We start from the raw sequence: 56507 nt of genomic DNA, 5'->3' as shown, positions 1-56507 counted from the left end.
TTTTTTTTCGTCGACTTAGTCAGTGGTACATAAGTGCTCATTTGGGACAATGTCCGCTTCCACAGAACAAACCAAATCAGAGAGTGGTTCACCACCAACAGCAACTAGTTTTTGAGCACCAGTCTGCCACCCTACTCCCCTTTCCTGAACCCTGTAAGGGAGTTCTTCTCATTGTGGAGATGGAAGGTTAATGAAAGACAACCATACACTACAGAGAACCTCCTAAGGGTAATGGAGCTGGCTTGTGTTGACATCCCAGTGGAGGCCTTCCAACGGGGGCGTTGCCCGTGGGGGGGGGGTGGGGGGGGGGACGTAGCATGTGATATCCCATTCATGTGTGTCGCGATTAGCGGAAGTACTTGTAGTGTCCGCTCAGTCCCGCCCTCTCCCGCTCCGACTCCCCGTTTCAATAGCGCCACCCCCCAAGTCCAACGCTTCATGTCAGTAGTGCACCCCCCCCCCCCCCCCCCAAGTCAGTACTAACCCCTGCTGAATGAGGGCCCTGCTCAATTTTGAGCTTTGTCCCAATAAAAAAAACTTCACACCCTGAACATGTTTTCAAGAGGACTGTTGTGTGCAATAGATTCTGTTTTTGCATTGAGTTGTGTTACAGTAGTGTACATGCAATATTTTCTGTAGATTTAGACTCTTCATATCAAACTCACAAATCTAAATGCCTAATCCTCAGAGATCTAAGATCCGTTACTGTAAAGTTTCTAAAAATATGCATTGGCAGTTATGAAACAAAGGACCTTCTCACAAATTGAGCATTGTGTTTTCAGTTGTTTTGCTGTAGTGTGTAATGATGTTTACAGTGTCTACATTTTTGAAAGCTTCGAGCTGCTCTTTTCGTGTGAAAGTTTGAGTTTTGAAGTGAGAAGGTGTGGTTGTGTTTATGTAGCTTTAGAAAAAGGTGTTGTGTTTCGACATTGGGGAACATAGAGGAAACGTTTGTGAAATTTGTTTTAGCATTTGAGAAAAACTGTAATATGTGATTGATGCTATCGTACTCGTTAGCAGCTAGGGTAACAGTAACATGTTCACTACTGAGCAATTAAACATCTGATATTTACCTTCTTTCTCAAACGCCATCTCTGGTGAGATGAGAGTGGGCGTGGCTAACAGCTGGATGATGCTTTGATAGCTGGCCATGAAAAATACACAGCCAGAAACACTTTATGGGAGTCCGCCACAGTTGTGGTTTGCTCGTGAGCGGCTGTGTCCACAGTGACGCACTGACGTTCTGCAATGACGCAATGACCTGGCTCCACCTCCACCTCCCGGCGGGTGGAAAAGCAAAGCCGGTTTTCAGGAGGCCCGGGACTACAACCATTGTGGCCAAGGCCCCGATTCGACCAGGGAACCAGTTTGGTTGAAAAGGGGGACATTAGTCCCCATTTACAGCTGTTAAAGTTTTTTTTTTCGATTGCTAAAACACATTTTTCAAAACTGTACCTTTTTTTCAAAAGTGCACACACAAAACTCCAAACATCACACACAAATAGCTAAACCCTTACATCCCCTTGCAAAACAACTCTGCCGTCAAATCTCTTAACATGTTCACAAAATGGAACTCGTGTTTTCATTTAGTAAACACAGCCATTTTTTCACATGACACACACATACCATTCATTGAATAAACACAACTAAGATATTGGCTGAACACGACCAAGCATGTACAGAACACTGTAGAGCAAAACTGAAAACACAATTACAGAAATGGAACAAACTGGATTAATGACAATGCCCCCTTCTCTCATAGACGAACAAAACATCACAAATCAGGCCCGCCGACAGGGGGGGACAAACGGGTCTGTTGTCCCGGGCCCAGAATTAAAGACGGGGGGGCCCATCCAGCACCCCACTCACGGATCCTGACGCAGCATGCAGGCACCGCGCTACACCGCTCCGCGCCTCCCCACCCACCGGCCATACGTGTGCCCCCCACTGATGCTCGGTGTGAGCACTGCAACCCCCCACCACAGCCCCCCGCTCCCCGCCCGACGCACCATGTGAGCCCCCACAACCATCCCTCCCCACCCCCCCACCCCACTGAATGGGGGCGCTCGTCTCGGGCTCGTCTGGGGTGCACAACAAGCCCGGGCCGGCTCTGCCCCAAAGCCCACATCTCCACAAGCCTCCTTCATTGATTGAAGCAGTGGGACGAAGGTTTTGAGATTTGCATATCTCTGTGTTGTGGATTGCTGCTTTGAGATTTTATGTGAGAAGTGCTTGCAAACCTGAAAAATTGTGTGCTATGTTTTGACAACAAGGTGATGTGAAATTTACGTCAGAGTGTAAAGAAGGAAAGTTAGAGTTCTAATATGATAAGGAAATCTAAAGTAGTAACAAATTGAGTCAAGCGATTGGGGACAGAAGTAAAGGTTGTGAAAATCGTGCCCAATTTTGTCCTTTTTGTGTTTTAGCAATCGAAAAAAACTGTAACTTGAAATTTCACGGCCACTTATGGTGCTGTTTACTGACGGAAATCCCTCTTTTATTGCAGTGGTTGTCTGAGTCTTAAGTCAGAAACATCACATCGAACACAACGCAGTGATTAACGGGTGTGCAGAGGTGACAGACCAGCCTAGGAGTACACACCCTTTACATATACTTACTACCAGATTCATAATATGTTTTCTGAAACTCAAGCATCCTTGACATTGTATTTCGGAGTGAGAGCGTTCATGTGTTGATGTTGATTCATGACTGTGGTGTTCTGGTATGTTGATTCTTTATTGCTGTGAGAGTTCTTGAGTTATGTTATGTTACCATGTGGGGGCGCTGTGGGCATGGGAGTGTTGTGGAACTGTTTTGTAGAGTCAAGAGAAGAATGGAAGAAATAAAGAGAGAACTGAGTTAGAGAAGACATCGTTTGTGCAGCTGATTTATTGCCTCCTGTGTTACTTTTAAAAACACGACATGGTGTCAGAAGTGCTGTGAAACGGTCCATCTGGGAGGAAAAGAAGAGTTTTGGTGAGCAGATGAGTGACAGTGAAGACGAGCACAGTGGGGAAGGAGCTAGCAGGATGGCTGACACACCCAGCGCTACGTTTAGCATTCAGCCACCGGACCCCTTTGACTTTTCCAAGCCTCACGAATGGACAAAATGGATACGACGATTTGAAAGATTTCGTCAAGCAAGCAACTTATCTGCAAGCTCCGAGGAAAACCAGGTGAACAATCTGATTTATTGTATGGGAGATGAAGCAGATGATGTCTTGAGAAGCTTGAAACTCAGTGAAGCAGACCAGTGTCAGTACACTAAAGTAAGAGACGGCTTCCAGTCATTCTTCATAGTGAAAAGGAACATTGTCTATGAACGTGCACGCTTTAATATGCGCAAACAGGAGCCAAATGAGACTGTTGATGCATTCGTCACTGCTCTGTATGCATTAGCAAAGCACTGCAATTATGGGACATTGCATGATGAGTTGATTCGAGACAGGATAGTAGTCGGACTGGCTGACACACGACTCTCAGAACGCATGCAGATGGAAAAAGATCTTGATTTGGACAAAGCCATAAATATTGCAAGGCAATCAGAGGAAGTCAAAAAGCAGCAAAGCACACTGAGGACTGAAGCCAGTGGTGTAAAACAGATGAATGTTCTGTGGACAGAGTATTCAAAGGCAGACAGCAAAAGGAAAAACCAAAATTCCACAAGTTCAAAAGTAATGGACAAAAGCCACGCAGCAGTCAGTGCAAAGACCAGAAAGCCTGCCAGTGCTACAAATGTGGTGGCACACCTCATCCAAAACATGAGTGCCCTGCAAATGATGCCAAGTGCCATTGCTGTGGGAAAAAGGGTCACTACCAGCGTGTGTGCCGTGCCGGAAAAGCCGTGCATGGTATAGAGGAAGAGGAGGAAAGTTTCTTTCTGGGTTCTGTGACGTCAGATGCTAATACATGGACTGCTGACATAGAAATAATGGACAAAAATATCACCTTCAAACTTGACACTGGAGCAGATGTCACCGCTGTGTCACAGACAGAGTTTAACAACATCTTTTCCAACACAAAACAAGTGGTTCTGAAAAGGCCTGAAAAACCTTTGTTTGGCCCAGGACGGATTCCTCTGGAGGTGTCGGGGTTCACCGATTTGGTGCTTAGGAAAGGTTCCAAGCAGACCATGGGGAAGGTGTATGTGGTCAAAAACCTGAGCACGCCTTTGCTTGGGTTGCCAGCCATCAAAGCCCTTGGCTTGCTCATCCGTGTCGACAGCATTGACATGGAGACCCTTAAGACAAGCTACCCTAAGCTGTGCAGCGGGCTTGGCATGTTACAGCAGCCTTACACAATCAAGCTCAAACCAGGTGCTGTGCCACATTCAGTGAAAACCCCCAGGAGGATTCCTCTCCCTTTGGTGGGTGAAGTTAAAAAGGAACTCCAGCGCATGGAAGCTCTGGGCGTAATCAGTCGGGTGGAAGAGCCGACGGATTGGTGTGCCGGCATGGTGGTCGTGCCTAAAAAGGACAGTAAAAAGGTGCGGCTGTGTGTGGATCTGACGGGTTTGAATAAGTATGTGTGCCGTGAAAAGTTCATCCTGCCGTCAGTGGATCAGAGCCTGGGAACGCTTACAGGAGCGAAAGTGTTCAGCAAATTGGATGCCAACATGGGGTTCTGGCAAATTCCACTGACACAAGAATCAGCCAAGTACACTACGTTCATAACACCATTTGGCCGGTTCCACTTTAACCGTCTTCCATTCGGCATCGCCTCTGCGCCCGAACATTTCCAGTGCAGGATGGCAGAGGTCACAGAGGGGCTCGAAGGTGTGGTCTGCCACATTGATGATCTGTTGGTGTGGGGGCGGGACCAGGAAGAGCATGACACTCGACTCCATGCTGTGCTGCAAAGACTGCAAAAAGCAGGCATCACATTGAATGTGGATAAATGTGAACTCTCCAAGAGCGAGATAGCCTTCCTGGGTCATATCATCACAACCGCAGGCATCCGTCCCGACCCAAGAAAGACAGAAGCCATCACAGACATGACAGCACCCACAAATGTGAGCGAGTTGAGGAGTTTTCTGGGCATGGTCAACCAGCTGGGAAAGTTCATCCCCCAGCTAGCGGAAAAAGACAAACCGCTCCGTGACCTTCTCTCGAAGAAGAACTGCTGGGTCTGTGATGTGGACCAGGCAGCTGCATTTGCATCTTTAAAGAAAGCTCTCTCCTCTCCACCTGTGCTCGCCATGTATGACCCAAGGAGAGACACCAAAGTTTCTGCTGATGCATCATCTTATGGTTTAGGCGGTGTTCTTCTCCAGAGGTGGGAGAAAGAATGGAAGCCTGTGGCTTATGCTTCTCGGTCACTCACACCAACTGAGCAACGGTATGCAGAAGTTGAGAAGGAGGCACTGGGCCTCACATGGGCCTGCGAGCGGTTCCGTGATTTCCTCATAGGAAAACATTTTTGTTTGGAGACCGACCACAAACCCCTTCTCAGCCTGCTGGGAGTTCAAGCATTGGATCTTTTGCCACCGAGAATACAGCGCTTCAGGATGAGACTGATGCGTTATTCATACTCCATCGAACATGTACCAGGAAAATCATTGTGTACAGCAGACACACTTTCACGCTCACCTGTAAAAACACACATGTCCACTGATGAGCAGGAGTTGATGGAAAGCACCAACATTTATGTGGACTGTGTCACTCAAAGCCTACCTGTCAGCCCACCATACATAGAAAATCTGAAAGAGCAGCTGAAAGCCGACAGCGTCTGCTCACGCATCATGACACTGTGCACAGAAGGATGGCCAGCACATGCAAAACAGGAACCAGTGCTGAAGAACTACTGGCCTGAGCGATCCACACTCACAGTGAAAGACGGCTTACTGCTAAAAGACACACGGCTTGTAATACCTTCTGCAATGCGGAATGATGTTCTTGAGAAACTACATGAAGGACATCTTGGTGTAGTGAAGTGTAAAGCACGTGCACGTCAATCTGTGTGGTGGCCGGGACTCAGCCAGCAAGTGAACGACATGGTGCTTAACTGCAGGACGTGCATACAGGAGCGTAACAATCCCAGAGAGCCACTTATGCCATCAGAGTGCCCCAAAAGACCATGGCAAAAGGTGGGAACAGATCTGTTTGTCCTGGGGAGTAAAACATACTTGCTCATCGTCGATTACTTCTCCAGGTATGTGGAGATTGCCCACTTGTCTCACACCAAGTCCACTGACGTCATTGCTCATCTGAAGTCAATTTTCGCTCGCCATGGCATCCCAGAGATCCTGATGTCGGATAATGGGCCACAGTTTTCTGGGCAAGCTTTTGCTTCCTTTGCAGCTTCATACGGGTTCAGACACATCACAAGCAGCCCGGGATTTCCGCAGAGTAATGGTGAAGCAGAACGGGCGGTCCAGACTGTGAAAAATCTCCTGAAAAAGTCAGCTGACCCCTACCTGGCTCTTCTCTCATATAGAGCCACACCTCTTCAGAATGGATACAGTCCGGTTGAGCTCCTCATGGGTCGACGTCTTCGTACTACGGTGCCGACTCTTCCCTCTCAGCTGGAACCTGCACTGCCTGACAGTGTCACATTCACCAGTAAGGAAAAGGAGAGGAGGTTGGAAAATACTGGGAACTACAACAGGCGCCACCGTGCACAAGCTCTCAGTGACTTGCCACCAGGTCAGCGGATATGGGAAACCAACGCCAAAGTATCTGGAACTATACTCCAGCACCACGCCACTCCAAGGTCATACTTGGTGGATTTACCTCAGGGTGTGGTGAGGCGAAACCGTCAGCACCTAATACCGCTACAACCACCAGCTCACAACAGAGATTCGCTGCCGCCACAGCAGGAGCCAGAACGGTCTCCACCACAGGCATCCTGGTCACCTGCCGTGGTAACCCAAGTTTCACCTGCAGAGAATCCTCTTCCCAGAACCAGGTCTTGGAGAGTCATCGTTAAACCCAAGAGGCTTAACTTATAAACTGACATGCATCATAATGGACAGTACTGAGCCTTAAGAAGAAAATGAAAGAAGCCCCTATATTATTTTATGTTATGGACATTTTATGTTACTACTATAGGGGGCAGTTTAAACACTTTTATTTTAAAACGTGAAAATTTGAGAAACAGTAATTGTTTGATTACATTTGATTGGAAAAACACTAAAGAGTTTGGTTTACTGTTTTCTTATGCTCAGGATTTGGATAGGAACAGACCTTTCTTCAAAAGAGGCAGAATAATCCTCTAAGGTCTGATGAGACAAAGGCAGTCTACCCTTTGTTCTCTAGAAAGGGGAGATGTGGTGTTCTGGTATGTTGATTCTTTATTGCTGTGAGAGTTCTTGAGTTATGTTATGTTACCATGTGGGGGCGCTGTGGGCATGGGAGTGTTGTGGAACTGTTTTGTAGAGTCAAGAGAAGAATGGAAGAAATAAAGAGAGAACTGAGTTAGAGAAGACATCGTTTGTGCAGCTGATTTATTGCCTCCTGTGTTACTTTTAAAAACACGACAATGACCACTGCTATGAATGGAGCAGGAAGCTCACCAGAAACTCTTTTGCCGACAACTGGAGAACCTGGAAGTGCATCACCAAGTTTGCACACAGTGTATTGGCGACCCTGAACTGCCCCTCGGTGTGAGTGAGATTGGTTCTATCCATATGTGTTCGCCCTGCGACAGCCTGGCCAGGGTGGAGCCCAGGGTGGAGCCCGCCCAAATGAAGATGACACTGGCTCCAGCACCCTGCGACCGTGAATAGGACAAAGCGGTCAGGAAGATGAATGAAATTAGTTTTTGTTTAAGCACCACACATGGGGGTTTGTTTTAAGTTTATTGTTCTTTTTGTTTATAAATGAAAACAATTGAAATTACAACCAAAATGAAAAATCAGCAATGAGCAAAAGTTGTTATTCTGCACAGAAAAGACATTATTCACACTTGTATGACATTAAAAAGCATTTTTTTTAAATCTGAAAACCTTTATTTACAAAATAATAAATGATTACACATTGTGTGTGTGTGTGTGTGTGTGTGTGTGTGTGTGTGTGTGTGTGTGTGTGTGTGTGTTCTTGTATTTCTATCCTTGTTGGGGCCAAATGTGTGTGTTTAAAGTTGGTATGGCAGGTAAGTTAGGGATGTCATGCTCTTGAACAGTATTGTACAGTATCACTGAATTCAACATTTGTAATGTATAGACTGAAAACATTGTTCAACTTCAGTTTTGTGAGAGTTGTATTGGTGAGTGGAAACATCAACACACCGCGCTATACAATGGAATTACTGCACATGTGTGCACATGTGTGGCAACAACTTCATGGGAAGAATAGATACTTAAGAAAAATGAGATGTTTATAAGGAATATCTGTTTACTACCAAACACTTCATGAGAACAGTTCAACAATTCAAACATCAGATCAAGAGTTTCAAAGCCAAACTAAACGGTGCTTTGCTCAGTCATGTGCTGATAAAACTGCTCATGTTCAGTTGGAGAAGTGTGTTCAGTTCTGGTCTCTTTTATTCCATGATCTGGGGAAAAAGGTGTTTTCTGCAGAGGTGCTGTCTTGTGCTGCCAGATGGAAGAATCCTGGTCACTGGCTGGTTGTGTACGCAGTTCTGTTTTTCATTTTGTGGAGAGGTTAGTAGCAATGCAGCTGAAGCACTAAAGGTTCTTTCTTTTTTTTTTTTTTTTTTTTTTAAGCTTTCAGGGCTCGTGGATGATCTGAAGGCAGAATATCAGATGCTAAAATAAGCGAGTTTGAGGTCGAGGGTCTGGAAAAATCTATTCACAGTGAGACATGAGTCGGTGTGATCAGAGAACTCATCTCAGTAAATGCTGAGCAGGCCCTCTGAAGAGGTTGCTGGAGGTGTGCAGGAGGGCAGGACTGCCCTGGGGATGGAGTCCTGAGAAACACCATGATGGATCCTGCAACAGCTGGTTCTGTTGACTGTACTGAGGCATCAACCAGGGGTCAAGTTACGTTACTCGTTAACATCCGTGGAGCAAGTTCACCTGTGGTTTACCTGAGATCCACACAACAAATGTCTTGGTTTTTCCAACAGCATTATTAACTTTGAGTGGAGCGTTCTCATCGAATCCAGGAGGCTCAAACCTGAATGACTTTCACTGAAGGTCTTCCTGCTCCTCTGGACCGTCTGGATTCAAGTCTGCAGTGTTCTCATAACCAGAGTGAGAGTCCAGCTGATGAGGGAAGATGACACAGTGACTTTTAACTAAACTCATTTATGTGACTGACCGCTGTGTCAGCAGTGACAGCGTTCCAGATCTGAAGAGATTATTTTTGGTTTGAAAGAAATTTGTGACTTCCTTCTTTTCCCCATTGTTTCCCATGTTTTCAGATGGTTTTTATTCAAAAGAAAAGAAATGTCTCCAGGACCTCTCACCTCAATCATCTCCATGCGTTCATGAGTTTGCGGTGGTGTGCTCTTGGATTTCTTCTTTCTGAATTGAAAAACACAGCGAGTACTTCCACGTTCTGTTCATTTAAAATTGTGACTAAAACAAAAGAACACTGTATGAATGTGAAAAATAGAAATAATTGATGATATTGAGGTTCCATTGTCTTACGTCAGCCAAAGACCCAGGAAAGGCAGAAGAATCAGCATCAGAACCACCAGAACCAGACGGATGATGTTCATAATCTTGTGGAATTTTGCTAAAACACAAAAACAAAAGAGTTCAGTCTCAGCAGTTGGAATCGAAAAAGAATCCAAGACTGTCCTCACTCTAGAAAATGAGAACAATGTTTTTTCATGCACAGAATTACGACCATTAGGTACGTTTTAAAATCAAGGGATGTAAATAACGTCATGGACTGACTGTGTGTTTGTGCTTTTTAATGTATCGTTTGCTCTTAAAAGTAGTTTGACCACAAATACGATTGATTCTCTGCATTGAAGAATGACTTAGTTTCACTTTAAAAAAAACCTAAATCTTTGAAATATTTTCTGAAACAGATCAAAGGATTACCAGTAACTGCAATAAAAATACAGAATGTGTCAATCTCTGTATTGAAATTTACATAATATTTTTCAAGCAGCAAATTTAACTATCTTCGTGGTATCCACTCGGTTTATGTACATGATCTGTGTTTTTTTAATTCACATTCCTGCAGAATCTTCAGGAATACAATGTAAACATTTGAAAATGTATGATCTTAATGTCGTAATGTAGAACATGCATACAGACAGATTGATTTACACCAGAACCAAAGTGTTGAAGCAGTATGAATAAACTCTACAGAATTAAAAAAAAATGAATGAATACTATTTCAAAAACAAATGTAAGTAATTTTTAATGCACAGATAGAGTATTTGTTTACAAATGTAGTTAGTTTAAGAGGAACAACTTAAAAAAAAAAATCTGTGTGTCCTTGCCAACCAGCAAAGCAACAGCTGAAAGAACTTACGTAAAAACAAAAGAATTACAGATCACATACATAAAACGAATGAATACTATGAAGATAAATTCTGTATTTGTTGCTTGACTGGCATTGTAGCAATTACAATACAAAGATTGTTAGTCTTTTTTTAAATTGTGGTTAAAAATTTCTTTGACCTGTTTCACAAAGTCTTTTTAATGATTTTGTTGTGTGTAGAAAATCTGAAGTCATTATTCAACACAGAGAATTATATTTGTGGTCAAATGAAACTACTTTTAAGAGCAACTTGACCCATACCCTCATCACACTTCATCGGTCTGTGGCATTATTTATGTGACGGCTGGAAGTCACTTTGGGGCATGAAAAGACAACAGATGTGGTTGTTTTATAGGAGAGGACAGTCTCAGAAATTGTTCAGAAAGAAGCAGAAGACTTTAAAACACTATTTGCACGATTACAAACGGATGTGCATGCTGGTTTTTTTTTTATATGAAGAAAATATGAGTGTAAGCAACGCAACTCTTGCATTATTATTCAGTATTTGTTTTAAAGAACAAAGCTTGATATGTTGAACATTTTGGAACATGAAGGCCGTTTTTTACACGTTTCAGGTTATACATTTATCAATGTTGGGTTTTCATTTCAGAAAGTTCCATGTTTGAAAAAGATGTTTTTATGTAGGACCACTAGTGAGTGCTAGTGGGTGAGACGAAGTGCGACCATCTTCAAAAGTTACATTTTTAAACCTTTACATGGAGATGAAGTAGGAGTGTTATTGAAAAGTTGTATTTTCCCTCGTTTACACGAGATCAAGTCGGTGCATTTCCGAAAACTTGTGTTTTATCCCATTTATCTGGAGACAGAGGTGGAGCATTTCCCAAAAGTTGTCAAGGCGAAGACGGAATCGTAGTGCTTCTCAAAAGTTCTAACATGAGCTATTTTAAATGGCTGCCAGCAACGTCTCATAAAATGAAAACCAAAACACAAGATTTCCATCCTAACTTGAAAATGTCTGTAAATGCGTGTTCACGTGACCCTGATGAGACAACACTGCCAGCAGCCCCTCAGCCTCTCTGAGTTTAACAGCCCTGGTTTTTACTGCAGCATGCTGGGATGGAAACTTACTTCTGACCAGCAGGTTTATTGTGAATGCATGACGTCCTCTGCTGTTCTGAGCCACACAGGAATAGTTTCCGCTGTGCTCAAGACTGATGTCACTGATGGTGAAGATGTTGTCTGATGCCTGAGGTGTGTCTTCACCCTCCCTGTACCAGCTGTAGTTAGCTGCTGGGTTAGCATCACTGCTGCAGGTCAGAGTCACTGAGCTTCCCTCCACGATCTCACCAGACGGACTCACCGACACTGAGGGAAGCTTTGGACCATCTGGAGGAGAACGTACAGGAAACCACTCAGGAATGTGATCACACACCTGAGACATCTTTAACTGGAGAAACTGTTTTTGTTCTCATGAATCAAATCAACCCAAAAGAAGTTGGTCAACAAGTTTGTCCTTACACTGAACATCTACCGGCCGGGATAAAGACATGTTTCCATGTTTGTTCTCAGACTTGCAGCTGTAGGTTCCTCTATCCTCCCAGCTGATGGAGAGGAAACGATAAGTGCCCTCTGGTCCATGAGCTAGCTTGTGGTGATTCCGGTACCAGGTGTAGCTAGCTGCTGGGTTAGCATCGCTGCTGCATGTCAGAGTCACTGAGCTTCCCTCCACAATCGCTCCATGAAGACTCACCGACACATCGATGGTCTTTGGAGGATCTGAGAGAGGAGATGATTCAAACAGAAGTCAGTTGACCTTCCATGAATCGACACTTGTTTTTCCAATATCTTTCATTTGACTCACATTCAACATCAATGGAGATGAGTTGAGACGTCCTCTTCCCCCACTCGTTCTCAGATGTACAGTAATACTGTCCTGAGTCAGAAGATCGGATGGACTGGAGGACAAGCTGTGGGCCAAGGCCAACCACTGTTTCTTTGTTCTTGTACCAGGTGGTGTTTATTCTTGATTGGGTGGCATCATTGCTACATGTTAGAGTCACTGAACTGTTCTCCATGATTTCACCAGAGGGACTCACTGACACTGAGGGCACGTTCAGCACATCTGGAGGGAAAACATCAACGTGTTCAAGCATAAAAAGACAAAACAAAGAAACTTTAACTGCTACAAAAACCAAACAACTTACAAAGAGGAGGAGAGGCGTGGCTCTCATGTCCTTCCAAAGCACATGAGATGACATCTCCTGGATGAAAACGGGCCTCATAAAGTCTCTTCTTATTCGTAACTTTCACTCCGTTTTTAAACCAAACATAGTCAACATGACTAGCTTGATGACATTTGCTGTCACACTCGAGCTCTGCTTCAGTGTGGGATGGATGGATGGTTTCTGTAATCACCTTCACCTGTAGAGCTACATGAGAGGAAGAGCCAGAACAGTGTTGGTTATAAGAAGGAATAAAACACACTTTGAACAGTTCATCTGATTGTAATCTGAACAATAAATTGATGAATAAAAAAGATAAAAATAAAACTGAGTAAAGAAGAAAACACTGCAGAATGTAGTGGTTTGTGAAGCTCTGGAACACTTTAACCTGTCACACAGCTGCTGCTTTGAAGGTTGTTTTTTTCTAACTTCTACTCTCAACACTCCCAAACACAGAGAATTGGTATTATTGCTCTGTTGGTCCAAATCCTGAAAGACTTCCTGTGATCCATATAAGAGTCCAATGTCAAACTGAGGCAAACATTTGGGCCAAGAGTAGCTGACAGTGGGTGAGGGGAGGGGACATTTTCCACAGTGGGATAAAGAGTGAAAGACAGTCGAACTCATTCACATGTAAATGTCAATATGTAATCATGTAATAAATATCTCCTCATTATGTAATCATGCTGCATTTTGCATTATCACATAATGCAGCGCTACACACCGAAAGGAAACCTAACTTTTTCTGGGAAAAAAAGAAGCATTGTCCCTGAGCAAGGCAGTCCAGAGAACCGAGGCAACATGAGCTGAAGAGGTGGACACAATATAATAATAATAATAATAGATTTTATTTGTAATGCACTTTACATTTAAAATCAAATCTCAAAGTGCTACATGAGACACAGGGTTTAAAAACAAGCGCAGGGTAAAAACATTACAATACAGCACACTTTAAGCAACATTATTGCTGGTATGCCTTTCTGAAAAGGAAGGTCTTCAGTCCTTTTTTGAAAGTGCCCACCGTCTGTGGGGCCCTAAGGTGGTCTGGGAGCGCGTTCCACAGACGGGGAGCTGCGGCTTCAAAGGCCCGGTCCCCCATGGTTTTGAGCCGTGTCCTGGGCTGAACCAGACGATGCAGTTGGCCTGACCGGGTCCGGGCAGAGGTGTGTGGTGTGAGCAGTTCAGTGAGGTAGGTGGGGTCCGCACCGTGTAGACAGTGATGGGTGTGTAGGAGGATCTTATACTCTATACGGGCCTGAATGGGAAGCCAGTGGAGAGTGTGAAGGATGGGAGTGATGTGCTCATATTTCCGCACCCTCATCAGGACTCTGGCAGCGCTGTTCTGTATATACTGGAGCTTTTGGAGTCACAATGGAAAGAGAGGACATCCCAACAATTCCAGCAGGTGGCTGTGGCAACTTTGGCATCAACTGTGGTAGATCCCCAGAAACCCTGACTGGGTTTCAAAACTGGGGTTCTGTGAGGCGAGAGTTCTGCCATGAGCTTTTATAAGCTTTATTGACATTCTACTTTATGAAATATGGATTCTTTCATTTGTCTTCATGACTTCAAATATCTTTACAGAACTGATCATGTTCCATGTTGATCATGCTCCAAAACAAATGCTGACAATGGCCACGTAATCTGCTCCTACACCCTGAGAAGCAACACGTTTTAATGTCTTATACCCCTTTCCCACTAAAACTAGTGTTCGGCTATCGATTCCTTTCCCACTGCCTGCAGACCCGGGTCTAATCACCTGCAGGCGAGCTGCGTGGCTGCTGTCCCACGGGGATGACATCATCAACGCGACGGCGCACAGCAAGGTAAACAACGTAGAGCAGCACAGTCCCCATTACCTGTCGACCAATCTCCTCTTCCCCACGGATCAAGCTCTCTGATCTACCTGTCTTGCCAATGCTGGGTCACCTTGACAAAGGATATCTCACGCTGTGTCCAGAAACAACAAGCGTGATAACGTAGGCAAGCTACGTCGACGTCACCACGTAAATTACCGCGTCGACCCGGGTCTGCCTTTCCCACTGAAGCCGATTAAAAAACGGGTCGCTTGCAGGGTTGAAATCCCGATGAAACCCTTTCCCACTGCCATGAGGAGCCAGTTATTAGCGGATTTAAATGGGTTTTTTGGCCAGTGGAGAAGGGGTTAGACATGTTAAGAGGTAGAGAACATGACCCAGTCAACAAGCAGGTGATCTCCTTCAGCCACAGCCACTCTAACATTTCTTGCACAAACACTGTAAAGGAAATGTGTGTGTAATTTCCTTCTGTATGTCCTTTAAAGTCAATCAACTTCCACGTGTCCGCACGCAAAATCAAGTTTACACTCATTTTTATAGACGTGAAACTTTCGGAGATTGGGACCACAGCGTCGTATTCAAGAACCAGATCAGCTGCAGAAGAGGAGGAATATGTCTCTCATTTTGCTTTAGGTGTGACCGTTAAATCCTTTTCCTCTTCAAAGGAACCAAGAATCCCTCCTGCCTGGTTTAAAAGACAGCTTTATACGTGACATTGTGAGGTTTAGCTTGGATTCATACCTGTGACTGTGAGTCTTGTTCCAGATAAACTGCCAGTTCTGGAGTTATAGGTTGTGAACTGGAAATGATACTGGATTGAATCGTCGTCTCTCAGGTCACTGATTCTCAGAGTGGAGAATCCTTCTGTTTCCAAGACTTCCATGCGGTTTGCAAACTGTGGGTCATTTCTGAGGTCCTCTGGAAGCCTGTGCTGATCTCTGCTGTGATCAGGACTGAACCAGAACTTGGATTTAACATAATTTCTGCTTTGGTAAAAGCAGGAAATGTCTACGGATGAACCCAGGGCAGCACAGATCCTTCTGTCAGGACAGTTCACTCTGTTACACTGTTGGCTGAAGACACCTGGAACATATAAACATGATTAACTCATTTAATGTCATTTTACTTTGTGAATAGTGATCTTGAAAATCAGCATAAAGCATAGAATCTTGGAAAAGATCTCTACAAGCAGGTTAAAGTTCAGTCTGAACTGAGAGGCTCCTCTGTCTGTGTTTTAATGTTCTTCCTGTTTCTACTAAAAGTTTGTTAGATGTCGGGCTGTAAATCGAGGAGATGTGTCTTATTGTCTAGTGAATATCGGAACAACCTGTCCAGAGTGTCTCCTGCTCCGTTTACTCTTGAGACAGGCTGCAGCTTCTCTGACCCAAAAGCAAAATCAATCAGGTCTATGTGGCAAAGCAGTTTTTACTGTATTGTATGACGTCTTCCTGCTGTACAACAGTGATGTGTTTGCATCAATGAAAAGCCCTTGGATTTTTGGGGGTGGGGGGTTGTTATTTAAGCTGCTTGTGACTGTTTGTCTTCATGATATATGTTCATGCACTAAACAGGAGGGGCAGGGGAAGGACAGAGGGACTGAAACCAGAACGTCCGAAGGTTCAGTGCAAAATAAAAATGAGGAATTTTCTCACAGTTGTTTTAATGGCCTGCCCCAATCGAGACTGAATTTATGATTTTATTATTTCAGCTATTCACAATGTTGGGTTGCTAGAATGCCCTCATAACCTATTTATTCAATCAAAACTATTAAAACTCCATGATCTTATAATATTCTACAACTAGAACTGTATTCAAAGCACTTAACAATTTTCTACCAAATATACAAAAATTCTGCACAATACAGGCAACAACTCATAAATTGAGGGGAGACACAAACTTCAGGATACCTCATTTAAAACCACTTGCAGAAGTTTTTGTGTGTCTGTACGTGGAGTTAACTTTGAAACAGCCTGGATGTCACACACAAGCAGAGTCAAAACAGCCACAGATTTAAGCTGCTTTACAAACAAATGGTCTGGTCTCAGTGTAAAGAAAGTGGGTCCGATGGATCACGTTACATGAAGAATCTGTCATGAAATGCTGACGTGTGTTTGTTTTTTCCTCAACACGTCACTGTTTAGCCATTACACCACAGGTTTTGTTGTTCATCCTGTCTCTGAGTTGATCACAGGAAGCATTTGGAATTTCACTTTCACATGAATGATGAGGACTTTGGGCTGGAATTAAAAAGGTCTCTTCTTCCAGCTGCTTTTTGAGCAAAATGAAAAAAAAGTTTTTCTTTTTGTTGAAACCACTAAGGTTATTGATTGTTCTATGAAAGCTTTTTTTTTGTTTAAATCAGAAATATTGCTGGAAACAAATGAAAAGTGAATGAATGAATGAGCTTCATGTGGTCACTGAACTAAAATGAGTAAACTCCCCTGGATTAGAGGAAGTTTGAACAAAAGGCTGTGATCTCAGTAAAACAGAAGGCTGATCAGGAAGGTGGCAATAAAGCAATGAGAATATTCAGCCGTCAAAGAAATAAACATTCCGCAATATATTGCTTGGATTTTAATGACACAGTTTTGCGATATTATTTGCAAATAAAATTCATTTTCAGAACAATGAAATTAGAGAAGCCAACTGGGAGTTGAAAGAACCGGTTCTCTGTAGTGAAGAACCAATGAAATAGATAACGAGGATAACTCATCACTACAATACAACCAATCAGAGGCGCCATGAATTCAGGAGATGTTAGTAAATTACTCACACACTGGAGGAGAGGGAAAATCCTCATGATCTGTCAGAGCACAGGACATACTGTCTGCGGCCCAGAAGTAGGCTGAATAAGTGGATGATGTTCTCTTCTCCACCTTCTGTCCATTCTTGTACCAAACATACGAGGGATTATTAGGTAGAGAACATCGGCTGTGACACTCCAGGTTTGCCCATGAACCACTCTTTGTCACCTTCACCTGCAAATCTGGATCTTTCAACAAAAGAAATGAAATAGCACTGAATCAGATATTTACAGAAGGTTTTCCCCCTGAAATGAATATGAACAACGTACATTGGAATACTATTATGAAATGATATGTTTCTTAAAGTTATTTTTCCAACCATTACTTTACAATTATGGACGTGAATCTTTGTGAGGACTATATGTTTTTGTTTTCCTCTGAAACCAAACCTGACCCTTCACAGTGGAGAGTTTCAACATGATCCTACAATAACTGAATAGTTTTGCTTAAACTCCATCATTATTTATTGTTATTATTATTTTATTAACAGTTGACGTGATCTGTAATTCAAAATGTGATTGTGAGAAGAGTTTTGTCCGATTTGCTGGTGAAGTAATATAGGTTATAATACTATAGCCTGTAAAGCCTGCAAAAATGTAGTTTCTGACTAGATAGACATGCTTAAATAAATCAATAGTTTGACATTAAATATGAGTAAATGCAGAATCTCAGTTTTTATGTGAAGGTGAATTGTCACAGAATGTATTTTCATCTGTTGTGTTTTTTTCTTCAGTTTTCATGTCATCATGTTTGTGTCTCTCAACGGCAGTGCTTCACAGCTGTTGATTCTGAACTTTTCATGTTTGACTGTTTTGTGTTTTTATGAATCTCAATTCTGCCATGAAGGTGATGCAGTGAAATATGATTGTTTCTTTCCATCACCCACAACCCAAACCAGGGTTTGGAACCTCTCCACAACTTCAAAAGGGATTTTTTTTCCCTTTCCACTGTAGTCTGGACTTGCTCATGAGGAATATCTGTGTATAGTATCTGTGTAGCTGAACACAAACTGCCTCATTGAAACACAAAGCATTGTCTATAATGTCCAAGAATCACAAATGATCAAATGTGACTGAGATCCTGTTTGAAAGTGAAAACTTGTTGAAGAAGCTAAATTCACTCTGAAACCCCACATTGCTGCTGATCTACTAAAATGTGTATAAAATAGCTTTAGCAGTATGATGTGTTTCTCACTCTGTGAGTGTTTGTGTCTCCGTACCTGTGACAGTCAGAGTTACTCCAGGTAAACTGCTCCTCCATTCAAAGCTTCCTGTTTTGAATGTGAAGCGATACTCGGCTGAATCACTCTCTCTCACATCACTGATTCTCAGATAGGAGTCAACTCCTTCATAGAATTCCTCAACACGACCTGCAAACTGTGGGTCTTTGCTGAGTTTCTCTGGCCAAGAGGAATTCACCCACTGATGCCTCCGACTGGGACTGAACCAGAACGTTGATGTGATGCCTTCACTGCTCTCGTACTGACAGGATATATACACCCAGGATCCTTTCATCGCACAGATGTTTCTGTTTTGATATGTCACTCTGCTGCAGGCTTGATCTTTTAAACCTGAAAGAAGAAACTTTGTCAAAACAGAAAAAAAAAATAAATTCAAGGCCAGCAACAGAAATAACCTCAATGTGATAGAGGTTCATGACGTAACAGTTTTATTAGATTTTATTTAAACTGCTATTCCACTGAAGTTATGACATTATAAACATTATGAGGTTCTACATGATGTGCTGGTGAGGATGGAGTACACTCACACCGCGGAGGGGAGGGGAAGTCCTCATGTCCTTCAACAGCACAGGAGTAGCTGTCCCTGGAATGAACCCTGTCGAAAGTCGGCTCTCCTGAGATTTTCTCTCCATTTTTGTACCAGATGTAGGAAACATGACCAGGTGGCTGACATCTGCTGCTGTAACACTGTAGTCCGCTGTTGGTATAAAATACGGTCGACAGACCTGTGTTCATAAGGAAAAGGCATAAAATTATTTATGTTCACATACATACATCCCTGATTGCAGACAGTGGCCCTCATTTATCAAACGATCTTTCAAACGGGTGTATATCTGAGGTTATACACGGAAAAGGAGCGATTTTGGCGAAAAAAGAAACTTTTCGGAGATGAAAATCAATCCTCTCAGGTCTGAGGTGGAGGTAAATCAGGATGAGCTCTTTGGAAGAATAAAAACTGGAATTAAAGACGAATTAAAAAAACGCTGTCTGGAGGAAGCTCGCGGTGGCGATGAACCGTGTCGCCTGGACAAACGGACACCGGCTGAGGTCTGAACAAATTATAGGTCCGTTAATTTAACTCCGATATTGCAAATAATGAAGCTGACTCACGTTATACAGCTCAGAATTTTATTGTTTTGTTTAATTATGTCTCAGAGCCAGACAGCAGCAGCACCGCGGCCCGGTCTCCTCCCCACAGCGGGGAGGAGACTGGGCCGCTGCTGTATGGCTCTGAGACATAAACGAAACAATACAAATAAGAGGTGTATAACGACAGTCAGCTTCATTATTTGAAATATCAGGGTTAAATTAACGGACCTATAACATGTTCAGACCTCACCTGGTGTCTGTTCATCAAGGCGAAGCTGTTCACTGCTGCCATGCTCGTTCTCCAGACAGCGTTTTTTTAAATTTCCCTTGTAATTTCAGTTTTTATTCTTCCAAAGAGCTCATCCTGATTTACCTCCACCTCAGACCTGACAGGATCCATTTCCAGCTCCGAAAAAGTTCTTTTTTTCCCAAAATCGCTCCTTTTCCGTGTTTGACTTCAGTGGGCGCGGCCTCATATTTCAGGGTGTAACATAATAATGACGATCAGGTTAAGAGCTCACTGTGACTCTGCAAAACAGATGAAAACTGAAGTCTACATTGTGTGAAGAGTGAAGAAATAACTTTCTGTTGATCTTAAAAAAAGGTAATTTCAATAGACTTGGTATTTGTCTGGAAGACGAGGGATATATTTATTCTGTTTGTTTTAATCACTAATGCAAGAAAAGACCACTTTTATAAAATTCATTACATTTTCAAAACCTTTCTCCTGTTTGACTTTTTTGTTTAATTCATGTTTCATTAATTTGAAATAACCCTATTTCTCATGCTGTTTCCTCATGAAAAACAAAATGAACATTTAAGATTACTATATCTGTTGTTCATACTTGATTTTTTCTAAATTAGCCAAGTTATTTTTACACCACTGACTGTGGAAGAGAGATGTTTTTTGGCAAAATGAAGCCTTTTGGTTAAATTTTCTGTCCACACAGTCAAAGGAATATTTTGAACACATTAAGATCATTCAGCATCACTGAGGCTCTGTTTACGCCACAATCTTTCAAGTGAAAATGATTCACTTTTGCTTTTCTGTTTCAGAAAAGTTTCAGAACATTGTCTGTTTCCACAGAAAAAGCAGAAAGACTGAAATGTGATGTAGTTAGCATGCCAGGCCACAAGTTGGCACTGCTGGTTGTTTCTGTGATGAAATGATGAAGAACTATGAGAACAATGTTCCATAAACAATAAGAGTGGTGAGAACATGGATGTCTGTATGAACAAATGATGAAGTTGGATTATTATCACAGGTGACTCTCAACTCAAAAAATGCCAGGTCCCAGGAGAATCTGGACTGGAAGTCATGACACTGTGAAGGAAAACTCTGTTGTTATTGTCCGTCTGTATTAAAGTAGTAATTATCACTGCCATGGTACATGTGGGGAAGCAGCGTTTTTGAAAAGTTCCGTTTTCCCCCATTGTCGTGTAAACAGACATCCAAAATGCAAACACAATCAAAATTTTTACACACAGAAGGATCGTCCTGTGGGTCGAATTAAACCCTTTGGAGACGACAGTGATTGAGTCTTCATGAGAATTAGCAAAACTAGACAATTAAGAAGAATAAAGAATTACCTGTGACGGTGAGAGTGACTCCAGGTTGACCAGTAAATCTCTTGTCCTGTTTGTCTGTAATGAACCTGAAGAAGTACTGACCTGAATCACTGCTATTCAGATGTTTTATTGTCAGAGTGCAGTTGTTGTTACTGCAGTGATACCGCACTCGCTTTGAATATTGAGGGTCTTCTCTCAGATCCAAAGGCTGACTTTCATGACCTTTTGTGGTCCAGATGATTCTCACAACCTTGTACGTGGGTGGATATATGTAGGAGCAGGATATGTCCACTGTGGATCCTTCAACGGCGCAGATGTTAGTGGAAGTATACGTCACTCCCCAACCTGGTTCTGTGCAATGAAGCACTGGAAGAAATGGTCACCCATTAGTATCTCCTCAGTCTTCACTGATCACTTTTACACTCACCAGGGAAAAACTAAAACATCTACAGTAAAGTAGTAGAACTCAGTGAACTGATTCAGTAAAACAGTTAAACAGACTTTCTGTTCTCACCACAGCCAAAAGTGCTCGAGCGAAATTTATCGTCACGTAAAAAACAGAAGACATTTATTAGAGATGGGACGAGAGATTGAAATGCCGCGAGATTGAGTACGTTTATATGCAGGCAATAACTCTTTATGAACTGGAATATTGACGGAATAATACATTACATTGCGCACAGCCATATAAACACGTCTAAAACCCTGAATATGCTCATATTCATATTTAAAAACCTGGTTGAAAGGGACATGAAATACTGTTCTGTGCATGTTCTATCCGCAAGGAATCTTGGTCTTTTGCGTACACATACTACTTGTCATACAGTTTAATTGCTACGACGTAAAGAAAATGTGCGGAAAGGATCGTTCAGTTCTTCTCTTTTATTGAAAAAACGGTGCATCGCATCAACGAACATTTTACCACGTCTTGCCAGCCCACGCTCTTTTTCTAACAACTTGCAGAGAGAGCCTGCAGCGGCTGCAGCGCCCTTCTTCCTCTGTGGTGTCTGTGTAAAATAAGGTTGAACATGCAAACAGCACACCTAGTGGAGTGAAGTGCAAATGCAGTCATGGCGTCGTCTGTGCGCCGCGGTTTGAACGGGAATAGGCGAACTCGGCAGCCGCCTAGGGCGCAGTGTACGGGGGGGGGGGGGGGGGCGCCGTGGCCGTGCAAGGGGCGCCCCGACGCTCCGTGTTCTGTGTGAGGACTGCGCCGCGCCACTCTACAAAAATATGTCTGTCTGTGAACCTAAAACCGGTAATGGAGTGAGTAGAAAATACAAATGATGCTATAAAATACACCACATCCTTCCTCTTTTCAACTTGAAGCAGATAGAAACACAAGCTACAAGAACAAGGAGGGGACTTCCTGAAATAACTGAGCTTTAAAATCATCATCTGACGTCCTTTATCTGTCTTTTTTCAGTCTGCATGAAGAACCATTTTTATATGTTCAAGAGTCTTGTTCAGCTGGAGTCCTTCTTTTGACAGTATATTGATGGAAAGTGTTAAGAGTTCCCTTGCTAATGAAAGTCCCTTTCAGTGAACTCCTGATCTTCACTAATCACTTTCACACTCACCACGGAAAAACTAAACATCCACAGTAAAGTCGTAGAACTCTGTAAACTGATTCAGTAAAACAGTAAAACAGACTTTCTGTTCTCATCACAGCCAAAAGTGCTCAAGCTAAATTTTTCATCACGTATGAAACGGAAGACATTCATACTCGTGGACATTTTTTTTTCCTCAACCGCTTCAGTGTAAATATGCTACAATATTCTTCAGACACAAATGTGAATTGTTATTACCTGGCATCCAAAGGAGAAAAACAACAAATCCACAGCGAGCTGCTGTTAAGCCCATCGTTGCTCCTCTCGTTGGTATCAGTGGCACGGAAACATGTCAAAGGTTGAAAAGAAATTAAATGTGAAGCTAAAACTGGTTCACGGAGTGAGAAGAAAATACAAATGATGCTATAAAATACACCACATCCTTCCTCTTTTCAACTTGAAGCAGATGGAAACAGAAGCTACAAGAACAAGGAGGGGACTTCTTGAAATAACTGAGCTTTAAAATGTCGTCTGACTTCCTTGTTCTGTCTTTTTTCAGTCTGCATGAAGAACCATTTTTATATGTTGAAGAATCTTGTTCAGCTGGAGTCCTTCTTTTGACAGTATATTGATGGAAAGTGTTCTGATTTCCCTTGTTAATGAAAGTCCCTTTCAGTGAACTCCTGGTGTGTCGTGTGTCTTCACCCACTTTATGTACAAGTCAAAGTATTGTAACACAATCATGAACAGTTATTTCTGCAGAATCAGAATGAACGTAGATTTATAGGTTAAAACATTTTCATGTTCTTGTTTCAGGTCGTGTTTATGTTGGACGGTTTAATCCTCTTAGTTTATCTATTAATATGGAGGTGTTGAATCGAGCTCATGTCTGCCTTTGAACCTCTGTGGTGTGTTCACTTCCACTTTCTCTCCCTTTTTGATTCTTTTGACTCTGCCCTTCAGTGATCTCTCCTCCCATGAGTTTCTCCTCGCAGTTCAGTTGAACCTGGTTGTGAACTTGGGTTCTTCATCTATGCATTACTCTAGTTTTTTTTTTTTTTTTGGGGGGGGGGGGATAAAAATGTTCATATTTGATACTTTTTTTAAATCTGAAAATATCTGCTACATGATCTTCAGACTAATGTTGTCTGAAGATACCCACATTTCCTACGGATCAGAAACTTCCGACAGCCCCCAGATGTACAGAGCCCCTAAAATCCTCAAAGGTGATGCACAAGATAAAAATATCTCCACAAATGTCAGACTTCCCTGAAGCATCCCAAACAAACTTCATAGGTTTTTTTTAAGGGTGCATCCCACATATACATATCTAATGCCATTTATACAATACTTTTTTCTTTAATTTGACTTTTTATCTTGTCGATTCTCATGAAAGCATTAAGTGTTTTATATTTTAAAGGGGATGTATCATGTTCTTTTAGCTAGTCCAAACCCTAGAAATGGCATTAATATTAGGGATGTGCAAGTACCGATACCAGGTATCGGTATCGGGCCGATACTGGCCTTATTTCAAAGTATCGGGTACTCGTTAAGGCTACCGATACCAGCCGCCGATACTCACGGCAAGAAAACCCCACACGTAGTAAGCCCTCCTCACCAGCAGTTGGCGGTAGTGCAACCAAATGGGATGCAAGCAGCCGACAAACATGAAAGAGGAAGAAGCTCCTCTCTGGAGTCGCTGACAGGTGCAGGGCTACACTGCAGCGGGTTGATTCTCCATGAGTCTCATCCAGAGCAGAGACAACAGGATGAATCCAGAACGGCTGCTCGTCTCACCAAAACTTCGCCGGTGTGGAAATTCTTTTATATAAGTGAAAACGAGCCGAGCTTTGCAGAATGCAAACTCTGCAATGCTAAAATTGCTAAAGGAGGTGTGCGATGTTGTTCATTTACCACTAGTAATTTGTTTAAACACCTCAGGGCGAAGCTTGTGGACGAGAGTCTGACGCTGTTGTGCTGGAAAAAAGAAAACTCCGGCAGCAACTCAACGGCAAACTCTGCAGAAGACCGAGAAACTGAAGAGCAGAGATCCAGAGCAGCACAGAGAACATGAGCAACTCTTTAAACTCAGGGGCTGTTCTATCTTTGACTTTAGTTCATAAAAAAATCATTAAAATTAGTACATTTAAAAACCTTAGTTTATGTAAAGTGTAAAACTCAAAGAAAACTGTTTTATCTTGCACGTAATTTCATTTAAAAACCGTTAAAATAAGTTCATTTTGAAAAGTGTAGAACTTAGAGTTGTTTGTTTACTTCTTGTAATTCAGTTCATTTTTAAAAAAAACTTAAAATTCAGAGAAATTGTTTTATCTTGCACTTAATTTCATTTAAATAAGTGTAAACTCAGAGCTGTTTGTTTTATTTTTCAGACTATTATTTTGGACTTAAACATAGTGGCTGGGCTGCCTTTTTATTAGAAATAAAATTCATTTTCAAAAATAATCTGTCATTGCATTATTTTAAATTTTATGTATATAAATTATCGGTATGCAAGTATCGGTATCGGTGAGTACTGAAGATGAAGTACTCGTACTTGGTATCGGTCTGAAAAATGGTGGTATCGCACATCCCTAATTAATATGGTAATAGTTTATTTTTGGCGCTAAGGAAAAGTAATTTTGTGTGAAATAAAAGATTTTCTGGGGCTAATTCTGAAACCTGGAAGAGAAAACGCTCTGTTTCATTGAAAATCCCGCCTCTCCTCCTGTGGACTTTGACTGACAGCGTACTTCAATCAATCAACACTTCAAAACAAATACGCTAGCTAGCTTTAGCTCTTTAGCTCTAGCTTCTCCACACACAAAGACTTTTCCTGTGAGAAACTCACCAAGCGCAGACCCTTCAGACTCTTGCTCTTGCTTGACTGTTGCTTTCAGACGATGGTTAAAGTTTATCTCCGTAATCGGAGTTACAAAAAAGCGGCAACGCTGATTGCCAAGGGCCTGCGGGAGGGGGGCTCAGGGGAGCCAACTTCTCCGTGTGACGTGAACGCGGGGAACAGACTCTTTTCAAGGCACAAAGTAAAAAAATGCTTTGGGGGTGTTTTTGGTGAGTACATAACTATATAACAAGGTTAAAACATACAAAAAGTGAATTTTGCATGATGCAGCCCCTTTAAGGCCCGGTCACACCGCCCGAACTGTGCTGGAGCGTTCCTGGAGTGGTGAAAAAAATTCATCACCGCTCATAACTGTTCACCACTGTTTTACAGAAGTTGGCCTCCGTTAAAGCAACGCCGTAAACGCTCGGCCACCGCTGGTGTTACCGGAGGGGCCCTCCTACCGCTCCGAAAGTTTTGAGCTGCACAAAATATTCCGAGCCGTGAGGTGCGGGGAATTTTCCGCCCCGGCAACATTCACCCCCGCTCCACCAACGCCCAGTCAAAGTTTGGCATTGCTAGACGCAAGTTCGTGGACGCTCGGGTCCGCTAGGCCAACGCAATCTTTAATGCTGGACCACCGCTGCTTCGCCAGCGTTGCCCGGGCGGCGATTAAACGTTGCACAAACGTCGGTGGAGCGGTTGTAAGCCTTCTACGAGCAGACACGGGGTTGCTGGAACAGTGGAATGGAATAATACATGAAAAAGGCTGAAGTAATAGTATTTTTTCACAGTTGTTAACACGAGAACAGCCAAGACGGTCTGACAGACCGTTTGGGTTTTATAATTCAAATCAGGCTTTTTTTTTCTGCGATTAATTTGTTTTGGTTCATATGCCCACATCTGAACAGCTCAACCTCTGGCAGCAGACAATCAGACAGATGGCCAAAATATCAACCAAATCCCAAAAGAAAGACAGTAAAAAGAGGCATAAGAGATATAAGGTGGAAGAAGCGGAGACGTGTCGAACATCAGCGATCTTGACTGGAGTGAAGAGGAGGAACGTTCTGAATCAGAGTCAGAACAGCCACGGGCAAAACAGCAAAAAAAAAAAAATGTAATCCTGCTGCCCCAAAAATGCCCGACCGACCTCCAGCTGCTGCACAGTCCAGCACAGAACCTGCAGTGGCACAAGGAAGCGCTCAAGCATCACCTCCAGTTTACTTCCATAATAACTTCTACAAAATAATAATAATAATAATAATAATAATAATAATGATGATAATAACTTTATTTATATAGAACTTTATTTATATAATCAGAGTTCTAGAAGCAGATAAAACTCCACATCAACTGTTCAGAGGACACTGTCAGGCCTTTATGGTGAAATAGCTGCTTGAAAAAACTATGAAAGAAAACAAATAAGCAGAAGAGATCTGAAAAACTCATTTTTATTTCATGTTGCTTCTGATAAATACATTAAATGCTGATCCACAGTAACAGAGATGATGCATATTATGAACACATAAGCATGCAGTGAGGTCTTGTCAATGTTTTCCTCTTCAGGCTCTCTGCCACCATCTTGTGGCAAAGTGGTGAACTGACAACAAGTTGACTTCATTCAAGTTAAAGACAAAAGTACTACAGTAAGGATGAATTCCATAGAAACACAGCAAGAATACCACTTTTCCAATCAGTTCAGCAGTTTTGAATTGATTTAAGTCTTCACATGATGTTCGTTGGATCTTCTTCACAGTGCTGTACAATGCAGACGGATCTTCCAAAGGATCCAGGTGGAAGTGTCTGAGAGGAAAACTGATTAATCAGATCCAAAAAAATAAGCCCTCACATAGAACACAATCTCAGTTAAAATTAGGGATGCACTGATACCAATATCAGGTACAGAGTTGAATAAACACACCAAGTAGTCGTACTCTTAAAATGCGGCAAGTACTGTGTGACGGCATTCATCAGCATCGTCACCTGCAGGTACACAGGAGACTGTAAATGACAGCTGTGAATGATGATGTCCTGCCACAATATCAAGAGGAGGGATGGAAGATAGTTAAGTTCTGAAATGACTGACTCCTTATAAACTCCTGTTTACCTGATAGATCTGGCTTATGTATTTATTAAATTAACAAATCCGACACTGTCTTTACTTCTTTTTTTCTGAGTGATTCTAACTTTATATTTAAAAGACATTTGTCAATGTGCAGGTCAAAGCACTCAAACGCAGGCAGCAGTTCTGCGTGGAAACACATTTAATTCCACAAACATGAGAAAGAACACAGGGACAGTGCTCATGCAGGAGACAGCCCTGGAACATGAGCTGACACCGAGACAGACACCCAGAGATTCACAATGTTCCAACAATCACACAGGAGGAGAGCAGGGCCTAAATGGGGAAAACACAGGTGTAACACATGAGGGTGACGAGCACATCCAGAAGTCTACTGGCAAGGAGAACAGGAGGTGAGACAGGTAAGGATAAGGACACAGGAGATGATGGGAGACCTCACCAGAGAGGCGGGACTCAAAGGGTCCTGACAAAATTGTACATCACTTTCAATCTTTTGCACTGTCTCTGTTGTTATGTCTCCTCCTACTTTTGTTTTGGTGTTGTGCTTAGAAATATGGTTTGGGGTTTTCAGACTTCCTCTGTTTTGAGGTGAGATTGGTTTGGGCCATGGTAGAGCGCTGAGTATCGGTTTCAAAGCATGGGGAGACTGTTAAGTAGAAAAAAAAAAAAAGAACTTCTTGCTATGTTTAGTTAAAATAAAATTGTACAGTGACTAAAACAGGTTTTCCAAAAATTGGTTACAATCATGTAAAGCAAAAAAAAAAAAAAAAAAAAAAAATAGAGATAATTGTAAAACTGTTAGCACCAATCAGTTCATGTGGAGCAATAAACTATTGGAGACCAAAAGTTCTGCCACAAAGGAACATCAGCTCAGAACATATCAGTTATTTTTTACATGCTCCAATACAAACCACAAGAATACACCAAATGCAGCTTTTGCAGCTTTGTCATTAAATCCCTCACATTTATAATGCTCATGGTTCCACACTTTCAGTGTCTAATGAACCAAAAAAAAAAATTCGAAGCACAAACTCTTCTTGATTTTAAAAAATAGAAAGTTTTTTGAGTAAAAACCTAAAACCAAAGGGTAACTTACAAAAGTTAAAGTTGACCGTTTGTCCATCAACATCATTTTACATGTTCATGCGATGAAGATATAATGCCAGTGGTGGGCGCAGTACGCTAATCAGCTAACTGCTAATTCGCGAAGCTAACATTTTCATTAGCGGATTATCTGTTCAGCTAACTATGAAAAACATTAGCGGACTAATTAGCTTCCGCAAAATTTACACATTAGCGTAGTACTTGAATGCCTCTCGTACGTGCTTCCGTTACTGTGCAAAGTAATGAAAAGTCTCTTCTCTGAGGTTAAAAAACGTCGTAAATTGTTTTGAAAAAGCATGGATTTTGTAATGCATATAACTCCCGATCCATTTGTCCGATTGAAACGATTCAAAAACTGTTAGAAAGCCCCGGAACTCAAGATTCTGAGGGTATTTGAAAGACTCGCATACATGGCGCGATGTAAAATGTTGCACGTGCGCATTTGACGCGCCGGCTCGTCAATGGAGTCCTGAGTGCTAACTCGTCAGTTTACTGAGTCCATAGACAGAGTCTACCAGTCACTCATATAATTAAAGTTTGTGGTTAGCGGTTATTGTTAGCTTCAGCTAAATCTTTTAGTAGTTTATCGGTTTAGCGTTATCGAAGCTAACTTTTTGGTTAGCTGTGCCCACCACTGTGTAATGCTTAATATAATTTCTGTAAGCGCCATTTCTTATGTGTAAGTTTAAGAAGATTTAAGTTCATGCATTGTGTATTCTAAGATAAACAAGGGAGTTTCATATGTTAAAAGTTTTACACATTGGGCAATTAAGTTTGTTTGACCATGCAGTGTGTGTGTGTGCGGCTAGAGGGCGCACCTTCGGGTGAACCCACAAGGAGGAAGCTATTTAGTTCAGCTGTTTGAAATGAGTAAATAAAACTAGAAAAAATTTGCAGTTCCTGAAGAAACTGCAAGTGTGAATGCTGAGCTGAAAATGTTAAACTGTAATGCAGAAAAAGCTCAATAAGCAAAGTTGAAAAACACTGAAATAAAGTAGAAAAAGTTTGAAAAAAATATGAAAACACTGCAAAAAGTGGGAAAAGGTTGGAAAAGTTTGAAAACACTTCAAAAAGTGGAAAATAGTAGAAAAAGGTTGAGAAAGTTTGAAAACGCTGCCAAACTGGAAAAAGTTGAAAAAAGCTGCAAAAATTTGAAAAAGGATGAAAAAGTTGAAAAAAGCTGAAAAAAAACTTGAGAAAGGCTTCAAATGTTCAAAATAGTTTAAAAAAACTTGAAAGTGGATAAAGTTGACAAAAGCAGAAAAACCTGAAAGAAGGCTGAAAAAGTTGAAAAAAACTTGAAAAAGTTGAAAAAAAATCTAAAAGAGGTTGAAAAAGTTAAAAAAAAAAAAGCTAAAAAAAAGTTGTAAAGACATGAAAAACACTGAAAAAGGTTGAAAAACTTTTTTTAAAAAAAACCCTGAAAAAGTTAAAAAGTTGAAAAACAATGTGCAAAAGTTTACAGAAGTGTCAAAGATTGAGGCTGTACTATTTTAAAGAGATTAAAGAGGTATAAAGTTCTGTGTCTTAAAAGTTTGAATGTTAAATTTTAATCAAAGTTAAATTGATATAAAAGTAATTTCATATAATGTCATGCTAAAACAGCGTTAAAGGCAGAATATTTGTGGATACACCTAAAAATAAGAGAGCAATGTTGATGTAAAATACACATTTTATTAACTGTTCAACAAGATTCAAACTTAAACATTCACAACAGAAAATAGAATAAATGTGTTAACCAGCGCACAGTCTGACATTGCAACGAATAAAACAACAAAATTGTGTCCATTTGTCTTGTTTGAAGAGACAGCAAAAAGAACTGAAACCCAACAGATCCACATGAGCAAGCATCAGCGACAGTGGAAAGGAAAAACTCCCTGTTAACAGGAAGAAACCTTTGCAGAACCAGGCTCAGAGGTGGCGGCTTTCTGCTATTCCGGTTGGGCTTCAGGGACAAAGAAGAAAATGCAGTAGTGGCTCGTCGTGCCTCCCAGATCAGTCAGGACAGCTGTCCTCTTCTGAGTCCTTCAAGAGTCAGACTGAGTTCTAAATGTCCAGCAGCTCAGACCAGTTGTTTCCTCCAGATGAAGCTTGTTCCGTCCTTGGCTGGACGGCTGCTGCTCTCACAGCTCTTGTCCATGTTGTGGGAGAGGCAGAGAGAACAGGAGACCCAGACGGAACCCTGCTGTGTGGTTGAGTTGTTCATGATGGAGGAAACAGGAATCAGTCCTCCTCTTCATCAGCGCTGCAGAGTCCCGTCACTTTGATGAGGAGAGACTTGCAGCAGCAGCAGCTCCACAGTGAGGCCGTCAGCATGGAGGCTCCTCTGAGGTGAAGGTGGAGGGCAGAGGGAAACACCATCCTGCTGACAGAAGGTGGATGTTAGTGGGAGAACAAGACACATTCAGAGGTTCCATCTTCAACAAGTCCATGAAATACCTCGAGACGCTGCAGTGCAGGCCCACGTCAGGACTGGAGCTGAAGTTTGTTCCTCTTGGTTCAGTCAGAGTGTCTGCAGACAACAAGGCAGGACATACAGAGGACAGATGAGTGAGGACTCATGTGGAAACGATCTCACTGCATGTTTCAATATTGGTGAAGTACCTGCAGCTGCTCTGAGAGGACACATGGGGACTGACTGGAGGATGTCTGGTCTGGACATCCAGCAGTGTCCTCAGAGCAGCAGGACGTCTTCTGCTCTCAAGGGAGAATGAAGGCCGGCAGGCGCCATCTCGTCTCACACACTGGAGAATGTCTGATGGTACCAGGGACGTCCACGTCTCTCTCATGTCCAGCACTGATGACTGCTTTATGGCTGATGGACATGCTGGGACTAAAGACAGTGATGCTCTGCAGGACCTGACAGGTGAATCTGACAGGCACTCTTGGAGACGGCTCAGACAGGTGACTCAGAGGACCCCACAGTGGACAGTCTGGAGGTAGTCCTGCTCCAGTCCTCAAAGGGGACTGAAGAAGGATTCAAACTACTGGGCAGGTGTTAGTTACACCACAGAGCATGTGACTGAATGAAGCTCTAACCCAGAAGAGTGTTGTGGCCTGTGCATTCACCAACCCTGACCCAGACCCACCCAGATGATGAATGCACAGGCCAACAGAGTTTTAGAAATTAAACACTAGATTTAAATATTGTCAATTAGAAAGTGGGGATCTCAATGCAATACTCACCTCAAGAAAAACATTGTTACCTTTGAAGATTTTCACACACCTTCCCTAATGCATTAACGGTCAAACACAGAACTGAAACATCAGAAAAATGTTATTCACAGTGAAGGAATTCAATTCAACAATCATTTCAGGAAAAGCATGATTACTTCAAAATATGTTTTTCACATACCTCATTCATATGCTGTCAAACACATCATTGAAACAATAAAATAAAAAGGTTAGGCATGATTCAGTTCTGTTAATTAACAAAGGCCTTACCTCATCAGCCACCTACAGTCTTAATGGACAAAGACACATGATTACAACACTGATCAGGTCACTGAATGGAATGAAGACATCCAAAGTCTTTCTCTGCTTCACACTTTGCTGAAATTCAGGACGCAGTAAACAGGGTTATGGTAGCTGTGATATGTTCTCAGGACACCAGACTGGACACAGTGGTCGGGCTGTGAAATGAAAATCAGGTCCAGCAGTGTGTTCTTCTCTGTGGTGGAAGCAGTGATGAGTTGAGCGTAACCTCTGGTCTGAAACAGCTCTAGAATGGGCTTCTTGGCTGTAGATGAAAGGTTTTCATTAAAGTCTCCACAGACAATGATGGGCTGACAGTCGAGTATCTCCAGAGAGTCCAGAAAGCTGCTGAGATTAGCCAGGAAAGAAGTCACGTCATAGTTAGGAGGTCTGTACACTGCTGCGATGATAGCACTCACTGGAGCATCAAGCTTCAAGGCCACAAACTCAAGATCAGTGACATTCAGCAGATACTGCTTCTCTCGAGCTTGGATGTGGTTTCTCACATAGATGGCTACTCCTCCACCACCTCTGCTGGCAATCTGAGGGAAGTTGCTGTAGGACAGGTGTCTGTTACGTCTGAACAGGTTGTAGCCTGGTAACTGAAGACTGTCTGCAACAAAGGAGCCCTGCAAATGGGTTTCAGTGAGACACAAGATGTCAGCCAAACACATTTCATGGTGGCTCTTGATGTCACTGATGTGAGCCGGTAATCCCTCAGTGTTATGGTGGATGATGGTCAGAGTATCAGGTCTGCTCAGGGTTTCTCTCATCTGTAGACGGGGCATCATCTCAGCTGGACTGGCTTGTCTCATGCTCTCCAGGGCTGCAGTGATCCGTTGACTGGCGTAGAACTTACTCTCATCCATGTCTACAATGTAGAGTCCACCGAGGGAAGTGACTCTGCTCACAGCAACATAAGCCATCCCAGGTTCAAAGATGTTCTTCAGTGACACCACAGCAGACTGCATACTCATTCCCTGGACCTTGTGGATGGTACATGCAAAAGCCAGCTTGATGGGGAACTGTCTGCGCACCACACCTTTCTGCTTCAGGTTGTCTTCCTCTCTCTGAATATAAACCACATCATCATTTTGCTCTGAAGACACATGGCTGTCCATTCGGAGACCCAGCTTAGTGACATGATCATTTTCTGAGATGCACCGCACCAGAGTGCCAAAACTTCCATTGACAAGACCACTTTGCACATCGATGTTTCTGGTCAGCATGACTCGAACGCCCTCAGCAACCTGTAGAGAGTCTGGTAGCTCATTTCTGCCTCCTTTCACTGGTGTTTGTTTCCGTGTCATTCTGCCAGTCTGAGGATCTTTCTCGAAGTCATCTGCATCAATGGTGATTATGTTGTCAAACAGTTCAGCCAGCCTTGCAGAGTTGTGTGCATCCACCTGTTTGTTAGTAGCATAGATGTGCAGGACATCAGTTGGACAAAGAGCTGGTTCTGTTACAGTCTGATAAATCAAAGCTCTGTCAGCTTCAGACAGCTCAGCAGACTTGTCTTTAACTCGGATCCTGTTCAGCATCTCTGCAAAGGCAACATCATCTTTCTGCCGCATGATCTCAGTCAGAGTGATCATCTGGAAATGCTCGTGCCACAAGTCGATTTCAGAGGGGTCAAACACACACAGAGGAGTGGAATGCCTCACTGGAGGAAGTTGATAAAAATCTCCAACAGCAATGACAGAAACTCCTCCAAAAGGTCTCTGACTGCCTTTGATCTGCTTTAGTCGAGCATCAACGTAGACAAACAACGGCCTGGAAACCATGGACACCTCGTCAATGATCAGGATTTCAGCGTTGAGGAGCTCTGCTCTGACTTCATCCAGCTTGTTACCAAGACCTTGGATTGGAGGTTTGAGACTTCTGGGTAGCTTCAGCAGTGAATGGAGAGTTGAACCTGAAATGTTAAACGCTGCTGTTCCAGTGAAAGCCGTCAGCAGGACAGTAGGCTTACTGATGTCAACCTCGTCACAATGTCGTGGAACATTTCTCAGGATCTTCGATGCTTCTGAGTGAATACATTTGATGAGATGGGATTTCCCTGTCCCAGCCCCTCCATTAATGTAATAGAAGAACTGCTCTGGACGAAGGCCACAGACTCTGCGAATGCACCATTCTCTCACAGTGTAAAAGAAACTAGCCTGCTTTAGGTTGAGACTCTGATACATGTGTCTTAACACAGCTGGATCGATCACAGGAGGCTCTCTGGTCACTCTGGCTTCACTGACTGCATCAGCTTGACGGCTGTACTCAGGGACATTTTCCTGCTCAGGATCATCAGGATCTGGTTGTTCTGCATCATCATTGTAGTCCAGTCTCACAACTTCAGACTGAGGAGCAAGGTTACACCACTCATCCATCACACCTTGATTCTCTTGAAACTCTTCAACAGCTTTCTCAATCTCTTCACTGTTTTTCTCATATTTTTCTCTGTTCTGTTTGACGATCACTTCCACTGACCGGCCGTGGTTCCAGCCTGGCAGCTGCACCCAGCCGGCTCTGTAAAAGCTCTGGTAGGTTGGAAAGCCTGGTCTCTTCAGTTCCTCATCTGATCTGTGTGGAAGGTACAGCTTCAGTAATCTGCCATGGAAGTTCTCAGAATCTCTTTCCTCTGAGCAGCGGTAATATCTGATCACAGCTGGCTTATCGTTCTTCCTCCTCTGTACAAAGCCCATGTCATTCAGCAGTGGAAACACATCAGCTCCTTTGCTCTCACGGACAAACCTGCAGGTGGCAGCAAAATCAGCCATGCACATTTCCTCAAACTCTGGTGTTTCTGGTCTGTTCTTATACTTATCTGCCAAAGACGTCATCCAGATGTTTGTACATTCATCAGTGGTGTTCTCAAGGAAAGACAGAGGGCGACTCATTCTCAGTGGGTTCTCATCTGTTGGTATGAAAACTACAGCTCGGGAACACTTCTTCATCTTCAGTCCACATGCTCTGGCAACACATTCTTGTGCACTGATTTCTCGTTTCTTGGAGTAGGCCTGCATGACTGCTTTCATCTCCTCACTGTCATTCACGTTGCTGGTGTTGGAGTTATTGATCACTGTTTTCAGGTACTCTGAGAGTCCAGCTTCCTTCTTGGTGATGTACTTGGTCAGATAATGAATACAGCCATAAGCATTCAGGATGTAGGACACGTCGATGTTAGCATCCCAGGCTGTGAGCAGGTGTGGATTGTAGGCATTGATCCAGCAATCCTTTGGATCTCGCTTCAACAGGACAGCACTGGATTTGTTCAGTTCATTCAGGTAGAACTCATATTCAGCCACGGTTAAATCACACTGAGCCAGAAGCTGATCTAAACTCATGGAAGCTGCTTCAGGTTCATTCAGGAGTCTGTTCAGAGGTCTCAGCTTAGTCTTTGCAGTTGCAGTATATTTACCACCATCAGGTCTCGTGATCATTACATTTCTGCAGGGAGGTTTGGGAAACCCAAAACGGCACCCAGAGCCAACACTTTTGAAACACGTCTTGGTGTGTGTACGACTGTGTTTCTGGACTTCACTGACTTTCTTGTACAGGTCGGGTTGAGTGTGAGGGTCAGGGAGCTGAGCTGTGATGTATCTGGACACAAAATCACACACAGTCTGATCATCATCCTTTTCAAACACAGGGGCACCTTCAACCCAGAGCAGGCAGTGAATGTGAGGACTTCCTCTGTGCTGAAACTCCACTCGATAAAAGAAGTCCACAACTTTACCCAGTGGCTGAGCAGGCGAAAGCAGCAAATCTCTGAATAAGGCCTCCACTCGCTTATCAAACATGCGCATTGCTGTCACAGGATTACTTCTCAGGATGTCACATTTTTCTGACCAGTCCAGCTCTTCAAAATTCACCTCCTCACCTTGTTGTCTCTTGATTGCTTCAATCACTTCAGGCCATCGCATCTCAGCAGCTGAAAACGTGCAAAAGAAGGTGGGAGTGCCCAGCTGTCTTATCATAGCAAACAGTTCACTGGTTTTCTGGTGCCAGTAGGCCGGAGTACCACGTAATGCTCTCATGAAGCGAAAAGCCTCGCGGTTTCTCACTAGTTTCTCTACTTCACGTCTGTCTTGCAGCATCCCTGAGGTGATTTTTCGTCCGTCTCTGGTCATGGGTTTGCCTTTTCTCAACTGGATGGTCATGCTGTTGGTAGCCAGGTGAACCTCAATCACAAACTGTGCAAAGAACAAATAATTAGAGTCTCTGGCAAATCTGTCATCAATGGAGAAAAGTCTGGATTTGAAGTAACTGCTGGGTGACAGTTTGACACGTCTGCTCTCATCCAGGGTGTTTTGACCTGTAGGAAACTGTACAGGGAAAGCCATGGCCTCAAGTTTAGGGGTCTTAAAAAAGCCGACTGGACTGTTTCTCTCAGCAGGAGCAACAGAGTAGATTCCATCACTGAAAGACATGATTTCCTCTGCTACATTAGGAGGTTGAAGACAAGATTCCAGAGCAAAGCCACCATTGGGCATGTCACCTTCCTGCTGTTCTTCAGGTCTGTTCTCTGGTTCTTCACCATCACATGACAGAACATCTAATCCATCCTCAGCCTCATTTTCACACAGAGCATCTTTCTCAAACCTGTCAATCTCCATCAAGTCTGCTTCATCAAACTCCTCCATCTCATCATCATCATCCTCCTCATCAGGCAGGGTGGGGTCACACAGCTCAGCTTCTTCTCTGATAGTGATTTCAGAATACTGTGGGTGAATCTGTTTGAGTTTATGCAGGGCCTGCATCAGTTTAGACCAAGTGACAGTCTGGAAGAGCTGATGTCCTCGGTAACACAGGCGTCTCTTCAGTTTCACTCTCATTATCTGGGATTCACTTCTCAGTCTGGGCAAAGCTTCAACTGTTTCCTGGATCTCAGATGGGACACACACCACATTTCCACGGATTGCACTCTGTCTGCCTTTAGGAAGAGGAATGATCTTAGCAAAAGGGATGCACTTGCTGATCAGATGTCTCTCTAATATGTTCAAGTCTGACAGCTCTGAAGGGATGTCAACAAGCTCCAGGTTATTGTGTACAGCCAGGGAGGGCATGGCTCCACGTCTCAGGTGATCATGGCAGGTATGACAGATCCACTCTTTCTTCCTTTCATCAGGAACTTTGCACTGTTCTTCACTTCTGCAGCTCTCATTACAGTGATGAACAAACTTTCCAGTGAGACAAGCTGCCACCAAGTTGGGATTTTTCAAATACTTTGTTCTGGTACAAACTTTGACTTGATTAGGAAATGAAGCTTTATGACACACAGTACATACGGATGTTGGTCCAGCCTTGATCTGAGCTCTGAAAATGGATATGGCCTGTCCAACCAAACTGTTGTCTTGTTGCTGTGGTTGTCGGTGAATCTGACGATATTTACATCTTATCTTCAAGGCACATCTCATTCTATGCGTCTCTCTAAACACCTCATCGTTTTGATACCGCTCTTGCATGATCTTTCTCATTAGCAGCCTGTGTTTCCTTCTGAATGTTTGGTCCTGGAAATAATGTATCATATAAGATTTCTGCCTTTGTCTGAAGACCTCAGAGTCTTTATATTGTGACGTGATATACTGTCTCTGTTTCTGCTGGAATACAGGATCACTTCTGTACTGGTCTCTGATGTATTGTTTTTGCTTCTGCTGGAAAACAGGATTATTTCTGTACTGGTCTCTGATGTATTGTTTTTTCTTCTGTTGGATTACAGCACTGTTTCTGTAGAAATTTCTCATGAAGTCTCTGTGTTTTTGTCTGACAGCAGCACTGTTTCTGTATGACTTTATCGATTGATTTCTCTTTTTCTCTTTCAGTGTTTCATTTTCATAAGTTCTTCTGGAATGACACTTTTTACTTTCTCTGTATGTTTGGTCTGAAGCATACTTCTCTCTATGTTTACGATTCCGATCATCTTTTCTGAGGGAATTCTTTCCTGAAGCCAACCTTCTCTGAATCTTTCTTCTTTCATGTTTACTATGTTTTGACAGTTTATCAGAGGTTTCTTTCACCACAGCTGGTCTTTCAGTTTCTGGTTGGACTGAAGGGACATCAACTTGTTGATTCAGGGACACTGACACTTGACTTGAGCTGCTTTCCAAACAAACCTCAGTGGTCATTGTGTTCAGACTGTCTGAGTTTGATTCATCAACAACAACAGGTGTGTGTGCAGAGTGTGAAGCAGCAAGTTGTGGACTTACAGGTCTGATGCTGACAAACGTCAGAGGTTTGAATTCATATTGGGTCATGGATGAGGCGCCATGTTCTCTGTAGCAGCGTAGGAGTCGATTCACCATGTCTTGGAGATGTTTGAACGTCACCATCACAGCTGTTCCAGGCTCTTTCTTTGAACCGTCATCTTTTCTGGAGTGAGGATCAAAGAAGCCATATCTGCCACTGGGAGTCCTGAACACTGCAATACACAAGCTTACCATGATCAACAGAGCATACTGCACATCATCAGTCAAACAGTTCAGCCTGGAAGACAGGGAAAGGTAGGTATCCATACATCCATCTGGTGGGTTTCCAAGGGTGCCATTGTAGGAAAGTATGGAGAGATCAGCTGTGACAGTAGAGCTGCGAGAAGGAACGAGGTTAGGGAGTTCATCAGTCGCCAAATATCCAGTACCATCAGTGGGGTGTATCTTAATAGCCTGTTGATATAAAACATTCCCTTTATCCAGAACCAGGTCCAGGTCTGCTTTTGAGATGGTCTCGTTCTCATGGAGGAAAGCCAGAAAAGTTAGAGAGTTACATGTACACTGTCTGTTTCTATTGTCACCATACCTGGCAGAGCTCTGGCTGCGGGAAGCACACAGTCGAATCTCAGAGGGCAGTTCTGTTATCATCACATTACCTTCATCATGTCTGCTCATTACAACATCACTGCTGATACCTTTGACTTCATCAGGAACCAGTGAGACAGCTGCCATGTTCTCACAGATATTAGAAGAACGCTCTGCTGACTCAGGAGTTGGATCGTGGGATTCAGTCTGCTGCTGGAACCGACGTTTCTGAGCTTGAGATCTCTTGTTGGTGCGAGGCATTGTGACAACAAAACTGGAAAATATAAAGAAGGCAGACAAGTGTAGATCAACACAGAATGTATTATGTCAACACAAGTAGTTTGATATGAGTTTTTTTTTGTTTGTTTTTGAAATAGAAGGGTTTTTTGTTGGGGGGACACTCAAAATTCGGGTCGAGTCCCAAGTTCAGAAGGGCCCCAATAAATTGAGATGACGGCGGTATGTTTCCCCAATAAATTGAGTTGCCGCCAGCACAGCTTGACAGAAAAAATTAATATGCCAAGACAAAAGTGACAAAAATAAAACAAAAAATCAGGCAGAGTGGGACAGAGGAGAGGGACAGAGGAGACGGACAGCTAGACAGAGGTCCAGACAGAGGAGGAGAATGACAGGACAGATAGAGTGTTCAGACAGAGCAGGAGAATGACAGGAAAGACAGATTGTTTTTTAGACAGAGTGGGATAGATCAGAGGGACAGAGGAGATGGACAGCAAGACAGAAATGTAGAGGAGAAGAGGTCTTCAATGAAGATGAGTGGAGTTGATCCGGGTACCTGCAGGACAGAAACAATAAAATGAGTCGACTGTTTAAGGAAACAGCAGAACCAGCAGACAAAATGATCAGAACAATCTGTCACTGAAGGCAAAACCATGACAACAACCCAGAATTCATGCTCTCACTCTTGACATGTTCCAAGATTTAATATGTAATTTTTAGTCAAGAGGGATAATTTAACCTTCAGTCGAGGACATGTATGTTTGAGTAGAGTCTTCTCTGGGGATGTACTCGCTCTGATACTGGCCTATTTTGCTATACTCGTTAAATACTGGCTCATGACAGCAACCGATACCTACAACACGTCAACCAGTGAGTTCTCAGTACCAGTGAACCAGTTGCCGCTGTACAACATGTCTGTGTGTGGTCAGGAGAGCAGTATTAAGAGCTGGAACCAGAGGATGTGGGGTTGGTTGGGAGGATTAAATAATGCTGGGAGTTTTCCTAATGCGCCACTCTGTGCTTGGCCTGCTGGCTGCATGTCGGGGTTTGTTTTGGTTTTTCCGTCTACCTGTTTATGCTCGGCCAGTGTTGCAGCTCTGTGAATTTTTTTTCAGTTGTATTTCAGGCCAGCAGCAAGCCAGGAGGACAAAAGATGATTGGTGTGTTTTGATTAACACCCCAACAGTCCTGTCAGTCACACAGTGTGTGTGTAGGAGGGAGTGTGGTACATGTGTGTGTGTGTGGTACCTGCATGCGGCTCCTGTGAGTGTGTGTGTGTGTGTGCGCACGTTTGTGTGTGTGTGTGTGTGTGTGTGTATACATATATATATATATATATATATATATATGTATGTATATGTTGTGGGTGGGAGGGATGGTTTTATTCTGTAATGTTTTTCTTCTTTTGAAATGCTGTTGCTTTTATGAAATGAAAGGCGCTTTACAAGTAAAGAAAGATTGAACATATCTTTCAAGTCTCTGTTGGGCTGGGGATCTTAAAACAGAGTGAGAAACTCTTAGTCGTTTCACCTGTCTTTCTCCAAACGTGTTTCAAGTTTCAGTAACAAGACACATTGTTTGAAATAAGAATCATACGGAAGGACTTCACTCAAATTACAACAACTGACTTCTAACATGACCAACATCATAGAAGAGAAACCAGAAAACTTTCCTCACAGCTCATATGATCACACATGTTCAGGGTTGACAACAGGTTTTAAATATTTAGGAAGTTCTGGAATCATTTCATCTTCTACTTCAGATTTTTGGTAACTATTTTTCACACAAAAAATATAATTCATTTATAGTTTTCTGTTAGAATCCCTCTTGGAAGACATTGTGAAAACAGCCAGACCACATAATGGACCACAGAGTACCTTTATGCACCAGAGATTTATTAAAAACCTTCTTTTACTGTTTGAAGAGAAACTTTTCTATGAAGTAAACATCACTAAAACTTTGGAAGAAGCTTCAGTAAAAAGAAAAATAGAAACAGATTACTGCTCAAAAATAGATTCCATACACACTGGATCTCAGTAAAAAGGTTGAGCAGTGATCTAAAAAACAATATTGTGAAGAAACAAATAATTCCTCAAAATTATAGTTCAAATGAAAAACAGTTTTTTTTTAAAACAAAACAAAAAGTCACCCATTCCTGTTTCAACTGAGCAAATATATCAGTAAGAAGTAACATTATTTAAAAAAAAAATCATTTTTTTGCATCTACTTTACTACTTATTTATTTTCTTACATTCAAAAAATAGGTGTACTTAAAAAAACAAAAAAAAAAGACTGTATTTCAACTCTTTTGGATACTTGTCTGACAAATTTCTACATTTAAAAATATTTTTTCAACAGTTTTTTATCCAATAAAATATAAAATATATTTCCTACATAGACATATGCAGGAAATGTAGACATATTTGCATATGCATAGGCATATTTTGATTAGATTTAAGTAATTTCATTCACATAATCTCTATTTGTATCATATTTGGGCTTCGTTTTTTTTTTTTTTTGGCAGTACAGAAAGAGAATGAAATGTGTTCAATAGTACAATAAAAGACCTTCTTGATCCCATAGAGAAACTGTTTGTCTTCCTGGTCCACACCAGTGTTCTCTGGCCCTGTTCCTGCAGAGCCTCTATCCAGCAGGTTCCAGCTCAGTCTCTGCTTCAACACACCTGAGTCTAATGACTGTGTCCTCAGCAGCTCCCAGCAGAGCCACTAACAGCCTGTTACTGCAGCAGGTGTGGTGAAGCAGGCTGGGCTCCACTGAGCCACACAGAGTCGAGACTGAAAATATGCTTCTATTTGAATAAAAATAACTCAAGCACTGTTAAACAGTCATGTGTGTGAAGTTTGACACTCACCAAATCCAACAGCAGATGAACACAGTTCTCTGTGTGAAGAGAGACATGAATTAAACCTCTGGTAAGCAGGAAACTGATGAAGAAAACTGCTGAGTCATGCTACATGCTCCTTTAAAACTTATTGTTAACAGCTCATGTTAACAACAGCAGCTGGTGAGAAAAGCTCACAATGAAGAAAAGCTTTAGAGACAGCAATGAACACTTTAATCGACCTGACATGTTAATTAACACCACTAAACTGGCCTCATGTTAGCCACTTAGCTTCTCCTAGCAGCTAATGTTAGCTAGAGCGTTAGCCGTCATTAGCATTATCAAATACACTTTTAGAGACAACGTAGCTCTCATTCATTCGACCCAAGAGAGACTCCAGAGACTGGAGAGGCTCTCTGAAGCTCGTGGAAGCGAGCCACACGCTGTTTTATGAAGTTTAAAGCGAGTTTTGACAGAGTTTTTCAGAGGAGCTGCGGACTCACCTCTCAGCTGCTGGAGCGGAGTGACAGGCTGACGGAGCGCGGTGCGTTCAGGGACCCTCCGAAAACAGAGCGTCAACCGAGAAGTTCAATTTCTGAGCTTTTTTCAACCAAATACAGTTTTTCTGGTCCAATAAAACACCGCAAAGATACAGAAAATAGATAAACTTTAGTAAAATATATAAAAACAAAAAAACAACAAAAAAAAAACACATGTAAGCTTGAATCGACAAATACATGTTTTTTCACTCAGAAAATGGATGACTGTATGCTGGGCATAACTATTTCTTTCACACAAGGCAAATGAGGAAGCTATGAACACACACACACACACATCGCAGAGACAGACAGAGAGAGAAAGACAGCAGCATCATGCTTGGAGAAGTCTGAGTGTTGATTTGATATTTCTACACATTAATGCTGGCTGTTTTTCCACTGTCTGGGTTTCTTTGTGTGAAGTTAACAGGTGTTTCATTCATCACTTGTAGTTTAAAGGCAGCACAGTCACTTCTCTTGTAGTTTTGGTCGGAGGAGTCATGGCGTCCCTCCCTGCAGAGCGCGAGCTGTCTCTGAGCATCAGACACGGTCCGGGGTGAAGGCTGAGTCCCGTTCCTCTGTTGACAGGTGCTCCAGGACATAGGAGCACAGATGGAACATCATGTTATGAGCTGCTTTTGGTGGAATCACTGGGCTGTAAACACCACGCTGCTCTGCAGACGGAGCTTCATGTTCCTGAGCGACCAGATCACACTGTGGAGGAATCTGGATATGACAGCCTGTCTGTCAGCTCTGGAGCAGAGACACCCGCAGCGGCAGCGGCTCACTGAATGAAGTGCTCCGCTGTAATAAAAGTTATGGTAAAAATTTTGAAATGTCTATGAAAAACTGAAACCATATAAAAAAAAGTTGATACAAGAAATACAAAGCTTAAAAACTGTGGTTTTCAAAACATAGTTTAAATAATCTGAAAACATTGAGACACACACGCACACACACACACACACCACAGACAGACACGCACAACACACTCAGAGAAACACTGACACACACATGACAAAGAAAGACTTGCACACAGACAGACTGACACGCACACATACACACACACACACAGAAAGACTCACATGCACACACACTACACACAGACAGATTGACACTGAGACACACACACACACACACACACACACACACACACACACACACACGGATCTTGAAAAAAAAGGTGAACAAAGCATTAATATGCATGAAAGGTTAGATGTCTTACAAGTTGAATTGTGAAAGTTATGATATAGTTAAAAATCCAGAAAAAAACATAGAGGTTGAAATTTTTTTTTAATGATGACCATTTCAAATTATTGAAATGAAGAAGGTAATGACATGAAAAAGTGTAAAATTAAGAAAAGAAAAAAACAGAAAAAGTTGGAAATCTTAAGAGTTCAAATTAAAAAGTTAAAAAGTTGTCAAAAGACACTGAAAAATTAAGATGTAAAAGTTAAAAATCTGAAAAACATTGACAAAAACATTCAAATCAATTAAGAAATGTTGAAAAACAAAGTTGAAAATTTTTAAAAAAATGAGAAGGAAGTTGGAAAAGTTTGAGAAAGTTGGAATATGTCACAGAAAGCTGAAAAAAGTTCAGTAAAGTTATAAACAGTTTAAAAAGTTTTCATGAGATCAAAAACATTGAAAAAGATGGAAAAAGTTGCAAAGTTTAGAAAAAGCAGAAAAAAACATTAAAAAAAATTGAAAAGGTGCTAATAAGCTAAAAAAAAAAAAGTTGAACAAACTGAAAAAGGTTGAAAAAGTTGAAAAAAGTTGAAAATGGTAGAAAAAGTTCAAAAATACTAAAAATAAAACTGGAAAGAAGTTGGAAAAGTTTATAAAATCTGGAAAAAAATCACAGAAGCTGAAAACAGTTTTAAAAAGGTTGAAAAACGTGGAAAAACAAGGAAAACGTTAGAAAAAGCTGAAAAATGTGAGAAAAGTTTTAAAAAATTGAAAAAGTTTGAAATGTTTAAAGTTCAAAAACGTGCATAGTTAATGAAAATAGTTGAGAAAGGTTGAAAAAGTTGCAGAAAGTTGAAATAAATTGAACAGTTGAACGAAGTTGGAAAATTTAAAAAAACTGAATATTTCGAGGAAACTGAAAATAATTTCAATAAAGCCTGAAAATAAGTTTACAAAGGTGAAAAAACTAAAAAAAAGAAATATTGAAAAAGATGAAAAAGTTTAAAAAAGCTGAAGCTGAAGTTGTAAAACTTGAAAAAAGTTGAAAAGGGTTATAAAAGCTGAAAAAAACTTGAAAAATGCTGAAAAAGGTTGAAAAAGTTGAAAAGAGCTGAAAAAACTTGTAAAAGTTTGAAAAAGCTGAATAAAAGTTGTAAAACTTGAGAAAAGGTGAAAAGGGTTAAAAAAAGCTGAAATATATTTGAAAAAGCCAAATGAAAGATGTAAATTTAAAAAAGGTTAAAAAAGTTTATAAAAGTCAAAAAAAGTTTGAAAAACATTGAAAAAAGTTAAACAAAAGTTCGAAAAGCTCAAAAGTTGAAAAAAGTCCAAAAGGCTTAAAAGATGAAAGAGTAGAGCAGAGCAGTAGAAGCAGTAGAGTCAGTGTCAGAGCAGCAAAGGATCAATAGAGCTCCAGTCTTAATGGAAAAATCCAGACCAATCAAGCAGTAGTCAGCACAACAGGTGTGTCTGTTGCAATGGAGACCAGCTGCACAGCAGCCATGACAGTGAATCAGCACTTTTTAATTGAGTGCGCATGGTTGAAGAAATGGCGTTTCTCAGGGACCGAGATGTGAAATTGAAAAAGATTTTCACACAGTCAGATTCAGAAGCCTTTCACGAATTTAATGGTGCAGGAATCATGACTGTAGGATCATCCATTCAGCCACGGCGATTGTGCGAACACGGGTGAAGTTTTGGATTCAGGCGTCTCGAAAATACATTGGAGCGGATGGGAGAAAATTCTGCACTCTCCTCAAACAAATGCCTCTGGAGAGAGAACCGTTTTAGATAGAGACAAAGTGACTCAATTTTACGGGTCACAAGAAAAATTCCTACGTTTTGAGGGGTTATGGTGCAGATTGAGCCAGAAATGTGGCCGGGGGGATGAGAAAATAATTTTTTTTTTTGGTTAAAATTCAGAGCCTCGCGCACTCTAAATTTGATTCTCCCACTCTAGCTTTTCCAATACACACCCATTATAAACTTCAAAAACGGCTGAAAATCTCTCCATACTTAAAGGCTCACAGTTTAAATTTGGTAAAAGATCTTGAAATGATGTTACATACCGCAATAGAGGACAAAAATGCCTACATTTTAAAAGTAAAATGACTTGTCTATGTGAAAGTATGACAAAGTAGTAAGAGTTCAAACTTGAAGGAGTTGAAAGGTCAGTTGAAGGGTTTTCCCATCCACTTCAATGTTAAAAATAATTTTAAAAAGTTGAAATATTTCAAAAAGTTGAACAAAGTTGAAAAAGTTGAAAAAGGTTGAAGAAAGAGTTTAAAAAGTTGAATATTTTAAAAGTTGAATGGTTAAAATCGGTTAAGATTTGAAGAAGTTATAAGGTTCCAAAGTTTGAAAAAATCTCCATCCGTTAACATGGGGCAAAAAGTTGCACAAAAGTTGAAATATTTCAAAAAGTTTAAAAGGTTTTAAAAAGCCAGAACATAGCAGGAATGTCCTTAACAAGCTGAACATTTTGATACTTGAATGGTTCAAATCGGACAAAAACTGTAGGAGGAGTTAAGCGTCAAAAAACGGCGGAAGAAGTCAGAATAATAATACTAGAAAAAATTTGCAGTTCCTGAAGAAACTGCAAGTGTGAATGCTGAGCTGAAAATGTTAAACTGTAATGCAGAAAAACTGAATAAGAAAAGGTGAAAAACCCTGAAATAAAGTTGAAAAAGGTTGAAAACTTTGAAAACACGGCAAAAAGTCGAAAAAGGTTGGAAAAGGTTGAAAAACTGCAAAAAGTTGAAAAAGGTTGAAAACACTGCAAAATGTTGAAAAATGTTGAAAAAGGTTGAAAACACTACAAAAAGTTGAAAAGGGTTGAAAAAAGTTGAAAAAGGTTGAAAAAGTTTGAAAACACTGCAAAAAGTTGAAAAAGTTTGAAAAAGGTTGAAAAAGTTTGAAAACACTGCAAAAAGTTGAAAAAGGTTGAATGAGGTTGAAAAAGGTTGAAAACACTGCAAAAAGTTGAAAAAGTTTCAAAAAAGTTGAAAAAGTTTGAAAAAGTTTGAAAAAGTTTGAAAACACTGCAAAAAGTTGAAAAAGGTTGAAAAAGTTTGAAAACACTGCAAAAAGTTGAAAAAGGTTGAAAAATTTTGAAAAAGGTTGAAAACACTGCAAAAAGTTGAAAAATGTTGAAAAAGGTTGAAAGCGCTGCAAAAAGTTGAAAAGGGTTGAAAAAGTTGAAAAAGGTTGAAAACACTGCAAAAAGTTGAAAAAGGTTGAATGAGGTTGAAAAATGTTGAAAACACTGCAAAAAGCTGAAAAAGTTTAACAAAAGTTGAAAAAGTTTGAAAAAGTTTGAAAACACTGCAAAAAGTTGAAAAAGGTTGAAAAAGTTTGAAAACACTGTAAAAAGCTGAAAAAGGTTGAAAAAATTTGAAAACACTGCAAAAAGTTGAAAAAGGTTAAAAAGGTTTGAAGAAACTGCAAAAAGTTGAAAAAAGTTGAAAATGATTGAAAAGACTGCAAAAAGTTGAAAAAGGTTGAAAAAGTTTGAAAACACTGCAAAAAGTTGAAAAAAGTTGTAAAAAGTTGAAAACGCTGCAAAAAGTCAAAAAAGATTGAAAAAGGTTAAAAACACTGCCAAAAGTTGAAAAAAGTTGAAAAGGGTTGAAAAAGTTATAAAAGACTGCTAAAGTTGAAAAAAGTTCAGAAATGTTGAAAACGCTGCAAATAGGTGAAAAAGGTTGAAAAATGTTGAAAAAGTTTGAAAACACTACAAAAAGTCAAAAAAAGCTGACAACACTGCCAAGAGTTGAAAAAAAATTAAACACAGTTGAAGAAACTGAAACATTTTCAAAAACTTAAAAGTTGACAAAGGAGGAGAGAACAGTAAACAGCAGTGGAGCCAGTGTCAGAGTAACAGAGGATCAATAGAGCTCCAGTCTTAATGGAAAAATCCAGACTAATCAAGCAGCAGCAGCACAACAGGTGTGTCTGTTGCAATGGAGACCAGCTGCACAGCAGCCATGACAGTGAATCAGCACTTTTTAATGGAGTGCGCATGGTTGAAGAAATGGCATTTCTCGGGGACCGAGATGTGAAATTGAGAAAGATTTTCACACAGTCAGATTCAGAAGCCTTTCATGAATTTAATGGTGCAGGAATCATGTCTGTAGGATGATCCAGGCAGCCACGGCGATTGTGCGAACACGAGTGAAGTTTTGGATTCAGGAGTCTCAAAAATGCATTGGAGTGGATGGGAGAAAATTCTGCACTCTCCTCAAACAAATGCCTCTGGAGAGAGAACGGTTTGAGATTGAGACAAAGTGACTCAATTTTACGGGTCACAAGAAAAATTCCTACGTTTTGAGGGGTTATTGTGCAGATTGAGCCAGAAATGTGGCCAGGGGGACGAGAAAATAATTGTTTTTTTGGTTAAAATTCAGAGCCTCCCGCACTCTAAATTTGATTCTCCCACTCTAGCTTTTCCAATACACACCCATTGTGAACTCCAAAAACGGCTGAAATTCTCTCCGTACTTGAAAGCTCACAGGTGAAATTTGGTAAAAGATCTTGAAATGATGTTACATACCTGAATAGAGGACAAAAATGGCTATGTTTTAAAAGTAAAATGACTTGTCTACGTGCAAGTATGACAAAGTTATAATGGTTCAAAGTTGAAGGAGTTGAAAGGTCAGTTGAAGGGGTTTTCCATCCACTTCAATGTTAAAAATAATTTTAAAAAGTTAAAATATTTCAAAAAGTTGAACAAAGTTGAAAAATTTTAAAAAAGGTTGAAGAAAAGGTTTAAAAAGTTGAATATTTTAAAAGTGGAATGGTTAAAATCGGTTAAGATTTGAAGAAGTTATAATGTTCCAAAGTTTGAAAAAATCTCCATCCGTTAACATGGGGCAAAAAGTTGCACAAAAGTTGAAATATTTCAAAAAGTTTAAAAGTTATGAAAAAGTTAGAACATAGCAGGAATGTCCTTAAAAAGCTGCACAATTTGATATATGAATGGTTCAAATCGGACAAAATATGTAGGAGGAGTTAAGCGTCAAAAAACGGCGGAAGAATACAGAATAATAATATTAAAGAAACAGGAAAACAAAGGTGTGAATGCCTTCAGCATTCACACAACTAGAAAAAATTTGCAGTTCCTGAAGAAACTGCAAGTGTGAATGCTGAGCTGAAAATGTTAAACTGTAATGCAGAAAAACTGAAAAAGAAAAGGTGAAAAACCCTGAAATAAAGTTGAAAAAGGTTGAGAAAGTTTGAAAACACTGCAAAAAGTTGAAAAAGGATGAAAATACTGCAAAAAGGTGATAAAAGGTTGAAAAAGTTGAAAACACTGCAAAAAGTTGAAAAAGTTTGAAAAAAGTTGAAAAAGTTTGAAAACACTGCAAAAAGTTGAAAAGGGTTGAAAAAAGTCGAAAAAGGTTGAAAAAGTTTGAAAAAGGTTGAAAACACTTCAAAAAGGTTGAATGAGGTTGAAAAATGTTGAAAACACTGCAAAAAGTTGAAAAAGTTTGAAAAGGTCGAAAACACTGCAAAAAATTGAAAAATGTTGAAAAAGGTTGAAAACACTGCAAAAAGTTGAACAAGTTTAAAAAAGGTTTAAAACACTGCAAAAAAACTTAAAAATGTTGAAAAAGCTTGAAAACACTGCAAAAAGTTGAAAAAGGTTGAAAAATGTTGAAAACACTACAAAAAGTTGAAAACGTTTGAAAAAGGTTGAAAACAATGCAAAAAGTTGAAAAGGGTTGAAAAAAGTTGAAACAGGTTGAAGAAGGTTGAAAACACTGCAAAAAGTTGAAAAAGTTTAAAAAAAAGTTGAAAAAGTTTGAAAAAGGTTGAAAAAGTTTTAAAACACTGCAAAAAGTTTAAAAATGTTGAAAATGTTTTAAAAACTGCAAAAGCTTGAAAAAGGTTGAATGAGGTTGAAAAATGTTGAAAACACTGCAAAAAGTTGAAAAAGTGTGAAAAACGATGAAAAATTTTGAAAAAGGTTGAAAACACTGCAAAAAGTTGAAAAATGTTGGAGAATGTTGAAAACACTGCAAAAAGTTTAAAAAGTTTCAAAAAAGTTGAAAAGTTGAAAAATGTTGAAAAAAGTTGAAAAAGGTTAAAAACACTGCAAAAAGTTGAAAAGGGTTGAAAAAAGTTGAAAAAGGTTAAAAACACTGCAAAAAATTTAAAAACGTTGAAATACCTTGAAGAAGCAGTGGAGTCAGTGTCACAGTAACAGAGGATCAATAGAGCTCCAGTCTTAATGGAAAAATCCAGACTAATCAAGCAGCAGTCAGCACAACAGGTGTGTCTGCTGCAATGGAGACCAGCTGCACAGCAGCCATGACAGTGAATCAGCACTTTTTAATGGAGTGCGCATGGTTGAAGAAATGGCATTTCTCGGGGACCGAAAGGAGAAATTGAAAAAGATTTTCACACAGTCAGATTCAGAAGCCTTTCATGAATTTAATGGTGCAGGAATCATGTCTGTAGGATCTTCCATTCAGCCACGGCGATTGTGCGAACACGAGTGAAGTTTCGGATTCAGGCGTCTCGAAATGCATTGGAGCGGATGGGAGAAAATTCTGCACTCTCCTCAAACAAATGCCTCTGGAGAGAGAACCGTTTCAGATAGAGACAAAGTGACTCAATTGTACGGGTCACAAGAAAAATTCCTACGTTTTAAGGGGTTATTGTGCAGATTGAGCCAGAAATGTGGCCGTACGGACGAGAAAATAAATTTTTTTTTGGTTAAAATTCAGAGCCTCCCCCACTCAAATTCAAATCTCCCACTCTAGCTTTTCCAATACACACCCATTGTAAACTCCAAAAACGGCTGAAATTCTCTATGTACTTTAAGGCCCACAGTTTGAATTTGGTAAAAGATCTTGAGATGATACTACATACCTGAATAAAGGACAAAAATGCCTACGTTTTAAAAGTAAAATGACTTGTCTACGTGAAAGTATGACAAAGTAGTAAGGGTTCAAAGTTGAAGGAGTTGAAAGGTCAGTTGAAGGGTTTTCCCATCCACTTCAATGTTAAAAATAATTTAAAAAAGTTGAAATATTTCAAAAAGTTGAACAAAGTTGAAAAAGTTTAAAAAGGTTTAAGAAAGGGTTTAAAAAGTTGAATATTTTAAAAGTTGAATGGTTAAAATCGGTTAAGATTTGAAGAAGTTATAAGGTTCCAAAGTTTGAAAAAATCTCCATCCGTTAACATGGGGCAAAAAGTTGCACAAAAGTTGAAATATTTTAAAAAGTTTAAAAGGTTTTAAAAAGGTAAAACATAGCAGGAATGTCCTTAAAAAGCTGAACATTTTGATACTTGAATGGTTCAAATCGGACAAAAACTGTAAGAGTAGTTAAGCGTCAAAAAATGGGGGAAGAAGTCAGAAGAATAACTAGAAAAATTTGCAGTTCCTGAAGAAACTGCAAGTGTGAATGCTGAGCTGAAAATGCTAAACTGTAATGCAGAAGAAGTTCAAGAAGAAAGGTTGAAAAGGAAGTTGACAAATTTTGACAAAGCTTGAAAACACTGCAAAGAGTTGAAAAAGGTTGATAAAGGTTGAAAACTGTTGAAAACACTGCAAAAAGTTAAAAAAAACCTTGAAAAAGGTGAAAACGCTGCAGAAAGTTGAAAAAGGTTGAAAAGACTGCAAAAAGTTGAAAAAGGTTGAAAAAGTTTTAAAGTACTGCAAAAAGTTGAAAAAGTTTTAAAAAAGGTTGAAAACACTCTAAAAAGTTGAAAAAGGTTGAAAAAGGTTGAAACAGTTGGAAAACACTGTAAAAAGTTGAGAAAAGTTGAGAAAGGTTGAAAACGCTGCAAAAAGTTGAAAATCGTTGAAAAAGTTCAAAAACGCTGCAAAAACTTGAAAAAAGTTGAAAAAGTTTGAAAACACTGCAAAAAGTTGAAAATCGTTGAAAAAGTTGAAAAACGCTGCAAAAACTTGAAAAAAGTTGAAAAAGTTTGAAAACGCTGCAAAAAGTTGAAAATCGTTGAAAAAGTTGAAAAACGCTGCAAAAACTTGAAAAAAGTTGAAAAAGTTTGAAAACGCTGCAAAAAGTTAAAAATCGTTGAAAAAGTTGAAAAACGCTGCAAAAACTTGAAAAAAGTTGAAAAAGTTTGAAAACGCTGCAAAAAGTTGAAAATCGTTGAAAAAGTTGAAAAACGCTGCAAAAAGTTGAAAATCGTTGAAAAAGTTGAAAAATGCTGCAAAAAGTTGAAAAAGGTTGAAAAAGTTTGAAAACGTTGCAAAAAGTTGGAAAAGGTTGAAAAAGTTTGAAAACGTTGCAAAAAGTTGGAAAAACTTTAAGAAAGTTGAAGAAACAGCAGAGTCAGTGTCAGAGTAACAGAGGATCAACAGAGCTCCAGTCTGAATGGAAAAGTCCAGACTCATCAAGCAGCAGCCAGCACAACAGGTGTGTCTGTTGCTATGGAGACCAGCTGCACAGCAGCCATGACAGTGAACCAGCAGTTCTTATGGAGTGCGCATGGTTGAGAAAATGTCATTCCTCGAGGACCCAGAGGTGACATTGAAAAAGATTTGTTCACAATCAGATTCAGAAGTCTTTCATGAATTTAATGGTGCAGGAATCATGTCTGTAGAATCATCCATTCAGCCACCGTGATGTTGCGAACATGAGAGAAGTTTTGGATTTGAGTGAGAAAATCTCTCTCCAAAATGCATTGGAGCGGATGGGAGAAAATCCTGCGCTCTCCTCACAGAAATGCAGCTGGAGAGAGAACCGTTTGAGATAGAGACCAAGTGACTCAATTGTACGGGTCACAAGAAAAGTGGCTACGTTTAGAGAGGTAATTGTGTAGATTGAGCTAGAAATGTGGCCAGGGGGACGAGAAAAGAATTATTTTTTTGGTTTAAATCCAGAGCCTCCCGCACTCTAAATTCCTTTCTCCCACTCTAGCTTTTCCAATACACACCCATTGTAAACTCCAAAAACGGCTGAAATGCTCTCCATACTTGAAGGCTCACAGTTTGAATTTGGTAAAAGATGTGGACATGAGATAACATACCTAAATAGAGGACAAAAATGCCTACATTTTGCAAGTAAAATGAAGTGTCTATGTCAAAGTATGACAAAGTTGTAAGGGGTCAAAGTTGAAGGAGTTCAAAGGTCCGTTGAAGGGTTTTCCCATTGACTTCAATGTTAAAAATAATTTTAAAAAGTTGAAATATTTCAAAAAGTTGAACAAAGTTGAAAAAAATTAAAAAGGTTGAAGAAAGGGTTTAAAAAGTTGAATAGTTTAAAAGTTGAATGGTTAAAATCGGTTAAGATTTGAAGAAGTTATAAGGTTCCAAAGTTTGAAAAAATCTCCATCCGTTAACATGGGGCAAAAAGTTGCACGTAAGTTGAAATATTTCAAAAAGTTGAAAAGATATTAAAAAGTTAGAACATTGCCAGAATGTCCTTAAAAAGCTGCACAATTTGATATCTGAATGGTTCAAATCGGACAAGATTTGAAGGAGTAGAAGCGTGTCAAAAAACGGCGGAAGAAGTCAGAATAATAATAATAATAATAAAGAAACAGGAAAATAAACGTGTGAATGCCTCAGGCATTCACACAACTAGAAAAATTTGCAGTTCCTGAAGAAACTGCAAGTGTGAATGCTGAGCTGAAAATGCTAAACTGTAATGCAGAAGAAGTTCAAGAAGAAAGGTTGAAAAGGAAGTTGACAAATTTTGACAAAGTTTGAAAACAATGCAAAGAGTTGAAAAAGGTTGATAAAGGTTGAAAACCGTTGAAAACACTGCAAAAAGTTAAAAAAAAACCTTGAAAAAGGTGAAAACGCTGCAGAAAGTTGAAAAAGGTTGAAAAGACTGCAAAAAGTTGAAAAAGGTTGAAAAAGTTTTAAAATACTGCAAAAAGTTGAAAAAGTTTTAAAAAAGGTTGAAAACACTCTAAAAAGTTGAAAAAGGTTGAAAAAGGTTGAAAAAGTTGGAAAACACTAAAAAGTTGAGAAAAGTTCAGAAAGGTTGAAAACGCTGCAAAAAGTTGAAAATCGTTGAAAAAGTTCAAAAACGCTGCAAAAACTTGAAAAAAGTTGAAAAAGTTTGAAAACACTGCAAAAAGTTGAAAATCGTTGAAAAAGTTGAAAAACGCTGCAAAAACTTGAAAAAAGTTGAAAAAGTTTGAAAACGCTGCAAAAAGTTAAAAATCGTTAAAAAAGTTGAAAAACGCTGCAAAAACTTGAAAAAGTTGAAAAAGTTTGAAAACGCTGCAAAAAGTTGAAAATCGTTGAAAAATTTGGAAAACACTGTAAAAAGTTGAGAAAAGTTGAGAAAGGTTGAAAACGCTGCAAAAACTTGAAAAAAGTTGAAAAACGCTGCAAAAACTTGAAAAAAGTTGAAAAAGTTTGAAAACGCTGCAAAAAGTTGAAAATCGTTGATAAAGTTGAAAAACGCTGCAAAAACTTGAAAAAAGTTGAAAAAGTTTGAAAACGCTGCAAAAAGTTGAAAATCGTTGAAAAAGTTGAAAAATGCTGCAAAAAGTTGAAAAAGGTTGAAAAAGTTTGAAAACGTTGCAAAAAGTTGGAAAAACTTTAAGAAAGTTGAAGAAACAGCAGAGTCAGTGTCAGAGTAACAGAGGATCAATGGAGCTCCAGTCTGAATGGAAAAGTCCAGACTCATCAAGCAGCAGCCAGCACAACAGGTGTGTCTGTTGCTATGGAGACCAGCTGCACAGCAGCCATGACAGTGAACCAGCAGTTCTTATGGAGTGCGCATGGTTGAGAAAATGTCATTCCTCGAGGACCCAGAGGTGACATTGAAAAAGATTTGTTCACAATCAGATTCAGAAGTCTTTCATGAATTTAATGGTGCAGGAATCATGTCTGTAGAATCATCCATTCAGCCACCGTGATGTTGCGAACATGAGTGAAGTTTTGGATTTGAGTGAGAAAATCTCTCTCCAAAATGCATTGGAGCGGATGGGACAAAATCCTGCGCTCTCCTCACAGAAATGCAGCTGGAGAGAGAACCGTTTGAGATAGAGACAAAATGACTCAATTGTACAGGTCACAAGAAAAGTGGCTACGTTTAGAGAGGTAATTGTGCAGATTGAGCCAGAAATGTGGCCAGGGGGACGAGAAAAGAATTATTTTTTTGGTTTAAATCCAGAGCCTCCCGCACTCTAAATTCCTTTCTCCCACTCTAGCTTTTCCAATACACACCCATTGCAAACTCCAAAAACGGCTGAAATGCTCTCCGTACTTGAAGGCTCACAGTTTGAATTTGGTAAAAGATCTGGACATGATATAACACACCTGAATAGAGGACAAAAATGCCTACATTTTGCAAGTAAAATGACGTGTCTACGTCAAAGTATGACAAAGTTGTAAGGGGTCAAAGTTGAAGGAGTTGAAAGGTCAGTTGAAGGGTTTTCCCATTGACTTCAATGTTAAAAATAATTTTAAAAAGTTGAAATATTTCAAAAAGTTGAACAAAGTTGAAAAAGTTGAAAAAGGTTGAAGAAAGAGTTTAAAAAGTTGAATATTTTAAAAGTTGAATGGTTAAAATCGGTTAAGATTTGGAGAAGTTATAAGGTTCCAAAGTTTGAAATAATCTCCATCCGTTAACATGGGGCATAAAGTTGCACAAAAGTTTAAATATTTCAAAAAGTTTAAAAGATATTAAAAAGTTAGAGCATTGCCAGAAAGTCCTTAAAAAGCTGCACAATTTGATATATGAATGGTTCAAATCGGACAAGATTTGAAGGAGTAGAAGCGTGTCAAAAAACGGCGGAAGAAGTCAGAATAATAATAATAATAATAATAAAGAAACAGGAAAATAAACGTGTGAATGCCTCAGGCATTCACACAACTAGAAAAAAATTTGCAGTTCCTGAAGAAACTGCAAGTGTGAATGCTGAGCTGAAAATGTTAAACTGTAATGCAGAAAAATTGAATAAGAAAAGGTAAAAAACCCTGAAATAAAGTTGAAAATGGTTGAAAAAGGTTGAAAAACACTGCAAACACTTGAAAAAGGTTGAAAACACTGCAAAAAGTTGAAAAATGTTGAAAAAGGTTCAAAACACTGCAAAAACTTGAAAAGGGTTGAAAAAAGTTGAAAAAGTTTGCAAAAGGTTGAAAACACTGCAAAAAGTTGAAAAATGTTGAAAAAGGTCGAAAACACTGCAGAAAGTTGAAAAAGTTTAAAAAAAAGTTGAAAACACTGAAAAAAAACTTGAAAATGTTGAAAAAGGTTGAAAACACTGCAAAAAGTTGAAGAAAGTTGAAAAAGGTTGAAAACACTGCAAAAAGTTGATAAAGGTTGAAAAGGGGTTGAAAAAGTTTGGAAACACCGCAAAAAGTTGAAAAAGGTTGAAAAAGGTTGAAAAAGTTTTGAAACACTGCAAAAAGTTGAAAAAGGTTGAAAAAGCTTGAAAACACTGTAAAGAAGTTGAAAAAGGTTGAAAAAGGTTAAAAAGGTTTGGAAACACTGCAAAAAGTTGAAAAAGGTTGAAAACATTGCAAAAGTTCGAAAAGGTTTAAAAAGTTTGAAAACTGCAAAAAGTTGAAAAAAGGCTGAAAAAGTTTGGAAACACTGCAAAAAGTTAAAAAGGTTGAAAAAGGTTGAAAACGCTGCAAAAAGTTAAAAAATGTTGAAAACGCTGCAAAAAGTTAAAAAAGGTTGAAAACGCTGCAAAAAGTTGGAAAACTTTAAGAAATGTTGAAAAGCACGGCAAAAAGGTTTAAAAATTTTGAAAACACTGCAAAAAGGTTGAATGAGCTTTAAAAATGTTGAAAACACTGCAAAAAGTTGAAAAAGTTGAAAAAA

At 40.4% G+C, this 56507-nt stretch overlaps 2 protein-coding genes across 4 annotated transcripts; both read right to left on the bottom strand.

The window, feature by feature from the left end:
* Window positions 1-8640: 8640 nt before the first annotated feature.
* LOC115389537 (sialoadhesin-like) lies at window positions 8641-23048 on the bottom strand. Its single transcript, XM_030092940.1, has 14 exons — window positions 22914-23048; window positions 21127-21471; window positions 18975-19172; window positions 18427-18777; window positions 17177-17395; window positions 15145-15486; window positions 12569-12793; window positions 12226-12486; window positions 11883-12140; window positions 11493-11750; window positions 9554-9641; window positions 9370-9427; window positions 9078-9166; window positions 8641-8988 (listed from the first exon to the last, which is right to left on the bottom strand). The coding sequence occupies exons 1-13, from the start codon at window positions 22966-22968 to the stop codon at window positions 9089-9091; spliced, it is 2736 nt and encodes a 911-aa protein (XP_029948800.1). The 5' UTR covers window positions 22969-23048; the 3' UTR covers window positions 8641-8988; window positions 9078-9088.
* A 7356-nt stretch (window positions 23049-30404) lies between these two features.
* Window positions 30405-38438, bottom strand: LOC115389532 (uncharacterized). 3 transcript variants are annotated; one of them, XM_030092934.1, is made up of 4 exons: window positions 38353-38438; window positions 31286-37079; window positions 31121-31193; window positions 30405-31043 (listed from the first exon to the last, which is right to left on the bottom strand). In XM_030092934.1, exon 2 carries the CDS (start codon window positions 36979-36981, stop codon window positions 32224-32226), a length of 4758 nt encoding a protein of 1585 aa, XP_029948794.1. In that variant the 5' UTR covers window positions 36982-37079; window positions 38353-38438; the 3' UTR covers window positions 30405-31043; window positions 31121-31193; window positions 31286-32223. The 3 variants fall into 3 exon arrangements, with proteins under 3 accessions (XP_029948794.1, XP_029948793.1, XP_029948792.1); XM_030092933.1 differs by lacking the exon at window positions 38353-38438 and having other exon boundaries at window positions 30405-31046; window positions 31286-37972; XM_030092932.1 differs by lacking the exon at window positions 38353-38438 and having other exon boundaries at window positions 31286-37972.
* Between the last annotated feature and the right edge of the window lie 18069 nt (window positions 38439-56507).

The sequence above is a fragment of the Salarias fasciatus genome, chromosome 6 (genome assembly GCF_902148845.1).
Source record: "Salarias fasciatus chromosome 6, fSalaFa1.1, whole genome shotgun sequence".
In the NCBI taxonomy this organism is placed as follows: Eukaryota; Metazoa; Chordata; class Actinopteri; order Blenniiformes; family Blenniidae; genus Salarias; species Salarias fasciatus.
This window is presented reverse-complemented; position numbering and strand designations above follow the sequence as displayed.

Coding starts and splice junctions, on each gene's coding strand:
- LOC115389537 (XM_030092940.1), bottom strand. CDS start 22,968: ATGGGCTTAACAGCAGCTCGCTGTGGATTTGTTGTTTTTCTCCTTTGG. Junction 21,472..22,913: donor TTTTCTCCTTTGGATGCCAG/GTAATAACAATT, acceptor CATTTCTTCCAG/TGCTTCATTGCACAGAACCA. Junction 9,167..9,369: donor AACGCATGGAGATGATTGAG/GTGAGAGGTCCT, acceptor TTCCCTCATCAG/CTGGACTCTCACTCTGGTTA.
- LOC115389532 (XM_030092933.1), bottom strand. CDS start 37,890: ATGAGAAATTTCTACAGAAACAGTGCTGTAATCCAACAGAAGAAAAAA.